The sequence below is a fragment of the Leguminivora glycinivorella genome, chromosome 24 (assembly GCF_023078275.1).
Source record: "Leguminivora glycinivorella isolate SPB_JAAS2020 chromosome 24, LegGlyc_1.1, whole genome shotgun sequence".
In the NCBI taxonomy this organism is placed as follows: Eukaryota; Metazoa; Arthropoda; class Insecta; order Lepidoptera; family Tortricidae; genus Leguminivora; species Leguminivora glycinivorella.
Genome location: NC_062994.1, coordinates 8,687,287 through 8,748,465, shown reverse-complemented (window position 1 = coordinate 8,748,465; position 61,179 = coordinate 8,687,287). Strand labels below are relative to the sequence as shown.

The window sequence follows — 61,179 nt, the reverse complement described above, 5'->3', positions numbered from 1 at the left end:
TAGGGCTGCAGACAGTAGCGATAATGATATGACTTTGTCTGACTAAATTGTAATTTAAGAAAACATTAAATAAAGGTGATAGTGAGTGGCAAATAATTCAATTTATATTAATGCTGAATTGTTTAATGTACGTTTTATAGTATAAGGAAACAAGAAGGATTTCCCATTACTGATTAGCTATGTGATTGATTTGGAGGATTCAATAGAATTACTTCATGACTTTACACAGTATAAGGAAACAGGCAGGGTTTCCCATTACTGATAAATAGTTAAAGATTCGATAGAATCATTGCGGACAGTATAAGGAAACAGGAAGGGGTTCCCATTACTGATCCTAGCCGTTTAAAAATTATGTTGGGCAGTATAAGGAAACATGAAGGGGTTCCCATTACTGATCCAAGTTTTAAGGAGATTCAATAGAATCCCAATGATACTCAATGTACTTATATAATTCTTAATCTGAATATGTTGGAGTTATATGCAGTAAAATTATTATATTTAAAAGTATTGTTTTCATATTTATTTATTGTCAATGATTATTGTTAATGCTTATAACACTATTATGGTTTAAATAATTATGCATTTATGAACTTTATAAATGTATGTTATCAAAATAATTATAATCTATAAAACGTGTGTTACTTAATAATGATTTTATATAAACAATAAAGCCACGAGGACGTAGCTTGGCAGGAAGGCCGACTGTTAACTTTCATAAATACAAGTTGAATAAGCTGCGGGTGTTTTAGAATATATCGGTATAGTTGTACCCACTTATTCTCATGGCTTTATTAATGTAAGGAAGGTCGAAGGTAGATTGGTTTAATTATTTATGGCAATGATACTTTTTAATAATTGGTAAAAATATAAAAGCCTAGAATAATGTGATTCGACGGCCATTACTGTGGAATAATTCAAGGTGTTAACATCTAAACGTTTTGTGAATAAACACGTGTCATAGATTTCTCAGTTTTATTTGGAATTCACCATCGTCGGCTGCCATCCTTTGTCATCGATAGTTAACATATGTAATAAGTATGTATTTATCTATTTAAGTATGTATATCGTCGCTTAGCACCCATAGTACAAGCTTTGCTTAGTTTGGGGCTAAGTTGATCTGTGTAAGATGTCCCCAATATTTATTTATTTAATTTTCTTTATTGTTATCATCATCATCTTCCTTGGCGTAGGCACTAGTTTTTGCGAAAGCGAATGCCATCTGACCTTCCAACCCGAAGAGTAACTAGTCCTTATTGGGATTAGTCCGGTTTCCTCACGATGTTTTCCTTCACCGAAAAGTGACTGGCAAATAGGTATCAAATGACATTTCGCGCATACGTTTCGAAAAAGTCATTGGCGCGAGCCGGGGTTAGAACCCGCGACCTCCGGAATGAAAGTCGCACGCACTCACCGCTAGCACACCTCAGACACTGGCGATCAAATATATGAAAGAGGCGCGTTCCTAGCACACAGTCTAAGCTCGTGTAGGTGAACGCGTACTATGCTTGTATGAGTGAGATATGACAGGTCGACTGTTCGCATTTTTGACAGGCGGTAACTGTGAGGTAACCGAGAGGAGGTTGGCGGCACTTTCAGCGGGGAGCGGGAGTGGCCATACTGTACGATAGTACTCTTTATTATACTGTGCCGCTAGGCTGCTATCTTTATTATTTTTCGTCAAAGTATAAATTATTTTTCAAAAATATTTTGCGAACATAGTATGCGTAATTTACAATTTTTGGAAGGGTCTCCAAACTCATCTAAGGTGAAAAATAGTATAGGTAGTTTTTTTTTTCGGTTTTTAGTGGGTGTCGTAGAAGTCGATTGTGGGATATGGGTTAAACTGTGGCGTAGGCGAGAGGCTGGCAACCTGTCACTGCAATGTCACATTTTCGTTTTCTTTCAACCCCTGATTTGCCAAGAGTGGCACTGTAACTTTAGTAGTTTCATGTGCTCTGCCTACCCTTTTATGGGATAAAGGCGTGATTGTATGTATGTATGTATGTATGTACCTTTTGTGGAACGTCAGGAGCCTTGCTAGATCCGCGCCGTCGGCGCGTGGGCGCCGTATACACACTCCGTCGTTACACACCACTTCTTGATCCTCCAGTTTGGCCACTTTTGCCGCAGGCTCCGACGGTTCTGTAAATAAACAAGTGCATCATCCTCCTTGCGTTATCCCGGCATTTGCCGCTCATGGGAGCCTGGGGTCCGCTCTGACAACTAATCCCAAGATTTGGCATAGGCACTAAGTTTTACGAAAGCGACTGCCATCTGACCCGGCATATATGGCATTATATGGATATTACGGTGTCCCTGTTATCCACAGAGAACCTCCTATAGAGTGGCAGTCTCACAGATGTCATATATACCATAGATCAAGCAAACGTATCTACTCAGCGTGTCAAATGAACTCAGTGAAATCCACTGAGTTGTCCGTCTTTACTCGCAGCTTGCAGCTTTCGGGCGTCAATTTTTGTAAGTTGAAGTCAACCAAAACATAAAAAATGCCTCGTTACGTGATATTCAATTGCAACAACACAAAAATTATGAACAATCAAGAGCCTGAGACATATTTAAAATTACAGGCAAGAATCAACTTCAGTACAAAATTTGACACGCTCGGCCCCTATACAAATATATGAATTTGTTTCTTCTATCTAAATTAAGTTCTGTGGGCAGTCTTGTATATTTGGTTCGCGATACGAGTCACCAGTGTTTGGGGCGCGAGGAGCGGGCGGGGAATGTGTTAAGCGCGCTGTGATTGGCCGTTTCAAGGACGGCGGGCAGTCGCGCCAGATGAAAAGGGACAGAAGTATGACTGTCCCTCTACTGACGCGTAAGTGGCCAATGTAAGTTGACCTATGCCGGCTCTGAATAAATTATAAATATGACTTATTTGTGGAATGTAATGCCGTCTGTTTTTAAATTTGAGCTTCTTGTTACCTTTCCACACTACAGGTGGACATCTTTAAGGCATCAAAATACCCTTTTCCAATTTTTTTGTGCGAAAAACACGCGCTGCTTTCGGGTCTGTTACTTGGTCGATACTGATCGGGCACGGCGAGCGCCCGCGCTTATATCAGTGCAAATACTAGGAAGGCTGGCGACCGCGAGTCGTCTTGTAATAGATGTCTATAGGGGTTGGTCTGTGCTGTTATCAAAGAGGATCGAGTATTATAGAGAGTTACTGTTAAAGTAAAATCTGTAATCACAGTGCATAATATACTGCCATCTCTCGACACAAGCTTAAAACTTTTGAACCTCAGTTTTGACAATTTGGCCCATAATGTTAGCTTGATATGTGTTAAAATGTCAAATATTATTATTAGCGCCATCTAGCCGAGCGTTCCCCAAAGGTGTAACGCCACCTAGGCCACAGTACTTTTTTCTCTATGGCTTTAAGGTGCGTTTTTTTCTTAGACTTTATCCGTCTATACGGAGTTACATGTCTTTGCTGTTATATAACATTTATAACAGCCAGTGAAGTGTGGGAACAGTTACGGAAAAAAAATATTTAAATAAAATACCTGGTTCCTTCGCAGGTTTTGTATCGGGCACTTTGCTCCCCCCCGGTGCGGGGGAGGGGGTGGACTCAGATGCCAGCAGATTGGCCGTCTGCTCCTTAATGTTGGATGGTACCGCTGGCTTCTCTTTGTCTCAAAAAAAAAAAAAAAATATTTTAAATTAAACGATTTATTTTTGGGCGAGCTCGCTCCATCATTATCCATACTAGTTAATCTTATACTTTTAAACGAGCAATTCTTGTATATTTATTTATTTATTTATTTATTTATTTATTTATTTATATATATATTTATTTACACTGACGATCTCGGAAACCGCTCTAACGATTTCGCAGAAATTTGTTATGTGGGGGTTTTTGGGGGTGAAAAATCGGTCTAACTTATCCTTAGGTCCCGGAAAACGCGAATTTTCGAGTTTTCATGCGTTTTTCTTCGCGCGCCATCTCGTGTGCAGTAGTTGTACTGTTAAGACAGAATTCTTTCAGTCGATGTAAGTACTAGGGTGGATCAAAAAAACACTTTTTTGGAATTAGCAAACCTAATAGTTATCAATCAATGACCCTTAGTCTATGAAGCCTTTGTGCAAAATTTCAGCTTTTTTAATCAACATCTTCAGCCCCCGCATTAGGTTTGAAATTTCGAAAATCTCATACAAACCTGAAAATTCAACTTTCAGATTTAAAAAAAATTTCGGCTGTATTATGTTAAGTATATGTTATTGATACATATCAATATAAGAAACTACCAAAAGTTGCGAAAATAGCGTTAAAAATCGCAAATTTTCGGTATTTTAGCGGCTATTTCGGCAAATGTACTAAAACTAGGCGAACTTTGGCGATTTTTGATGTTATTTTCGCAACTTTTGGTAGTTTCTTATATTGATATGTATCAATAACATATACTTAACATAATACAGCCGAAATTTTTTTTAAATCTGAAAGTTGAATTTTCAGGTTTGTATGAGATTTTCAAAATTTCAAACCTAATGCGGGGGCTGAAGATGTTGATTAAAAAAGCTGAAATTTTGCACAAAGGCTTCATAGACTAAGGGTCATTGATTGGTAACTATTAGGTTTGCTAATTCCAAAAAAGTGTTTTTTTGATCCACCCTAGTAAGTACTATTTATTGCAAACACTAGATGGCGACACAGGTCAAGGCTAAAACGAATAGAAAATACACTATTTGAGTTTTTGTGGCGAAATGCGCGCCATCTCGTGTGGAGTAGTTGTGTTGTTAAGGCTGAGAATTCTTTCGCTCGATGTAGGTACTATTCATTTTTGAACTAGATGGCGACACATGTCAAGGATACGACAGAACCGAGCGAAGCTCGGTTGCCCAGATATTATTATAAATGGGAAAGTGTGTGTCTGTTTGTGACATAGGCTACTTTTGGTCTCTTTCTAACGCGAGCGAAGCCACGGGCAAAAGCTACTTGTAGTATAAAAAGGACAATCTTGATGTGTTGTATTTTTAACCCCCGACGCAAAAACGACGGGGTGTTATAAGTTTGACGTGTCTGTCTGTCTGTCGGTCTGTCTGTCTGTCTGTCTGTCTGTTACTCAGCTTTCAAACAAAAAAAAACTAAATCGAAATCGGTTCATCCGTTCGGGAGCTACGATGCCACAGACAGACACACACACAGACAGACAGACACGTCAAACTTATAACACCCCGTCGTTTTTGCGTCGGGGGTTAAAAAAAAAAAAAACGAAAACGGATTACTTTCGGTAGACAGCACAGAATATTATAATAGTACAAGTACAGAAGGCTCACTCCTTTGATGTTCACAAAACGCCGCCATTCTAAATTCTTACCTACAGTAACAAACGGACAGCACGCGTGCATTGAATTCTATTGCGCCGCGCGAAGGTCGTCGCCACTGAATGGGCCGTGAACTCGTGGCCGCCGGCATGTACTTGTAGGGCGGCGATAGGCGGAGTGAGCAGCCCCTGTAGATAGTTGTTGTTGTTGATCGTCCTAGGACGCCCCATAGGTGCATAGGGCCTCCACAAGATCCTTCCACGCCTTTCTATCTTGAGCCACCGCCTTGGCCTCGTTCCAACTCAGTCCGAACTCCCGCAACTCGTTCTCTACGCTCCGCCTCCAGGTGTGTGGGGCGTTTGCGGGCTTGCTTTCCTCCTTGAGGCCGCCACTCAAACGCGATACTGGCGCTGTTGGTAGCTAGCTGTAGATAGTGAACTTTTTTAAAATACTTACGATGCTCCTCCAATATCCTGTCGATCCTGGTGGCCAGGTTAGCAGGCTGCACCCCAGCACACACCACTTCTAGAGGCGTTCCATTACGGCCGATGAAGAATAGAGACGGCACGGGGACAAATTGGTCTGATTGATGAGTTAAGCTGTATTGCTGTGGCTACTTAAAAAAGAAACGAAGCTTTGTTATAGGACATGTTTTCCTAGCAGTTTATAATATTAAAAAACCGGCCAAGTGCGAGCCGGACTCGCCCACAGACGTTTCCGTACAAACTTTCAATAATTGAATCATCAAATGTTATTCATATAATTGTGTCGCTTAACTTCAAACCTGAGTAAATCCATTCTGCGTTAAAGTTGATTATATGAAAAAATATATTATGATGTGAAAGATTGTCAACCTTATAGCATGGATTTACCCAAGTTGGAAGTTAAGCGATACAATTATTCTTCTTCTTATTTTTCTTATAACTTATGACGACCGGTCTGACTCAGTCGGTGTGACCCTGCCTGCTAAGCCGCTGTCCTGAATTCGAATCCCAGCAATATTTGTGTGATGAGCACAGATATTTGTTCCTGAGCCATGGATGTTTTCTATGTATATCAGTATGTATTTATCTATTTAAGTATGTACTCGTATATTGTCGCTTAGCACCCATACCTAGTCTGTTAATTAAATATTTCTTTTTTTTGATGAATACTTTTGCTGATTAAACTGTATCTCGTTTTTTAATGCATGTAGTAGTAGTAAGTAGTAGTAAACACTTTATTGTACATAACAAATTACATGTACAGAGAATATTTAAATATTTCATATTTCATTTCATTTCATATTTCATTTCATTTCATAAGTTAAACCATATTGAGCTTACCGTGGGCCTCAGTCAATCTGTGTAAGAATGTCCTATAATATTTATTTATTTATTTATTTTGAGAAAGGATACAGATCTGCGCAAAGTGTGTGTAGTCCGTAGAGCCGCTCTTCAGCCGGATGGCCAGGAAGTTGGTGCTGTTGCCGAGCCTCTGCAGAACTGCTGCGTCGTCCAGCACTGACGTCATCTCCGATGACAGCTCGTTGTCACCTATACAAGACAGACAATTTTTAGAGTTATTCAAAACTTCCTTTAGGTCTGATTTAGACGGCATGCAAACTCGCATGTGATTTCAGTTACATTGCGGGCGGTCGAGGTTACATACAATTTTGCACAGCCATCAAATAGCGCATTGTAATAAAACTCGTATGTGAGTTCTCGTACCATTTAAATGGGGCGTTACGGTGTTCCTTTGAAATCACTCTGGTATTGTAAATTGTAGAGACCAAAGGAGAACCAGGAATCTTTTAAAACTAGGTAAGAGCAGTCTCAGAATGCTGACCGGTATTTATTACGGGTCATACAAGGCTTAATAGACATATGAAGATAATAAGTATCAGTAGGGATAAATCCTGTCCACACTGTGGTAAAGAGGAGACAAGCTTACACTTACTAGCAGAATGTTTTTATTTATTTATTACCAAAAAATAAACAGGGTGGAGGGTGGTCCAAACGTGATTGACGTGTGATTGACGCTAGATGTCACTACCTACAGATATCTTGCATTTACTGATGTATGGAGTTACAACTCTTCCGTTACTTATTACTCTATGCTGGAAACTTATAGAAGAGTAAAATTGGTTTTCTTACTGCATTGTAAGTATAGCTACTAAATATTCAAGACAACATAATTTAATGCAAGATAAGAAATAATTCTCACTCAGCATATGAATTTTAAATGATAAGAATTCATATAGGATTAGTCACAAGCAGACATTTTCATAAAATTGTGTTTGTTTTCAGTGATAACCACAACGTATAGCATTTAAATAAAACGGTCATACATGAAATCACTATCCAAAGCGAAAAGATACTTAAAAAAATTACGAAATAACTACAAAAATCTAGAAATATTATAACCTATTTGTGGATTACGTGTCCGATACAAAAATGGTTTTATACATCTGTTTTATGAGTAAATAAACTTATGTATGACAAAATATGTGTAGTTTATTATTTTAGTTTCTTAAATAATTATAAAATTACGCTGTACCTTCAACAAAAACAACGAAAATAGCATTTTTCTGTTTGGACAGCGTTACTGCCTCAGCTATGCTGCCGCCGTACCAATGCATCTTGAAAACACGTTAAACAACAGTTTTCTAGCACAGTTACAAACGTTCACAATATTATTTTGCTATTTTTTTGCAATTTTTCACGGATTATGTTTGCACGAAAAACGAAAATATTACGTTGACATGACACTCCAAAATTTTGACAGTTTTGACGTTATATTTTTTTTAATAAGTCATTCCATCTCTGTCTTTTGTACAATTTATTTAATTACTTATTGGACTAGAAAATTTAAAGAATATCTCATTAATATTCTTGAGATATTTTTAATTTATTTGATCTTAATTAGATATTTTGTGACAAGAATTGTGTAATGAAAATGTTGTCTATGGAATACTTCATGTGACATAGCTGAACTGCTACTGGTCACTAGATGGCGCTTTAACCAACATAACCAAATACAAATGTAATTCTACTTGTTACGAGATGGCACTAGAAACAGAATATTTTTTTATTATATTTAAAATGAAATCCTTTGCTTAGGGGTCTTCGGCGCTCATGTTTCCTATTATAAATCAATAAATCGAATATTCAATACGGGCATGATAAAAGCTTGAAGTAAGGATTATTTTTTCTTCAGATTTGCTCCAAAATTGCTGTAAATTCACAACACTGCACGGACTTGTCGACAATGAAAATTTTGAAAATTCCTTACTCGTAAGACCCAAACAACTTTTTGCAGTGTTGTATTTGGTTTAGGGGTGCTGTAGTTTCTTTAAACATGAGCTGGAGGTTGTCGAGAGCTCTATTGCATCATCATGCTATGCCTTACGGTGTCTTAGGGAGGTCATGGGAATCGATCAACTCAAAACAGTCTATTACGCTCTGATAGAATCTAAGTTAAGATATAGTATCAAACTCTGGGGAAATAGCTACAAATATAATATCAGCAGAGCCCTTATAATACAAAAGAGAGCAGTCCGTACTATTTTCCGCATACCTCCATGGGTCTCGTGTAGACATTTTTTTAAAGAACTAGGAGTTCTCACTGTGCCTAGTTTATATGTGTTGGTGTTGCTCACAAAGCTTATAAAGAACGAGTCTGTTTTAGAGCAACATGAACGCTTACTTACGCGCACCAAAAGCATGAAAGTGAAGTTTCGTCCTAGACTTGAGGTTGTTGCACATTCCGCTGGTCATCAAGGCATATGTATTTATAACCGGTTGCCTCATCATCATCATTATCAGCCTATCCTCGTCCACTGTTGGACATAGGCCTCTCCTAATGCACGCCACTGCTCCCGATCTTCAGCTAATCTCATCCAGCCAACACCAGCCAACTTGCGGATGTCGTCACTCCATCTTGTCACAGGGCGTCCTGCACCACGTTTACCGAGTCGCGGTCTCCACTCAAGAACCTTTCGGCTCCACCGACCGTCTGTCCTGCGACTAACGTGACCAGCCCACTGCCACTTCAATTTGCTAATCCGGTGAGCTATGTCGGTAACTTTGGTTCTGTGACGGATCACATCATTTCTGATGTGATCCCTCAGAGATACCCCGAGCATAGCCCTCTCCATAGCTCGTTGAGCGACTTTGAATTGGTGGACCAATCCAGCCGTGAGTGCCCACGTCTCGGCACCGTAGGTCATTACAGGTAGGACACACTGGTCGAAGACCTTCGACTTGAGACATTGTGGGATGGGTGACGAGAAGACTCCGCGAAGCTTATGGAATGCTGCCCAGCCCAGCCGAATTCTTCTGTTGGCTTCTCTCTCGAAGCTGTTCTTACCTAGTTGGAGAGTTTGCCCTAGGTAGACATACTCTAGAACAACCTCGAGCGAGATTCCATCAACTGCGATCGGTCCCGGATCAGCGTACTCGTTAAACATAACCTTGGTTTTATCTAAGTTCATCCTAAGACCGATACGCAGCGAAGACCCAGCTAGACTTTGCACCATTTCCTGTAAATCTTGCCGGGTTTTAGCCAGGATGACGATATCATCAGCAAATCGCAAATGTGAGATGTACTCGCCATTCACATTTATGCCACGTCTCGCCCAGTCTAGCATTCTGAACATATCCTCCAACGCGGCAGAGAACAACTTTGAGGATAGAACATCCCCTTGTCTCACCCCACGGCGCAGAAGGATTGGCTCAGTCTGTCCATTCTGGATTACGACGGACATAGTGGCAGCATTATAAAGAGATCTCAGCACTTCGATATATCGATAGTCAACCTGGCACCTCAGCAAAGACTCGAGGACAGACCAGATCTCGACGGAGTCAAAAGCCTTCTCATAGTCCACAAACGCCATGCATAGGGGCTGATTATACTCATTTGACTTCTGTATAACTTGCCTTACTGTATGAATGTGGTCTATGGTGCTATAGCCCCTTCGAAAACCAGCCTGGTCCACTGGTTGAGCTTCGTCAAGTCTTCGTGTAAGACGATTCGAGACGACCCTTGAAAAAAGCTTATAGACATGACTCAGGAGCGAGATTGGTCGGTAGTTCTTCAATAAAGTCTTATCACCTTTCTTGAAGAACAATACCACCAAGCTCCCGTGCCATGCCTTTGGAGTTCTCCCAGAGAAAAGGACTGAGTTAAATATACGCTGAAGCTCCTTCAACACCGGCTTACCGGCAGCTTTCAGCAGCTCCGTCGTAATTCCGTCCGCCCCTGGGGCTTTTCCATTTTTAAGTTGTCCAAGCGCCGTCTCGATTTCGTCTAGGCTGATGTCAGGGAGATCCTCCGTCGCATGACGGGACAAAGTGGCTCTAGGATCCTTTTCGTCCGGCATAGGGTGTGGTGATTGCGACGTATACAATTGGCTGTAGAAATTTTGAACCTCCGAAAGAACCTCCGGCTTAGAAGCGACGACCTCTCCGTTTGATTTGGTCAACTTCGTCAGATGGCTTCTGCCAAGCTGTTGGACGAAAATTTTGGACCCCCGATTCTGCTCAATTGCCCTCTCAATTGAGAGTGTATTGGCGCGTCGGAGGTCGCGTCTTATCAGCTTGGAGATGGTCTTATTGAGAGCCCGCTCTTCTGATGGATTGACAGTCGGATCATTGCGTCGCTTATTCATGTACTCCACAGTCTCTTTCGAAAGCTTAGACTCCTTGCCTGTACGTCGCAATTTGCACAATTTAGTACCCTCGTCCCGAAGGATTTCTACCACTTCATCGAGTTCCCTGTCGATGCCAGATGTAGATGCCGAGAGCCAACAACTGACTGGAGCAGATTTGGCCGGAGCGTGGACTTCATCAAGCGGGTCCGTTCCAGCTTAAAATCAATATTCAGAGTGCCTCTTAGAAGTCGATGATCACTTCCGGTTTTAAACCTGTTGATCACTGAGACATCTCTGAATATACGCTTTTTGTCCGATATGATGAAATCGATCTCATTTTTTGTCACTTTATCCGGGCTTTGCCACGTCCATTTCCGTTGGGGCTGTTTCTTGAAGAACGAATTCATCAAGTAAAGCCCCTCCCGTTCTAGGAAATTTACGAGCATTTGCCCCCTGTGATTTCTTGAATAAATATATGAGTATGAGTTGAGTATTGTAATTCAAAATTCGACTTTAGATATATATGGATTGTTGTTTTTAAAAGAACTAGAGAAGCCGAGACATGGTTAAAACGACATTTTCCAATATGGTTATAATTATCTAGGTACTTTAAAAATCATGTCATCGATCCCCTTAATTAACGTCAAATTAAGCCGAAATGCGCCCACAGAATGCGCCTAATTAGTTAGACAACGTCTATAAATATACTCATTAAGTACTCGATAAAAACGCGAGGAAATTAAGTAGGGGACAGCGGGATAGAGGAGGATAGAACAGCAGAGCTGCTAGTGTATCAAAAATAAATAATAAATAGTAGGACATAGTAAGGGAAAAAAGGGAAAAGTTGTAACTCCCTACATCAGTAAATGCGAGTTATTTGTAGTGACATCTAGCGACAATCACGCGTCAATTACGCGTCAACTAGCGTAAATTATCAGTAGGTGCCACTAATCGATACTAGGTGTCAACAGAGTCTCGTCTGCCAAAAAAATAATATTAAAACAGTTTACAACTTATATTACAAGCAGAAGGAATTGAAAACAGAACTGATAAAAAAACACTAACTTTCATTAACATTAACTTTGTGTGGACACACTGGCCCCGTCTCATCTTCACGGTACCACAAAAAAGCGGGCGCGGCTGCAGAGGCTGCAGAAACACATAAGCGACGCAAATACGGAGGTCTCGACGCCAATTACAACTTTGTTGCTTTTGGCGTCGAGACCCTCGGTCCGTGGGGCCGGGCGCCCAGATTTTATTCAAGGACTTGGCGAAGCGGTTAACAGATACGACGGGGGACAAAAGAGCTGGCAGCTTCCTCGCTCAACTTATAAGTATTGCAATTCAGCGAGGAAATGCTGCCAGCATCTTGGGCACTATGCCTCAGCCCTCCTTAGATTTAGATTTTTAGTTTAATTTTTATTTTTAATCGGTTATGATATTTATTCTATGGAATTTTTATTTAAGTGTTTTTGAATACTGATTAATATCTACTAATGAATATTAGCTAAAAATTGGTGAGCATTAGACTCTTCGTTCTTCGTGACATACTACTTGTCAATATATTATATTGACAAGTAGTAATACTGATAATTTACGCTATTTGACCCGTGATTGTCGCTAGATGTCACTACAAATAACTCGCATTCACTGATGCATGGAGTTACAACTACTCTTCCCTTAGGTACTTATTCCTCTATGCACAGATTGACTGAGTCCCACGATAAGCTCAAGAAGGTTTGATGTTGTGGGTACTTAGACAACGATATACATAATTACATACATACATACATACAATACATACAAACACGCCTGTATCCCATAAAGGGGTAGGCAGAGCACATGAAACTACTAAAGCTTCAGGGCCACTCTTGGCAAATAAGGGGTTAAAAGAAAACGAAACTGTGGCATTGCAGTGACAGGTTGCCAGCCTCTCGCCTACACCACAATTTAACCCATATCCCATAGTCGCCTTCTACGACACCCACGGGAAGAAAGGGGATGGTGAAATTCTTAACCCGTCACCACACAGGCACATAATGACCACGATATACATAATGTATAAATACCTGGAACTTTTACAAGGCGCTTGAAAGTAGCATGAAAGTGTGAAAGTGAAAGAACATTATGTTTCGTAGGTTCGGAACGATTAGGGTATCTACCATTTTTTTTGGGCGTATTAGTTCACAGTAAAAAAATACATGTACAGGTTTCTAATGGGGTGGCAACGCGCATGTGACACTGTTTGAGTTGCAGGCGTCCATAGGTTACGGTGACAGCTTTACATCAGGCGGGCCGTATACTTGTTTGCCACCGACGTAGTATAAAAAAAAAAAGTAGTAGGAGCAATGCAAGTAAATATGTACTTCTTTCAAGTACTCTCTAACTTACACTTATTCTCAAGTTACGGCCGGCCGGCGGTAACGGTTGGGAAATGATGATTATCAATACCTAACAGTATTTTCTAACACATAAAAGCCTTGAGAATTTAAGGACAGTTAGTGTTTTTATAAGAAAAAACCTTAAAGCAAAAAATGGCCTACGCGTCGGGCCGAACTAGCAAATTAATAATTCAAACATTAAACATCGATACGAAATCTATATCAGGGGGCCGATATTTGAGTCTCACTGTCGCTAAAATACCAGTTGAAAACGGTGAATTGCCTATTAAATTCAGTGACAATTTTCTGAATTTGAACGCCGTGAGACTCAAAAATCGGCACCCAGGCCGGCAAGTATGGTCGCGCGATAATAACCGTCTCAAGTGATATCGGGCCTTCGTATTTGAAATAGAGTTGTAAAAGGGCGGGTTTGAGTTGGTTGATAAAAAGTCCGGAGAAGAGTAGTGGGCCATTTTTTTTAAAGTTGTCCACACCACTTTTTTTGTAACATGGGTATTTTTTACGCGATTAATACTCAGAACCGCGAGGTCTTTCGATCCTGATAGAAGAAAAAAAATGTCCCAACATTTCCATACATTTTTTTGAACCTTCCATTCCGTTACCGCCATACAAAATGTATGAAAAAATGGTAACGGAATGGGAAAAAAACCTTGGGACACTTTTTGTTTCCTATTAGAATGGAAAAAGCTCGCGATTCTGAGTGGAAATTAGTGGAAACCACATAAAAATTTCCAAATCCAAAAAAAAGTGGGGTGGACAACTTTAAAAAAAAATGGCCAGGTAGAGATCTAGACATATTACCGGAACGTGTGTTGAAGGTGCATTGCAGTAGTATATAATATGTATATATGTGTGTTATTGGATAATTCAGTTACTTCTAACTCGTATTCAGAAACTTTTATACCTAAATCTACCATGGAACTGAATGGCACTCAAATTAATCGTATAAGTATATCTACTTTACTTCCAAAGACCAAATCTAATCGCCAACTGTCACCCTGCCGGAAGGGGCGTGTCCGCGTTCCGTTTTACGCACGCCATCCATTACCAGTTTGAGTAGACCCTCTTTATTTAATGTTGTGGTTACTTAAACGCGCGCTAGGGTTCCTAGCCATCCTAGCAGTGGCAGCTGGTGAGAATTTCTGCTAGGCAACACCAAAGCAAAAATAAACCTACCTTGTTCGACCTGAGGCCAGTTTCTTAAAACTGAAAGTTACAAGTTACAAGCGGAATTCTCTTTCGAACTTGTCATATTAAACATTGACTACCTACCTACCACTTGTAAATTATAACTTGTAGCTTCGAGAAATGGGCTATAAAAGTTGTAATGTAACTATTGCGAGTATTGCGCAAACAAATACAATTTTTTTTTATTAAAACCTTTATATCGAAACATACAACATTTTCCCATAAATTTAAAAACAAACACAGCTACAATTAAGGGGGGAGTCAAAACTCGCAAATTGCCCTCCAATTATAGTTTATTATCGAATAAATATTGGAACCGCTTAATGATAGGTTGGCAACATTGGGTACACGTCATTGGGCTTTAAGTGGTATGTGTTTATTTAAATTCGATCGGTATTTTGGGGTTGTGTAGGTAAATTCGCTAAAACAATCACACACCCATACAACCATTTCAGTCGCAAAATCTTCAAATCAGTAACTAACTGTCAAATGTGACATAACGCGTGGTAACGTCGTGCAAACAATGCGACCGTATTGATACAATAACAAAATGTAGTCGTCGTGTGCACTCGTTACGGTAACAAAATATGTACGAATTTGTGGCTGTCAATGTCACTGTCAGAATGACTTTTAACGACACTTTATTAGTCGACGTTTGCACACATAACGGTAACAACATGTGGACGAATTTGTGGCTGTCATTGTCACTGTCAGAACGGTTTCTGACAGTGACATTGACAGAATTTGTACACACATGTGTAGGTCTGATTACCGAACTGCTCCTAAACCACTGTATCCGCAAATGACAATCTGAAATACGAAAGTTTCTCAAACTGTCTTGTGAAGTTGTGGACTGGTTGCTTAGAATCATTTAAATATGAGCGAATTAAATAATAATAAACGACGACGACCATTTAAGCACTCTTCGACATTTTATAGAAATGTGGGAAAGTTAAGAAAAGTGCAGAATGACAAATAGATAAGCACTTTATAGTTACTTAATGTATTAAATATATAATTTTTAATTCTTATTGATAAAAATGAAGTGTAGTGTTGCTTTACACAATAAAAGTAGGAATCAAATGAAATAGAGTATTTACTGTGATATTAATAGAATTTCTGTTGCGCAATGATAGTTTTTTTCAGTACAGATGCTGCTTTTTTTAACGCAGTAGTGCGAGCAAATCAAGCAATGATTCTTTTCTTGTCTGGTCGAAACTCTTAGCTTAGATTTAGGTACTGAAAATCGTCGTACGATACACGTGCGAAAAGGACATTCACAACTCGTGTCGATTTAAAACACTCCCTTCGTTCGTGTATTAAATTATCGCTACTCGTATCGATTTTCCTCTTTTCCGCACTCGTATCTACAAGTATTTTGTTTGGGTTACAAAAAAAACACATTATTTACTCTACTACGTTTTATTTATGTCTCTTTAACATTACAAATTTGTAGACACTTATCTATACAAAAATCTTGACAAAAGAAGTACAGATCGCTGAAATTAATGTTGATAGTAATATTAATGACGACTACTTCAACAAGTGTCAATTGTGAAATGCCGCAAAATACTAGTTGCTCTATAGAAGACCATAATAATATGATCCCCGATCCTTTACAACCCAGCAGCTCGGTACGCACGTTACAATTTTTTTTAATCTTCTTTAGTGAGGGCAACTGAGTACGACGGCATATTTAATTGTTTATAAAGTTTGAGGATACCTGGAAAAAATTAATACAAGAAGCCATTTTGCTTTCGGTCACGCGTGTACGCTGCGACCATTTTGCGACCGTTTGTCGACCGTCTGGTGACCGTTTGGCGACTGTTTTTTACATGGAATATTACCGTCTTAATCCATATTTTAACAACTTTATTGGTTTTCTAGGCATTATTTTTATTATTTCAGTATAGTATATGCACCAGAGCACTAAAACTTCACCAATCAATATACATAACACGCAAACACCGAGTAGTCAATAATATTATTACTGGTTAAACTGAGGTAAATTGATGGCGCGTTGATAAATTTAGACTTATTTTATGAAATCACTCGAGCAATTTAATTGGCCATGGTAATTAGCCCACATTATATTACAAATGCAAACAATATTTTATCTTTAACAAATTCTTACGCCATTACATTTTAATGTCAAATGATTTTATTTCTTGTTTACTTTGACGTCTCTGACAGTCGCCATTTGAAAAGAATGAAATGAACGAATGATTTTGGGAAAGTAGTCGCCAAACGGTAACAATGTGTGCACGCGTAGTGCACACTTCTGTCACTTCTGTGACCATTTGTGCCTGTTACCAATCGTCCCCATTTGGGTCGCCGCGACTAAACGTCGACCGTACTGCGACTAAGCATTGAGACCCGAAGACCTGTGTGTACACAAAATAGGAGGATTTGCGTAGGAACGGCGACCGATTATGGTTATATGGGCAGCCAGGCAAATTTTTTTTCTCAAACATGTAATAAAATAAATAGTCTTTATGTTCCTTATAAAGGGCTCAAAACTATCGTTTTTTGAGCGCAACAACCCGAGAGGTCAGAAAAGTGATTTTCTACTAATTTTCAGGCTTTGTATTCAAAATTTTTGTTTTGTTGCTGGCTGGTTTGACCAAAAATAGGTTTTGTTTTTAAAGGTTGGTGGTCATTGTCACGTTGTCAGATTAAATGTCAGGAGCAAAAAAAACTAAACACACGAACTGAAGAAAGAACCTAAATCTTCATGATGTTACGAAATGAACTCGATACGTTTAATTAATAATTATCCTTTGGAGCATTTTTCTTTATTTCATGGCATGTTTCAGAAAATTACTATACATGTCCTGAAAACGGATTCCCGGCCTCGTATCTCTATCCAGTGGGTATATACCCACTCGGCTGGAAATGCTCGTTTTCCCGGCCTCTGATGTACCTGATGTACCTACTATTTCTACTTATACCACCTTATACTTATTTTTATAATCGTAAAATCTATACGTAGGTATGCTTCCCAAGATCACTCTGTATAATTTCCTCTACCATAAATGAAAACTTATTTCCGATTTTCCTCTGCATTTGGACAAATGTTGGGGCAAGTTTGTCAACAATTAGGGGCCGGGGGGCGGGGCGATATGAGTTATTTGATATGGCCATACTAATTGAATGTCATTTACGATGTTGACGATACAACGGATAGATATGTCTTGTAACCTAACCACAAAAGTTAAAATAAAACCGACACAGTGGACCGATTTTGATCAAACATGGCCAAAAACACTCCTAACTCATTCAGCTTTCAAACAAAAAAGAAACTAAATCTAAATCGGTCCATCCGTTTGGGAGCTACGATGCCACAGACAGACACACACAGAAAAACAAACACGTCAAACGTAACACCCCGTCGTTTTTTGCGACGGGGGTTAAAAATACGTACGCCCGATAGCACTTGAGACGGTCATCAGGCGTTAACAATAATTGTTAGTAATAGGTTTAGTAGGGGTTGACTGGTAGAGAATGCCTGCTAGCATTAAGTTCTCCATTTTTACTTTTTTGGGATTGTGCAATAATAAATAAATAAGTAAATTAGTGAAAATCATACCTGGCCACTCTTTTTCGGCGTCATATTTTTTACGCGCAGTTTCGCTTTAGTTCTATGCAGTTTGCGCGTGTCAATTTGAAGTGCCCCTTTAGATAACATAACCTAACCACAAAATTAAAATTTAGAAAAAAACCCCGACCGCGACATATTTAGTGGACCGATTTTCATAAAACATGGCCAAGAACACTCCCGACTCAGCATTCAAACAAAAAAAAACTAAATCGAAATCGGTTAGCTACGGTGCCACAGACAGACACACGCACAGACAGATAGACAAACAGACAGACAGACACGTCAAACTTATAACACCCCGTCGTTTTTGCGTCGGAGGTTAAAAAGGCAAATATTATAAGCCCTTCTCTCAAATTTCATGTATCGGGCCTTCGTATTTGAAATGGAGTATATCTTCCTATACTCTGTCAACCAAGTCTGTCAGTAAATAAGAACAAAGAAAACTATAATTATGTATCCTTTTCTTTTGGGGTGCTAGAGAAAAGGTTACCTATAGTTTTCTTAGTTCTTATTTACTGACAAACTTGTTTGACAGAATATAACTTTAATACTTACAGCGCGCTGGATTTTCCTGCAGATATCGCATAGCGTCTGGCTGACGTACCCCACTGCTGAGTGTGGTCATGGTCACAGAAAATAATTTGAAACAATTTTTACTTGCAAGTTCTTGCTAGTCTTGAAATTTTAGATAAGTGGAACGTTTATAATTTGGATCTCGGCCTAATCGGCCATCTTAATGCCAAATTTTATAATTTTTTTTATTGGCTTCCTAATGATTTGCCAGTGTCATGTCGATTTTTAAATCAATTAAATAAATTTTCTTCAAAGTATTACATGTCATACAATTTACACATAAATTTTAACTTCTGATTAGCAGAAACGTTCGCTGGCTTGGTTGAGGTCTTGGTGGCTCAGTTGGCAGAGCGCTGGAGTATTGATCCAGAGGCCGTGAGTTCAAGTCTCACCCAAGGCAGACATTTTCCACTTTTAAATTTATTCTAAGCCTAACGGCATCGATTGCAGACGTTTCTGCTAATCAGAAGTTAAAATTTAGCATGGTTAGCGCATCGTAACTGGTGAATTTCCAATATGACTTGGAACTCCGGTTGCCGTTTAAGAAGTTTAACACTCTTACGGTAGATGTCGCTACGGGTCCCATTGACCTTAGTAGTGGAAAATTTCGCTGGCTTGGTTGAGGTCTTGGTGGCTCAGTTGGCAGAGTGCTGGAGTATCGATCCAGAGGCCGTGAGTTCAAGTCTCACCCAAGGCAGACATTTTCCACTTTTAAAATTTACACATAGATAAAATTTAATGATTCTAAAATTTTGTGGGGTTTAGTTAGAGTAAGTTTTATAATTACTTACAAGTCTTACAACGAATTACGAAACAAGTAGGTACCTATTATATATTAAAGAGATTAGAATCTACATTTGGATTTGTACGTCATCTGTCACTCGAATTCAATGCGATAGAGATGGAGAGGCAAAAACATATTTCTCATGTGGATAACGACATACTACATGTAACAAAAAACAGGCATAAATAAACTAATTATTACAAATAAATGCCCGTACCGGGATTCGAACACAGGGACCGCGGCTTAGCAGGCCGGGTCACTCCCCGCTAGGCCAGACCGGTCGTCAAAATGAAAATGTAAAATTTAAGCTTTCCACCATTCCTAAGTCTATGTCCACACAAACACTCAAAACGTATAATTTGTAAACGAGCAGAAGCTTACGCTTATGGGGAGCTACCCTTATAATGAAATCCTAAAACGAAATGACATATCTCCCGAAATATACGAGCTAATACCGACCATCAGAAAACGTCCTAAGGTGCAAATTTGATCAGGTTTGTGATCACTTAAATCTTTTTGTGTTTTGAGTAGTTATTTCAGTTGGTTTGAAATGAACCATAATAAAATTGAAATAAAGGGTAGATTACTTTGATGTTTTTGAGTAGCATTGAATAAATGTTGATCGATTATCTGTAATTTTGATACTTTGATAGTTTATTTAATTATTTCCTTGTTGATTGAGATTGATAGTTAATGCTTTGTTAAGTATATCAATTTATGAAACCATACCTATTTTAAGTCATGGCAAAAACACTTACGCCATAATTTGAGAAATTTAAAAAAAATGGGAAATTGTATTGGGAAATTTTTAGTTACAACTCTTGCAGGCGCTCATACCCTATGACGACAGCTGCCTAGAGCTGACCACAAATATGGTACTTAATTACCTATGCCCTTTTGCTACAATAATAATATTACAAGTATGAAGCTAGGAACATACTACGCGGACGTCCGTCGTAAAACGACCGCGACCGCGACCTATCAGTGTGCACGGAACAAAACATCCAGAGAGCCAGATTTCGATCGGACGTCCGTGCGCTCAAGGCCACGTCCGCGTCCGTCGACCGATAGTTTGCACGGTTATGTGTATTTCCATTGTCCAGATTCCCGTCCGCGGTCGATTTACGACGGACGTCCGCGTAGTTAACCTAGATCGTTGGGTGTTTTCCATGAAACGAAATAAAACTGTTTTTTTTAATCACGATACCGTTTTGAAGAACCGTTAAATAAAAAAAAAAAACAGAATTCGAAATCCACAACGCGACTGCGTTCAAGTTAGTTCAAGTAATGACACTACTAAGCAAATTTTTTGCTTGGCACCGACTTCATGCGTGTCAGTTTGTATGTTTGTAAAACGCGATGATATTGATAACTTTATTTTATTCTGTTTGACGTTAATACCTATTACTTTTTTTATTTTTAGAAAACAATTTCTATTTGATTTCCGTTTTTGAAAATGAACGTTGTTTCCAAAAAATCTTACTAACCGCTCTGATATAAATCATAACAATATACTTTACTTCTAATAATCCATCAACTCCAGTGCTAACCCTAGAACATTAACACACATGTCAACATCCCTAATTATACATTCTATTTTTAAAACGCAATTAACCAATTTGTCACCGCCGGCGCTCGACTACCGTTGCTTTATGGCTGGCAACATTTTAGCCTCTTTGAAAATGGAACCGAAATCGCGCTGACGGCAATGGGGCGCGAAACCGTTTCGCGCCTTTGAGCTCTAAAAATAAGATGGCGGACAGCTGACGGATGGGATTGTTTTATTGCCCGTGTAGTCATAACGTGTGGGACATTCTGTAATTCATTCAAAGAATAGACGAATCCTCTGAAAGTAAGCAACTACCACTTAAGGCCATTAAAAGGTTGTAATAGACAAAGACAAAACATATTAAAAAAATATTACAGAAGGTATTTTTGAGTAATATGACACCACAAGGGCACAACAATATGACCACTAATAAATAAAAAATACTAGTCTTAAATTGAAGGCTGATAATCAGGACCTCAGGTTTCAATTCGTGTCCTTTTTAACCCCCGACGCAAAAACGACGGGGTGATATAAGATTGACGTGTCTCTCTGTCTATCTGTCTGTCTGTCTGACTGTATGTGTGTCTGTCTGTGGCATCGTAGCTCCCGAACGAACGAACCGATTTAGATTTAGTTTTTTTTTGTCTGAAAGCTGAGGTCGGAAGTGTTCTTAGCCATTTTTTATTAAAATCGGTCCACTATCACAGATTAATAATAAGTGATCGGGGGTTTTTTCAAAATTTTATTTTTTTGCAAAGGGTGTTTTAAAATACGTACAGTGAAGTAAATATTCTGTCTATAGGTATTTTTGTAGTTAACTTATAAATAATTACACTTGGTAGTAAATAAAAACGTATTTGTCTAAAAAGTTTTAACTTGCTACAATATATGTTTTGCAAAGTAAAAACGTTTTTTTACGAAAAAGTAGAATCACCCAGATGTAAGGTATGTTTATTCAGTGTTTTGAAAGTTCCTGTAGTTATTTCAAATACTTACCTGTCTATGTCCTAGTTACCATATTAGATGAGTACCATTGCATCCAATATATAGGTACTTAGGTACAACAGAAGGTAGCATAACGGTTTCTAACTAACGTTGTTAGGTATAAAAATATTAACGTTTTTAATCAATATCTCTTATCAAGATAATACAAGACTATATTTCGATTAAATTTGATTCATAGATTCTCGCGAGTGGCAAACAGGCATACGGTCCGCCTGATGGAAAGCGGCCTATTATAGACGCCTGCAACTCAAGGGGTGTCACATGCGCGTTGCCGACCTATTAGATACTTGTACACCTTTTTGCTGTGTACTTATATTTAAACGTTTTTATTTGATTGGTCTGGCCTAGCGCGTAGTGACCCTGCCTGCTGGGATCATCCAGATATTACGTCACACCAAATTTCAGGTTTTTGGACCCCTCCCCCCCCTATGTCACGCTTTTTTGTATCCCTTTAACAGGGATTGTCACATTTAGTATGACCCCCCCCCCCGTCCCCCCTCTTACACTGTGACGTAATATATGGATGACGCCTAAGGCGCGGTCCCGGGTTCGAATCCCGGTAAGGACATTTATTTGTCTGATGAACACATATACAATACTAGCTTTTACCCGCGGCTTCGCCCGCGTAATAAAAGTATTCATTAAGATTTTCATTTGGATCCGTAGGGACCGTAGGTTTCTCAGTATGTATATTTATCTGCGATTATTTCGATTGCACATAATACTTTTGCTTGCAATGATTGTAGAAATATTACACATCGACCACAGCGTAGGTAATTCTATATACGCTGGGGAAACCTTTATAAACATCCCACATAGCCCGTATTTCGACACTATGATCGGTGGGTAAAAAGTACTTTTTTCTATTATCCCTTACAATTTTTTACATTTTGCTTATACTTATCGCAAACGTAATCTTCAAGCAAGCAAACAACGATCGTCTTAGAGCCCATTGATTGTAAGAGACCGCCGACCGATTATCCGTATCCCTCTAACGATACCCATATAATCCGTATCCGTATCCGTATCCGTATCCGTATCCGTATCGCTATCGCTATCGCTATCGCTATCGCTATCGCTATCGCTATCCCTATCGCTATCCCTATCGCTATCCCTATCGCTATCCCTATCGCTATCCCTATCGCTTTCCCTATCGCTATCCCTATCGCTATCCCTATCCCTATCCCTATCCCTATCCCTATCCCTATCCCTATCCCTATCCCTATCCCTATCCCTATCCCTTATCAAGATGTTTAATGATATAACACTAAGTTCTCGCGCTTTGTACACATATTTAAAGTCACATACAGGTCGAACGCGATTAATTAACATTATTTTTACCTTTTTTCCCAACGTTTCGGCCAGGTTGCACTGGCAGTGGTCGCGGAAGACTGACGTCCCAGCAAAATGTTACCGGAGATGTAAACAACACAAAACTACCCGATATTAATTTATATAAATGTTCGGGGTAGACAAATAAATATTATCTACCCGCTTTTAGTTAATGTTTATTTCCGACCATGTTTATTTTAAAGGTAAAAATAATGTTAATTAATCGCGTTCGACCTGTATGTGACTTTAAATATATGTTTAATGATTTCTTATCAAGTGCTAAAATATAAAGTTTCGTGGTTTTATCATTTAAAATTAAGAAATCCCATACAAACTTTCAACCTCTTTTTCAACCCCTTCATCCCTTTTTTTTCGAAATAAAAAGTAGCCTATGTTCTGTCTCAGGGTCTAAAGATTGTCTGTTCCAAATTTCATCAAAATCGGTTGCGTGGTTTAAGCGGGAAAGCGTAACAGACAGACAGACAGACAGACAGACAGACAGAGTTACTTTCGCATTTATAATATTATAGTATATAGTATAGTATATAGTATATAGTATATAGTATATATATAGTATATATATAGTATATAGTATGGATGGATGGATGGATTTGTTCCCGAGTCATGGATGTTTTCTATTTATATTACAAGCTTTTATACACCGTGTTTCACTTAACACTAAAAACCTGAAAACTGTTTGTTCAGAATCGAGAGTAGAATCGATTGAGGTATATCTTGATGGGGGTAATATTTTTTTGTTTTAATTTGTATTATTAGTTATTGTTTACGTGCCTATTCTACAAATTCGTAATACAACATTGTGCATATGCATATCATATTGTTAGAGGTTGTATACCTTTTTCAGTATTTAAGGGTATTAATACTAGCTGGTTACTTGGACGATTTTTTTTTCTGATACGAAATAGACGTTGTGCGTCAGTTTAAATTTAAAGTTTATCATAAGTCATAACAAACTGAACTCGTACCTAATTACAACCTTGTCATTTTGAATTTTAGGTTTAAATTTTCTTACTGAGTCACCTGTCCAATTTGAAGTTTACTGTGAGACAGGTTAAAGTGCTTTACATTGCCATAGCTGTCTATTGGTAAACCTTGTGTCGTTGCAGTAACGTACACAATTAAACAGTTTGAAGGTTTATGATGGTAGGTAGCAATTATTTTATTGAGTGTAGAGTTAAAAGCCGAGTAGAGCTGCACAGAAAATTAAAAATTCAATTTAAACAAATAAGAATCATCAGATTAAAAAATGAACATTCTAGATACGTTTAAAAAAATAAAAATCAGTTGGGGTGTCTGAGGTTTTGAGTGATACCGGAAACACGGTGTATAAGTATAAGTATGTATTTATCTATATAAGTATAATATAAGCTTTGCTTAGTTTATGGCTAGGTTGATCTGTGTGTAAGGTGTGCCCCAATATTTTTAATTTCTATTTATTTATTTTGAAAATAAACTAAGAGGTCTAAGACCCAAAGTGGCTATTATAAATAACATGATCTTCACAAATAGCTAGTAAAACGGACAAATTAAATTATCTGTTCGACTTTCCCCATCCTTGATTTACTGCTGATTCTGCTGAAGTTCACAGCGACTATCATAAATTGCTGAGCCATCTAAATCTTTTTACTTAAAGGGCTGTCTTCGTTTTGCTATTTTATTTATTTTCATGCTTTGCCAATTTTAATGGTTTGTTTATAGTGTTTATTAGAGGGCAGTGAGTACCTACGTAAGTGCTAATTTCAATGCAATGCAGCTTTTTACTACAACAATATACTTAAGTATATTACATGGTACTTAGGTATATTATATCGGTAAATTATATCCAATGGATAAATTATTTTTCCGCTCACTAGCTCGGAAACACATGTTTTGTCCTTTAATACCAGCGGGTAAAAACGCATTTTATCCACTAGTGGGTAAAGTAATTTGACCTTGAATAAAGTCAAATTAACTGCTTTAAAATTGATAAAAGTAGGTGAATCTAGTAATAAAGATGATTTACCACCTGTGGAATATAGTGAGGGGAAAAGTTTTGTGTTACACTCGGGTGCAAATGTATTTTACTTCTCGTGTGTTAAAAAACTCGCAAGTTCAGGATTCTATTCTCGAACCATTCGCTTCGCTCGTGGTTCAACTATAGAAACCTTTCACTTGCTCGTTTTTCAATTCCACACTCGGCGTTAAAATACAACTTTGCCCCCTTGTATAACAAATAACTACCTATAGATTTGAACCTGTATCCAGACAGAATTGTACCCGGTCTCTTTAGACAGTCAACAATTTTGGAACTAAAAAAAGGCGGAAAATTTGAAAATGTAGGGTTCACCAGCCAATCGTCTGATGATATATGATCATGTCAGCCTGTATAGATACATGAAAAAAAAAACATTCACCTGTATGGATAAGATACAATACACTATACTGTGTCAGTTGTAGTGTGTAAGTAGACGATCAGAACGGCTTGATCAAGGAGTAATACTACCTAAAATTTTAAAAAGTGTGAAAATCTCGAAAACCAGGCGACTTTTACTAAACCTTAATTTCGATTTTCTGGACCAGTATAAGGTGCCCTCTTAGTGGTTAAAAGGTTGTCCATTATTTACCGCGCGGGCACCCGGTATATATGTTTAGACTAGCACAGCAGTCACAGCCCAAATACACGTTACAGCTATTTAGTTTTAATCAGTTCTTTAATTGACTCATTTGGCGGCCATAATAAAACTTAAACGCCCTGTCACCGACATCCTGGCATGTGTGCCAACAACGAGACGGCCGGGGGGCAGAAGGACGTAACTAATACTTATTTAGTTGGCTCGAAGATATCATATGTATGAGTCTTGACCTCCAGTACGCACGATTGTGGATCTATATAATTTTTGACAAATATATTTTCCTCTACTAAGTATATCTGCAATACAGATATGTACATTACCTACTAAAAATAGTAACATTACGATACCTACAAAGTCCAAAAAAGAGGAAATTCGAAACGAGTGGAGATAAATTAAAACAGTTAGTGTTTAAAACATAGTAAATACGCGATTAAGTCGCGTTTGCAATTTTAAATATAAATTAAAACACGTCCGAAAGGAGTTCTTCACACGTGTATTAAATTGACTTGGGATTAGTTGTCAAAGCGGACCCCAGGCTCTCCTGAGCCGTGGCGAATGCCGGTTTAGCACAAGGAGGACGATGATGATGTGTGTACTTCCTTTTCCCAACTTGTATCGTAATTTATTTATTTATTTAAACTTTATTGCGCAATTGGAAAAAAAGTACAAATGGCGGACTTAATGCCAGGCACCTCCTATTATTTGGTACTCATCATAACACCATAAACAATTGTAAGAGTAATTATTTATTAGTGCCTTACATTTTGATTTATCTTACTGTTATTTATGATGAAAGTATTAAAGAATATCAATTGACTCATACTAGTCACTGGTTCCCGCCATCTTAGATTGTTATAAAAATGGCGGACATGCAGTGACAGTGGCCAGTTCGAGTACAGACGAGTTGCAATGAAGAAGTCTTGAAATATTTATTGTAAATTGGTTGTTTTATGTTTGTGATTAACGAATAAAGTAAAAGTTACAAGTAATAGTTTTCATCATCAACCTGGTAATATCCCTTACACAATTTTTTACACGCTGCCGAACAAGAATTCCAAATTCGAATTAAAATACCAGCGACAAAACGCAATCAATACGCACGTCGCGACAAGTCGCAGTCTAATTTGGTGCCAAATAACAATTAACAAAGTCGGTAGTGCCTAACGAGCGTTGTCAGAGCGTTCAAAGTATTCAAACGGGCTGTGATGGATGGGTGGGCTGTCCTCTTTGCACGGTTTAATAGAGATGAGCAGAATATTCAGCAGATCACTAAATTTAGAGTTTAAAGTTGGCTTAATAAAAAAATCCGTAAAGAGAAAGTCATACCTACTCGCGCCCTGAGGATCCGAACATAAAACTACAAAAAAAAATGTTGAAATTGCGTATGTATACGCAATTCCGACTCATGTTTGACCATAAACATATTATAGGGGTTGCTATAATCTACTTAATTTTAACACATAAGGCCTAGACGTTTCTCAGATATAAATACTTACTTTGCCCTTGTATGAAAGGAAATATTTTTGAACTGATATCGCAAATAAATAAGGTTTTAATTTTTATGTACTCGTATTACAAAATACGGTGAAAATGAAAACGGTACGGTGAAAATGAAAATTCAAACACATCACGTTATTTTGAAACGTTATACCTAAATAACGTTTTACGACGAATAACGAATAACGAATAATGACAGCTCGTTGACAGACCTTCCCTAATTAAATGTCAATATCAGTCAATATCAATATCATGTCACCAAACTAACTTTCTTAACATCGAAATAAAACTATAAATAAAAATAAATGCGTAAAAATATTAACATAATAGCAAACAATCAAAATGATATTTTACGCAGTGACTCAAATAACATTGTTTGCCGCCCTTCTAGCTGTCAAAAACGTCAAAAGTCGGCCATTTTCCAAAAACGGGCGCGAATCGACTTCGGAACAACCAATATGTTAATACACCTTCGAAACAATTTAATAGTCAAAATCAAACTTTATTTTAAGGATATTAAGACTACACGTTTTACATCTTGACCGAAAAGTTACCCTTGTGATCGAAATCCAAATACAGAATTCGGTTTAACAGTGCAAAACTAAAAATTATACGCATTTGTGCTTTAATGCAAGTAGACAAGACTCATTACTTACTTTGAGCGGTGCAAATTAAAAATTGTAGCGTTATTGGGATTAGCAACGCGCTTTAAGTGCACTCAACTAGCCGTGAAATTAAAAGAAAAAGGGTCAATTTTATGAATTACGCTCATTTGAAAATGTACTGTAACTTTTTTACAATAAGAGTAAAATTTGAAGTTAGTTTTCATGGTTGTTTACACTTTTTAAATATTTACTAAACTAGTGATGTGACATGACATTCATTCGATACGTTAGGGTCCCATTCGAAATCGGAATTCGGAATCTTATTTCGATTTAATGCGTTTATTGTTGTTTTAAAAGGTTTATAGAGTTAAGTTTTAGTCATTTGAATTGCTGATTTGTGGAGTATGGATGAAGGGTTTTTGTCATTTTTGTAAGTAAAATTTTCAGAAATTTGTGATGTCTAATTTTTAAATGTACCTAATATCACCATCATCAATAAATATAAATAATACCTACATATTTTCTATTACTTCTAATCTAAGATGTGACAGAGTTTAAAATTAAAGTTCATTGTTTGCTAACTTTAAATCGATTTGAATTGAACAACGACGACGATATAAATGGGTCCATAATTTAACTTTGTCATTTCAAATGAATCGTTTAAAGAGTTCATTTTGGTCTAAGTCTAGTAAGGTTATGATTTAACTTTTATTTACCTTACGTTTATCAAGGTGTAGAGACAGTAATACCTATTAGGTGTAGAGATTAATAGTAATTAGTGAAATTGGTTATTCTATAGGTAAGTTTAATTGGACAAAAATGTCTAACTAAGGAAATCTACTTTCCTGTTACATCAAATAATATTAAATTGGATTTCTTATGCCCATAATTTCGTGTTTGTAATTTGTTTTTAACTTTATCCCATTGATTCGAAATCGACTAAGATTTTTTGCCGGGCTCAGTAAAAAAAAAAAGAGCTACATCGGAAATGAAAATTCAATCAATCACCCATAACTCGTAATGAAATGGATCTTCCATTTCATGCTAATTAATTATCTAAATGCCGAACAAAGATTAATGAGTAAACTTATCTATTTTCATTAGACGTTCCCAACCAAATGTCAACAGCGTATCAAATTAGAAATAATTCAATGAGCATAACAAGAAACCGCTCGGGATCAAGCGGCTGAACGCGTGCCGTGCCATCGTTTTGTCACTAATGAAAGGAAATTAAAAAAAATAAGTTCTCATTTCAAAACTCGAGAGCGACCAATGGCAGCGCCGTACCGTGATTGCTGGGCGTGACTACACTCATTACTTACGAGTCAGTAATCAAAGAGGGTGTAACTAAACTATACCCGTCTTCTTCTTACGTTTGTTTTCTAGTGTGAGAGAGAAGGATAGGAGATTGATTGTGGAAAGCAATTTGGACGGATCGTTGATACAGCGTGTTTTAATATTTAATTTTATGGTCATATTAATGTTGTTATGAATAAGTTGATTCTATTATGGGGATTTATAGGGGTTGAAATGGCGCTGGGTAATGGATGGTGCTTTTGGGATTGTGTGTGAATTTTAGTGTTAGAGATAATTTGATCTTGGGGAAATGAGATGAATGTGATGATGATGAGCGTTTTTATTTGTTTTATTGCTTATCATTTTTATAACGATATGAGAATAAATTTTTGCACATTATTTTTCACTATTAAAATAAATTTAGAATATTCAAATAGGATTTTTTTAAAAGGAATTCTGTAAGAAGCATTATTAATATTATTATGTAGATAGTTTAAGAACTTTAAGATAGTTAGTAACTGTTTCAAAATAGGAGCTTAGGCGTTTGTCATTACTTAGAAGCTTATATAAAACTCTTTATTTTTTCAACCAATTGGAACCCTAAAACCATATGTAAGAGATTTCTTACAGATCACTATGACGGCATAAATAAGTGATGATTTCTGTACCTTGTCGCTTTTAATCATGTGACAATTTCGTATGACAATTCAAACAAGATGTTAATGTGACAAGGTACTGAAATCATCACTTATTTATGTATCATTTGTTATGACTTATGTCTCCTAAGTATCGCAGATGACTGTATTTTATGTATTTAATGATCTATTGTGTTGTTACTGCTTTGTAATAAAACTAATAAAGTATTCTACCTGCAATGCCAATTTGAGAAGTAATATTGGTTAAGGCTTTTTCATATTGTAGGTAAACATTTACGTACCTACGGGCCGATTTTTGAGTCTCACGCGTTCGAATTCAGAAAATTGTCACTGAAAATAATAAGCAAGTCACCGTTTTCAACCGGTATTTTAGTGACAAAATCCCGTATGCGAGATTCAATAATCACCTTCCTATTAGGCAAATATTCTCGTGTTTATTTGCTTTCTCAGATCAGAAAAATACGGATGATTTGATGGCTATGCAAGCGTCTCCGCATCGCAGTGCGAAGGGACTCATCTATCGCCTGACCCGTGCTGAGTTAGAACTCCTGTCTGATGACCCCTTCACGACTGACTGACTCATCAACGCAGAGCCAATTAAAATTTTGAAAAAACCCCAGACCGTGACATAGTGGACCGATTTTCATGAAACATGACTAAGAACACTCTACTACAAATGCTAGAAAGTTGAAATTGTTAGCGTGCTCCACCGTAGACCGCATCATCACTTACCATGGTGTGATCGTGGTCAAACCTCTACCTAATCATAAAAAAATGCACACTAATAATATAGAAGCGATGTAGAATTTAGAAAAGGGTCAATGGGGTTATTGACATTTGTATCGGGATACAATTTTATTTTGAGTTCCTAACAATCGTAACTGAAGTCAAGTTCCTACTTGAAATTTTAAGTCGCGGGTCGTGGCAACAGTTAATCATATATGTAGGTAGAATAAACGAACAAAGACAAACTCTTGATTGTTTCTAAATCGTAGCACAGTCGTATCACTGCAGCAATCGTAGGACTGCAGTCCGATATTAAGGATAAACAGCAAAATTGCATTTAAGTATACCTAATTACCTATTGTGTTTGTGTAGCATAGGAAAGTCAAAATTACTTTTAATTAATATACTTAAAACAACCTAAAATTTAACAAAATATAAATCAACACAGCCACCGCTATTACTGCATTATTTTTTTTACATTTTTTCACAGTTACAAGCGACCATTGTGCTAAATTCCTAAACAGTTTGTAAAAGGAATTTGAAATATGTTGGTGACTGTGTAAAGCGACTGGCAGACGAGACAAGACTAGAAACTGTTATTTTATGGTTACGATATGCTAAGCCGCCATCTTTGGCATTATTTTTTTATTTATTTAAACATTATTGCTCAAAATGTACAAATGGAGGACTTCATGTCAAAGGGCATTCTCTAACCAGTCAACTACAGGGCCAAACTAATGTACAACACATAAATTTTCATTAATTTTGACCCCTAAAACCTAATGTTTGTTAAAAACAATAAAAATTGCGTCAAACAAATTAAAAGTATATGGTTAAATTTAATATAAGTACGCACACAAACAACTCTCAAAATATAACTCGTCATAATCTTCCGTAATAACCATTTCCCAACCAAATGACGAGAAAAGCAGCAAAAGTTATCTCCGCGACTAATAGCCGCAATCAATTAGGAGGGGGGAGGGGGGAAATTGTCCTCTAACGACGAGGGGTGAGTTTACATGGGACAGTCTACTTGCCTGAGAAATTATATTTTTTTGACAATTACGTAATAAAAATACATAGTCAAAAGTTTTAGCTTGAATACATTTATTAGGTATTAGGTATAGAAATATCGATCAATTAGGAGGAAAGGAGGGGGGTAAATTATCCTCTAATGATGGTATCCTCTAATGAGTTCAGATGTGGCAGTCTACTCGCCTGAGTTGCCTGAGTATTTGAGTAAGTTATATTTTAGACAGTACCTAAGTAATAAAAATACGTAGGTAAAAGGTTTAATATTGAATATACTTATTCATTTTCGCCAACCAACTGGTAAGGGCTAATAATAATAAAAGGGCGCCAATAACACTAATATGAATTGAAAGCCACAAAATGAAAATTTTGTAAATACTATAGCGGCATATTAGTGGACCGATTTTCATGAAACATAGCTATAAGAACACTCCCGGCTAACTCAGCATTCAAACAAATCAAAACTAAATCGGTTCATCCATTCGGGAGCTACAATGCCATAGACACACACACGCACAAACATCAGACAGACACGTCAAAGTTATAATACCGTCGTTTTTGTGTCGGGGGTTAAAAACGGTCGAAAACAAAGAATTTTATTTCATACAAATTTTAACTTGATGTTCAAAGCTGGCTAGCTGGTAGAATTTATCTAGTTTGTTATATTCTTATTAGCTACCTACCGACATACATATTTTAGATCCCTTCGATTGATTTTTCCCCAATTTTTAATTCCTTACCTATTAATATTGTCTTCGGTTACCTCGATAGTTACACGCGATTATACGCGATTTAATCCGTTTCCATCATTGAGGTATATGTACTACGTACTAGAGGCGACGTTGCTAAGAGAATTTTTAACACACCCCACTGCGGTCCATGGACCGCAACGTTGTCAGTCGTCTCCAGGCCCTTGCAGTGCAGTGACGTGCCGTGATTCATTTACAATCCACGTGAATAATGCGTTCTTGTGTGCTTAAAAATTGTTCTAATCACTCGAAAAAATCAAATAAAAGTCAAGGTGTGACATTTCATCGGTAAATTAAACAAAAAACTCGTCTATAATATTTTAAGATTGAATATTCTACAAACACGCGAGCGGGAGCGGACTGCCGCCATTTTGGTGACGCAATCATAGACTAGAAAAAGTTAACCGCGCAGATGTGCCATTTACATTGTTCCTACTAATGTGTTTCACCTCTAATATATTTGCGAAATATATATATTTCTATTTGGAAAATTATTAGGTAACTACTTACTACTTCATGAATTATGTATGCAATGCACATGATATTATCAAATAATTTCCCTGTTTTAGTTTGTAAGTTATTTTTTCTGCCTGAGATACAGGATCTCCCTAGTTCAGGCACGGACATGGTGAAGCCTATTTTGTGTTAATATAGTTTATGGCCTGTTTATAACTGCTATTTTTGGTACATGAATAAATGATTTTTATTTTATTTTTTATTTTATGTTACTTTAATATTAAAAAAGTTTATTTGTTTATAAATTATTAATATTTTTTGAGTGAAATTGTATTTGTAGCACGCTCACTTTTTGCAGGTTTCTTTGGCCTGGTCATGAAAAAAGGGAACAATGGAGACGCTTTATCCAAAAATTGTGCTGAGGAAACTTGGTTACCAACTGACAACACACATATTGTTCATTCATTGTATTTTAAAGAAGAAAATAAGTACAGCACAATTATATTATTTTGTATTGTTTAAGTTGTAAATAAATAAATCATTTTGACTAGAATAGCCGTGTTTTAACTAAATGTAAAATTCCCATTAGGCAGAATATAATAATGTGTCACATCTGATGGTAGACCTACTCTATGCGTAAATGGCCGCTCCCCCCACCCCGCGCATTTGTCAGCATGTGCAGTGTTTTCGCTTGGCAACGTCGCCTCTAGTACGTAGTACATATACCTCAATGGTTTCCATAGTTTTATTTCCTTACCTATTATAAAAAATATGACGGAACGTATGTACAATAAATATCAAACAATAGTACCTACTATACTAAGATACATAATATTTCAGTGCATACAAATATCTGAAAACGCTCTTTTATTTAAGGTGATCAAATATTTTTGCGTGCCCCGGTCGCTCCTGTATATCGGCTATATCATATGGCATTGGCAACTGCACGTATCATAACAACTAATAAAATATCTGCCGCTTTCTAAGGAAAAAAGAAAAGATGATCCTTATCAAAAGCAGACAAGATGTTAAAAAAAAAGTTATAAAGATGGCATACTAAGCGAAGCATAAAACGATGAATTCACTGAGTGCTGACACTGGCAAAACACTCTGATCACCACCAATTACTAGCAAGTACAAACACATATCTACAACTCTCTCTAACCCACCCTAATCGACTACACCTTGCTCTTTCCAGCGTATAACAATAGACTTCTTAATCATTTTCTTCCTAGAACCAAAAGGTTAAGTATCTTTTTTCGAATAAGAAAAAATGTACTGCAAACTAAAGCGAAGACGGTTTAAATTCAAATATTAAAGCAACTACATCCTCCTTAAATAATTTAAAAAGTAAAATCGTTCATAAAATCCCTAAAACATGGTTGATATTCGAAGAAAACAGTTTACAATATAAGACCTAAAGTAACCAAAAGGCGTGATAATGATAGCTGTATTAAGCCTCTTGTAATAGAGCTTATATTCGCCCAGCGATTTAATAAAATAAGTTTGAGTACACCCCGTATGTAGGCGTGGCTGTCTGGCTGAATGAGTAGCGCCTTGGTCGCGCGGCGGACGGACGCGTCGAAAATCGAACACCGCGTTCCAAATTCGAAAATTCAAATTTAGGACCACTCTTAGTGGAGTGTTTCAATAGAACATCGCATTCGATTTTCAAAAAATTAAGCGCATCGTAGTGTTTTTTTTTTAATTTGACTGTGTTTAGTAAAATAGGACTAGTTCAATCGGATTATCGGACGCTGAATTCGATTGACGAAAAACTAACCACACCACTGTTATTGAAGTGTTTATTTTTTTTTAATTTTACTGTGTTTAATAAAATAGAACTAATACTTATGTCATAAAAATAGTGTGTGCGTGTTTTCAATATCAAACATTTAACATCATTTTATTTATAGATTTTACGTGTGTTATAATTTTGAATTAAACAGTGAAACGGTGACTTAAAATGGAACCACAGATAGTAGAATCCCAACCGAAAAAACCAAAACCGTTCTCTATAGACTCAATAATCGGTAATAATCGAAAATCGCCAGAAATCGATATCGAGAACCAAGACTCCAGAAATTCAGAGGAAGAGGAAGAGAGGATGAGATATTATTTACCGTTTCAGAACGGTATGTCCATACCGTTTCTGTTAGGGTATGGGGAACCCTGGTTGTCCAGGGTGTTAGCGCCGGTACAGGAGAGAGAAAGAGAGGGAAAAACGGAGAGTCCTGTTAGTGTGGGGAGTGAGGAGAGCGACGGAGAGGAGCACACGCAAGGTTTGTATCTTTATCCTTATAAATATAAAATATAATAATTTGTATGTCTTTCCCATCACGGAACAATGGCATTGGAGGCGTGCGCGGGGCCGAAGCCAACACGTAGAGGCCCTTTCGACACTTTAATGAAATGTAAGGGGTACACCGAGCGGATGTTGCCCTTGCCCGTATCATGGGACACACGCAGAGGCAACACCCGCCAGGGTGTAAGGACTATTTGAGAGTTAATGGAATCTAAAATGAACTGCAGCCTTACCACGATCTTTTTAAAAACGATTCAAACGCAGAGCAGTTCAGTTTAGGTGCCTAAACTGAGCGTCTCAATTTGCTACCATGACCTCCAATGTTCAGAGTCGAAACTGAACCGCGTACAAGTGAATGAAAGACCGATATTGTCTCTGGTCCGCAACTGAATCGTTTTGACAAGAAAAGGATGACGCTATAGGAATCGTATAAATCTATCTCGTTTTCCTCTTGTGACGTTTGATCGTTCGAAAACCAGGAACGATTACTAATTTTTAATTTTATTTTATTCTTAAAACTGGAAAAATAAACATTTAAAATATTTAAATGTAAAATTCACAATAATTACAATGATTTTGTGTAAAATATCGTGTCTTTTTGAACAAAACTATAAATAAATGATAAATATATATATAATGACAGTTCGTTAAAGCTTATGTTTAGAACATCGCGCCCTTGACTAGTAGGTAATTAATAATAAAGTTTTTATTTATGTATTTGAAGTGCTGTGCTCGGCTATAGAACTCGCAGTGTTTGGATGATACTTTAACAAATACGTAAGTCATTAGTATTTGTAGGTAGCTCACTCGTGTCTAAATTTAATGTATATCGCTAAGTTATGCTAGACCTAGTTGATTCCTTAGCCATCCTAGGCATAGTTTGTCGCAAGTGTTAACATGACTCCTTGCATATCGACTAAAAAAGGATCAGACTTTTTCTCGCTCTTTTTGATTTGCGTTTTTGCGAAAGTTGCGAGATCATAGGGCACTCTAAAAATGTAAAAACGTGTAGTTAGTTGGAATAGTTGGTCCGTAAATATTACTAAACAAAATCATAAAACTTTATATTTTATTATCGAATCGGTAAGGATCGAAAAACCAAAATAATAAATTAATCAGGTGATGAAACTAGCTTTAGTTATATTTTCCATCTCCTACTCCTTATAAAAACACAAAACTATTTAGTATCGCTAGTGTTACAACAAAGCGATTCAGAATAATGCGGTAAGTGAGTAACTTTTTATGAATCGCTAAATTTGACATTCCTGCGATTCAGTTTAGGCTCAAGTGGCATGTCATGGTACGAAATACACTTGAGATGAGTGAATGAAACGGCTGGGACGCTTATCGCTCGCTCGGTCGAAATTTGATCGCAATAACAACGTCGTGGTAGGAAATAGCGACGCAGTTCAGTTTAGGTCCTAAACTGAATCGCGTTAAGAGATCATGGTAAGGCCCCTGGTCTATTTTGATGAAAGTGATGGACTAAATACTGGGCTATGGATAAAAAACCGGATAATTATTATTATTTATTTTAATTCACAAGAACGGTTACAGTATACCAGTTATACTTGCTATTACTACTAAAAGTAAGATAAACATATTAATAAAATGTAAACAATGAAACTTATTAACAATAAATATCGGGGGACACCTACACAGCTCGGCCCCGGTACCCGGTCTGTGTGGTGACGGGTTAAGAGGGCTTTCGTGTTAAAAATAGTGAAATCGCAACCGAGCGCTCGATCATACCGTGTGTGGTATCAAATTAAAGGGCTTTGCGAGTAGTTTATAAATATATATCACATTATAGGACTTTTTCTACTTGGTCTAACAAAATATGAGAAAATGTCCAAAAGTGGTAATAATTGTACCGGTGAAGGCTCGTTTTCAAAAAATTGGCAAAAATCAATAATAGCAATTTATAATCACTAAGGCATAACAGCAATTTAAGTAAACGTTGCAGATTAATTTAGTACAAAAATTACTTCAATGTGATGTAGATTTTCAAAGAAATTGTCACTTAATTTTAGGTAATTTCTGAAAAAAATTGAATTCGCCTTAGGCTAGTTTACTCTTTTTCAAAAACTTAAAATAAAAATCTAGTCTGAAATGATTGTGGTACAGGATATACGAATTATAAATTTACCCGTTTTAATATTCAAATTTGTCCAAATTTTACAAATAAGATCGACTGATTCAGCTCTATATCTATACGTGCGTTTTTCTTAACGTGCATTAGAGAAAAATTCATAATTAATTTAGTGAGTTAGTTTTCAAAAATCCAGTCTTATAAAAATCAAGATAATAAGATGCTCTAACTGGAACTTGAATTAAATAAATCTATTCGATAACGGAAAGTGTAGTATTTCACCGACTAAAACTATCAATTTTACATTCTTTTGACGTTTTTTTTGAAAGCAGCCTTAAGAATTTCACCACCCCCTTTCTTCCCGTGGGTGTCGTAGAAGGCGACTGTGGGATATGGGGTAAATTATGGCGTAGGCGAGAGGCTGGCAACCTGTCACTACAATGTCACAGTTTCGTTTTCTTTCAACCCCTTATTTGCCAAGAGTGGCACTGAAACCTGAGTAGTTTCATGTGCTCTGCCTACCTCTTCATGGGACACAGGCGTGATTGTATGTATGTTGTATGTATGTATGTATGTACCTTACACAGATCAACCCAGCCCCAAACTAAACAAAGCTTGTACTGTGAAGTGCTATGGCCTATGAGTGCTAGGCGACGATATACATACTTATATAGATAAATGACTCCGGAACAAATATCTGTGCTCATCACACAATTAAATGCCCTTACCGGGATTCGAACCCGAAACCGCGTTCAGTATATTAGGTAAATAAATACATATTGGGGACACCTTACACAGATCAACCCCAGCCCCAAAGTAAGCAAAGCTTGTACTATGGGTGCTAGGCGACGATATACTTACTTATATAGATAAATACATAATTATATACATATAAAACATCCACGACTCGGGAACAAATATCTGTGTTCATCACACAAATAAATGCCCTTACTGGAATTCGAACCCAGGACTGCGGCTGAGAAAGCAGCCACTAACCACTAAACAAGAGCGGTCGTCAAAATATCTGATAAGTACATCCGATCTTCACACAACTGCTTTCCTTTTCATAACTTTATCCTACTCAAATCAACAAGGGTAGATTCTCCACGCATGATTTGTACTCCAGTCAACAAGGGCACTACTCCGAATACTCCGATTGGTTCCGCTCCTAGTTAAATCTTTAGATACGCTACTCGATACATCTGCGCCGTGAAATTGACAGAAATTTGTCACAAACTGTTTGAGTTTGACAGTGACAGCTGCTTGTTGAGATTTCTTGGCGATTTTAACTGTTTGGATGGGTATTACAAGTACAAGAGTAGAAATACAGACATACTAAATTAGGTAAGCAATTATGTAATTTGATAGAGCAGGGTAAAAATTAGGACTGCTGATTTTTTTATGAAATAAAAACCGATTTACATTAAAATTAAAATTATATGTAAGTTACCTACCTACAACCAACAAAACAAAAACGATTACATTAGGTACCTAATAACTACTTATTTGTGACTTAAATTTAAATACTAAATAACTTTAATAAAAAATAATACCTATAAAAATTTAACCATGAAATAAAACTATAGATTAAAGTTGAATAAAACTAAAACATACCCATTTGTAATATAAATAAATAAATAAAATAAAAAACTAAAACACCCATTTGTAATATAAATAAATAAATAAAATAAAATAGAATTCATTTATTTCAGGTAAAAAAAAACCATATTATCATACACATTTAAACACTACAATTATTTAAAATTATTTTATACATTTCATCATTAAAAATTAAATAACAATTAAATTTAAAATAAATATTAAATACACCGTGTTTCACTTAACACTAAAAACCTGAAAACAGTTTGTTCAGAATCGAGAGTAGAATCGATTGAGCTATATCGTGATGGGGGTAATATTTTTATTTAAATTAGTATTATTAGTTATTTTTTACGTGCCCATTCTATTGTACTCGTAATACAACATTGTGTATATCGCATTGCTAGAGGTTGTTTACCTTTTTTCAGTATTTAGGGGTATTAATACTGGCCGGTTACTTGGACGATTATTTTTTCCGCTACTAGTTTGACGTTGTTTGTCAGTTTAATCTTAATGTTTATCATAAGTCATAACAAATTGAACTCGTACCTAATTACAACCTTGTCATTTTGAATATTGAGTTTATTTGCTTACTGCGATTACCTGTCCAATTTGAAGTTTACTGTGACAAAGCTTTAAAGTGTTTTACAGTGACATCTTAGCTGTCTATTGGTAAAACTTATGTCGTTGCAGTAACGTACACAAATAAATAGTCTTATGGTTTATGAAGTTAGCAATTATTTCATTGAGTAAGCTAAAAGTAAGTATACAGAAAATTAAAAATTCAATTAAAAAAAAGTAACATCAGATTAAAAGATGAATACTCTAGATGAGTTTAAAAAAATAAAAATCAGTTGGGGTGTCTCCAAACACTGTATAAGACCAAACATTACAATTACAAATAAATAATACATTAAACGTTTTTGAATAAAGTTCTTCTATCATCTATTCTTACCATCAGGCTGTGATCGTGGTCAAACGTCTCAGATCATCTATTCAAACTAAAAAAAAAGCTAAGCGTGCTCCACCTTAGGCATCAGGTGTGATCGTGGTTAAACGTCTGCCTATTCAAACTAAAACAAAAACCGGCCAAGTGCGAGTTGAACTCGCCCACCGAGGGTTCCGTACAAACTTTCTTTCAAACTACCTAGTAAAAATAATCTCATATTTTCATATAACTCTAATGACTTGACTAGAAGACAAAAGTATAGGCACTAATGAGTATTATAGTGTATAGCGCCATCTCCCGGTCAATTTGCTAACTAATTTGCGCGACCTGGTTTTTCAGGGATAATTCTTTATAATGTTAACCGATTTAAACAGTTTTTACTTTATTGAACTGAAGATGGTTTACGTAACATCTCGTATTAATTTGAAGTACGATATACATCCGCAAGGGTGGGTAAATTGAAAGTAAAAATCTGAAAAGTTTTTTGTGAATTAAAAAAAAAGTATTCAAAATACAAACACGATTATATTTTTCCTGTAATATATAGCATAAAACCAATGTTTACTAAAATTTTCATAATTTTTCGTTGGTAAACTTCGGAGATAAGGGGGGAACGGTATTTTTTTTTTACATTTTCCTTCAAAATTCTTTTTTTTTCCACAACAAAAAAATTATAAAAAATAGCTTATTTACGTTCAATTTGAGCTCTTTCCAACGATACCATTACACATGACCTAGTAACTTGAAATTTACAGTTTGCCCCCCTTTCATTTTGGCCATTTTCTACAATTAAAATTAATATATTTAAAAAAATTATACTTTCTATTTGTAGAGGTTTACAATGTTCACAACTATTCCAAATTTCAAGTTGATAGCATTAGTAGTTCTCGAGATATTTAGGAATGTGACAGACGGACAGACAGACGGACAGAGTCGCACCATAAGGGTTCCTGTTGTACCTTTTTGGTACGGAACCCTAAAAAAAAAAAAAAATTAAAAGTTCAGAATACCTATTCGGTTACAAATTTACACAAAAAGAAAGAAAAATCTACTATTTCAATACAATTTTTATGGGAAAATGTGTATACTGACGTGGATTTCGGAGAAGAAATTGCATCTCTTTCTATTAACTACACACAATTATCGATGTCGATAAAATAATTTTTAGGGTTCCGTACCTCAAAGAGGAAAAACGGAACCCTTATAGGATCACTCGTGTGTCTGTCTGTCCCTCTGTTACAGCCGATTTCTCCGAAACTGCTAGACCGATTTACTTGAAATTTGGTACACATATGTAAACCTGTGGCCCAAAGACGGACATGTAATTTAATTAAATGAAATTTAATCATAGGGGTCACTTTTGGGGGGTAAACTTGAAAATTAAAAATCAAAGTTATTAAAACTATATTGTGTTATATATCAAATGAAAGAGCATTTTATGAGCATTTGAAATATATTTTTGTTACTAAACGTCTTAAAATTTTGTAAGCGTGATGGACAGGTAGAAAGAAATTCATTTCTGTCTTTTTCTTTTTAGAAATTGTTCAATTTTTTTTTTTCATTTGCCAAAATGACTTAAGTTCCTACTAAAAAGGAGGCGCTTAAGACCGTTTGTAAGTGGACTGAGCAAAATTTTGTTCAAATAGGTCCAAAAAAAGGTCTCTGTTGACGAAAACATAGAATTTGTGGCAACGACAGCCCAAATCTGAAGTCCATTTTGCTCTATCTCTTATCGTTTCCGAGATATATACGTAAAGTCTTGTAAGTGCGAAAAGTTAACTTTGCCATCACAGTCGTTCAGGCGCTCATGAGTTCTTTGTATGGAAAAGTCGAAAACCGACTCGCACTTGACCAATGTTCATAGAACGTGTTGTGGTTTTTTACGCGGGTCCGCGACTGACGACGTTCGAATGTTTTGTTCGGAAATGTTTGAGGGTGGTTTCTTTGAAACGTCGCCGGTGGCGGGTGGTTCGACGGGCGAAGGTCACACGCCGCACGTGACGGTCTGTATTCGTTTTGTACAATAGCAACGGACGGCGGGTGGCGTCTTGATATGGAAAATGACTGACTTCACTAAAGATAATGATGAACTCATTGAGGTAATACTAGAGAGGACACTGCGAGCAAAACGTTTGCGCTACAAACATAAGTCCATTGGACTTATGTTTCTGCCTGCACACAAATAAAATGTAAAAATGCCTTCCTGCGCAACAAGATGCTGTTTAAGCCATACGAGAAAATCGAATAAAACTGACGTGTCACATTTCATCGGTTAGTATATACGCTATGTTAATCGATCTTTATTTAAGTAATTATTTCAATGAAGGGACGCGCTCCTCAAACGCGAAGCTATCGCTGCCATTTTGTTGAACGAAATCATAGATTAATCGCATCATAATCGCACAGACTTGACATGTAGGTAATGAAGTATAGTAATTGTGATTATATTCTGTTTGTAATATATAAAAGAGAAATGTTAAATGTATTTCACGTTATACTTATGAATACTACACAGTTCTAACACGAGTTGTAATCGATATTTTCATACAATAATAACCTATGATTTTCTTCAAGGGCAATTAAAGTAGGTATATGAAAAAATCAATAATGTATTTTTGTTTCACTTAGTAGAACTTAAACATAGCACAATGTATGATAGTGCTAAAATTAAACTACTTACCCCCTTATTCATAAACGTTCACTAAAGTTATCAAGCCGATAAAGTTCGTTTGTCCCTTTCTATCACACCAATACGCCGAAAAGGGACAAACGAACTTTATCGGCTTGATAACTTTAGTGTGCGTTTATGAATAAGGGGGTTAGTATTTTACAAAAAGTATAAAAAAAGGTCTACACTAAGAGTGTCGCGTCTAGGTGGTCATTGGTCAAGTCTTACTCTATGACACGGTACCTCCCCACGCATGCGCCGCGCGCTGCCGGCCGGAGCACAGACTTTGTTTGGGGTGTAATTTCTAGTATGTTAGTACATAGTAATTCAATGGATGAATTGTACTTCTGTGATCTGTTTTCGATATACTTAATCGAATATATGATGTAAAATTTTCTTTACTACAATGAAAGTGTTTGAGTACCAAGTTAAAAATTTCACTTTCTTTTTGCCGGTTTCATACAAAAATATCGTTTGACTGTCTCTTTTTTGGGTAATATCAATATTTATATGGAAACGGATTAAGTCGCGTATAATCTTCTTCCTCTAAGAATTACAATGTAAGTATTTTTGCATTCATTTTGATCAGAGCACAACACAACAGTTCAAAAATCAGTCTACCAGAGCTTCTGAGTTCCGTCGCCGACGACGGGTGACCAAGGGTCAGAAAACCCACGCACCCGCGACCGACAGCGTGTGGTACAGCGGCACATGCGGCTCACATCCAAATTCCAAACGCCGCCGGGCGCGTGTGACGGGCCAGAGAAACCAGGGCCTTAGGGCTAGGTGATTATCGCCGCGCCGCAGAGGACGCGCTGAGGGGGGGGGGGGGCGGTGCCTACAGCAGTTGTAGTTGTATGCATACCTAGCTCACGCACACAGACGCCTCCGCTGGCGCCGCCAAGGGCGGCTCACTCCGCTATCCTATCGCCGCGCTACAAGTATATCCTGGCGGCCGCGAGCTGTGGCCGCGAGTTCGCGGCTTACTCAGGGGTGGCGCACATTCTCACGGAATGCACGTTCGCACTTTCTATTGTTACTTTACGTCGCGAGGCTTTTTAAGCGATGTCCGCGGGTGGAATGGCTAATAATACTAAATTAAATAGACATATTGAATAAAATAAATACCAAAAGATATTCTTATACAGATCTACTACTGATTAAGTCCCACGGAAAAGTTCAATAAGGCTTGTGATGTTGGAACCTTGAACAAAAATATATAAATACAGCGTATATACCTAGAAAGTACTCAAGACTTGAATATAATAATATAACATTTAATGTGAGTATTAATTCGTTTGGATCCATTGGTAACCCTATCACCGGACGCCGCGCACGTGCGGCTCGTTTCTTTGTAAGAATGTTGTAGGTATTTAAAAAGGCGGCATTTCGGAAACATCAAAGCAGTGGGCCTTCTTTACTTGTGCTATTATATATTCTGTGGCGCCGCGCCGGTGTCCACGTGCGCTCTCTGCAGTGTGCGCTGCCGCTGCCACGAAACGTTTACCTATACTCCGTGTAATACTGATAAAAGAAAGTATTGACATGAATTCACACGTTTCGGAAATGACTGTAGGTATTTTAAATATTTTAGCACAATATGTTTTTTGCCTCTTATTGCCTATTATACAATATAGGTATACATACCTACTATGGCAACTCTATCAAAGCGCAGAATATGCAGAAGCCACATGGTTAGAGTTTGCATTATCCGACGGATTTTTAATATTCGAATAATTCGGATAATACAATTTTTATTATTCGAATATTCGAATAATTCGGATAATTTCGGATAATTTATTAAATGGAACAAAATTAATGTTACAGGTGCGTATAAGCGTGGAATTGATAACGGCTGAGATAGATGAGCGCCATAATGCAAAATTTACCTACATTTTTATTAATTTTTTGCGTAAATAAATCAGCAAACTGTAGAAATTAAAACACACCTAGCTCTCTATCTTTAGTTCTATGACTAGAATCTTGCAATCAGATAGTGAGCTGTCGATATAAGACAGTTAGTAGTAGTGATTAGTTAGGTGTTAGGTATAACGAGAAGTTTTTCTGACAACACCTTTACCTTGGAAATGGATGGTAGAGAGGATGGCTTGTGTAGAGTGGAACGTGAAACAACATCATTGGATATGATGATGGTTATAGGGGATACAGCGTTGTCATATTATCCGTTCCGATATCGGATATAGGAAGGAAGTCAAAGGCAAAAATCAAAGATGGCGCCTTGAATGATTTCGAGAATGTATAGGAGTCGGTCCGGTTATTTTAAATCTGCGGGGCCCTTCCGGATACACTTCGACCCATCGGGATCTTTTGTGCAATTACCCCCTTAGATCTTAAGATCCTTCAGCTATTCAGGAGCTTCTCGACCATCTCCACGTATCGGATGATGAGGCTCATGGGTAGCTCTCTGATGTCCTTTGGTACTAGGTAGCCTGCTCCAAAGTTCTTCATTCTTTGTCTGGCGAGGGCGTGACATTCACACATTAGATGTCTGACGGTCTCTTCCTCTTCGCCGCACATGCGACAATCTGTGTAGTCAGCGTGTCCCATCTTGGCCAACATTCCTTTGATCCCGTAATGGCCTGTGAACACCCCCGTTATAATTTGGAGTTGTCTTTTGCCTAGCTTTCCTAGCTTTTTGCTCCATCCAGATTCTACCCTCCGCATAAAGAGCTTTGAATGCTTCAGACCTACCAGGGAATCCCACTCTTTTTGGTGATTAGCCTTTGTATGGTCCTTCATAGCCGTTTTAATGGTTCCTTGTGACGTTGTCTTCAGACCTGGCCTTGGCAAGTTCATCAGCATTTTCATTGCCAATGAAGCCTTCGTGCCCCGGTATCCATACCAGTTGCATCCTGTTTTGCCTTCCAAGCTTGTTAAGAGCTTGGATGCCGTTTAATATCAGTCAAGAGTCACCTCTGGGCGATGTGAAGGCTTTGAGTGCCGCCTGACTGTCGCTGAGTATATAGATATTCTTTCCTTGGGTTTGTCTAACTATATTCTTATGTACACAGGTAATTATTGCGTATGTCTCGGCTTAAAAGACAGTGGCATAATTGCCCATGCTGATACTACCACTGTAGTCATTAGTCATTTGCATAAATGCCTACGCCCATACCAGATGCCATCTTGGACCGGATCGGATACTTAATATAAAAAGTTGAAAACTCTTTTCGTAGGCTCTAAAAAAAAGCGTCCTGGTTAGGGTCTTAGAACAGGAATAAGCAACTGAGCATAGGTACTCCTTCAAAACAGAATAACCAAAAAAAGAGAAGACCAATTAGTCGAAGATACTTCCTATCCAGGTGTGGATCATTTTAGACCTTAGTTGCACAGTGGCTGGTACCAAAGTACCAATGGAAGGGGAGAGGCGATAAATAAGTATTGTACCACCAACATAAAATATACAAGACATAAAATTTAAAAAAATTAAGAAGGAGGAGGTACAAAGGCGAACTTATTTAAATATTCAAATCCAAAACACCTCAAATTGCTCGGCAGCAATTTGATGGGTTTTAGTTTCCAAGCTAATCAGTAGATCGACTAAGATTTCAAAGTATAAGTAGTAATTAGACCGATTTTTGTGTATGAATGTAACTAAGGACTTAAAAGGAAAATGCCTTATATTTCTTAGTGAAGTGGAGGGAATTCTGGCGTACTAAATTGCCATGGAACTGATAACAGCTAAATTCGGAGTGAGGCGCTAAATTTCAATTTCAAAAAAACAAGGGACCAGGAAATCTAGGTATAAATCTCCCTTATTAAGTACGGTTTTACAGATAACTTCACGTTAGCTATTAGCAGTAATGAAAGTAGGTTGGGGTAACGTTTTCATATTAAAAAATAATACTTGAACGTTTTTCTGTTTTTTTTTTAAATCATCCAATTAATCGAATATTTGATAAGAACTGAGTGCGTGGGGTGAGGCATTCTGCTTACTTCTTGTCCACGAATGCTTTCTTTGTTTTGTAAATATTAGTTTGATTTTGAAGATAAATAGGTGTTGACTTATTAGCAATAACATTGTCCGTATTAAGAATTGATCGAAATTGGTTTCAGTGACGTCTATCTATTAAATATATTACTTATAAATAAAAAATAATGTTTATAGAAATTATCCGTTTATCCGGATAATTTCACTTGGATTATTCGAATATTTTCGGATAAAAATATTGGCGGATATTCGAATAATTCGGATATTCGAATATCCGGATTGCAAACCCTACACATGGTGGTCTGCGACAGAAACTCAATAGACATTTTCAGAGTTTTTAAAATAAGTACCTAAGTAGGTACGTGAAGTAACATGGTAAATTAAAAAAATATCATTAGATACTTATTGCGAAGGTGTAAACAATTTCCTTCGTTTTGCCACATATCAATAATTACCTATCTATATTAAATTCATTAATCCGTATACAACTATACATTACATTTTTACAGTACGGTAATACTCACCCCGTTATTCATAAACGTACACTAAGTTATCAAGCCGATAAAGTTCGGTTGTCCCTTTCCGACGTATTGGTGTGATAGAAAGGGATAAACGAACTTTATCGGCTGGATAACTTTAGTGTACGTTTATGAATAAAGGTGTTAAAATTTATAGCTACGAAATTTTACATAAAACACCTACTTTAAAATAAAATAAAAAATGTTGAATTTGGTTAACATTATAAAAGACCTCACGCAAGCTAATTAGTTCGCGAATTCGTCGAGAGGTGGCGCTAAACACAATTATGCTCATTAGAGAACCTATACTTCTAGCCTAGCCCAGTCTTTTTTCTCTCACTAGCTACATTTTGATAGTGTTTCCTTTTGCTGTGGAAAATCCGGGCTCTGGCGATGACAGTCAATGACAACTGTCAACGAACGTTTAACGCGAGTGTGATTGCATTACATTGCGGGTCGAATTATTTTGTATGGATATTTTTTTAGGGTTCCGTAGTCAACCCTTATAGTTTCGCCATGACTGTCTGTCCGTCCGTCCGTCCGCGGAAATTCTCAGTGACCGTTAGCACTAGAAAGCTGAAATTTGGTACCAATATGTATATCAATCACGCCGACAAAGAGGTAAAATAAAAAGTAAAAAAAATGTTTTGTTAGGGTACCCCCCCCCCTACATGTAAAGTGGGGACTGATATTTTTTTTCATTCAAACCAAACTCAACGTGTGATATATTGTTGGATAGGTAGGTATAAAAATGAATAAGGGTTTACTAAAATCGTTTTTTGATAATAAGTATTAATATTTTCGGAAATAATCGCTCCTAATGGAAAAAAAAAGTGTGCTCCCCCTCTAACTATTGAACCATATGTTTAAAAATATGAAAAAAATCACAAAAGTAGAACTTTATAAAGACTTTCTAGGAAAATTGTTTTGAACTTGATAAGTTCAGTAGTTTTTGAGAAAAATAAGGAAAACTACGGAACCTTACACTGAGCGTGGCCCGGCACGCTCTTGGCCGGTTTTTTTTTCATTTCAAATGTTATCTAAAACCAGGCCAGAAATATATGACTACACCACAGACTACACGCCATGTTGCGGAATTTCAATAGATTTTTTTTTCATACTAAATTGAACTGTCACCGCATACATGAAAATAACAGCGCCCTCTAGACAAAAAACATTTCTTAGATGGGCAATTTTTTTCAAAGTTGTCCACCCCACTTTTTTTGTAACATGGGTATTTTTACGCTATTCATACTTAGAATCGAGAGCTCTTTCAATTCTGATAGGAGAAAAAAACATTTTTTTTCCCAAGATTTCCATACATTTTTTCGAACCTTCCATTCCGTTACCACCATACAAAATGTATGAAAAAATGGTAACGGAATGGGAAAAAATTCAGAATTCATATTCAGAATCCTTGTGACACTTTTTTTCTCCTATTAGGATTGAAAGAGCTCGCGATTCTGAGTGGAAAACATAAAAATTTCCAAATCCAAAAAAAAATGGGGTGGACAACTTTGAAAAAAATGGCCCAGGTGCTGTACCACCGTTCAGAGATTTGCTAATATCAGCTTTAAACACTGTAGATTACAGGAGTTAAGTGCGGTTACAAGGATTTCCCCTCATGAACCCTCTGGTTTTGACTTCCTTACTCCCCTTGGGAGCTAGGACTAGCTACTTTCTCCCCTTGGGACTAGAGCGTTAGTTGACAACGCGGGCCCCAGGATTTCATGAGCGGTGGCAAAACAACATTTTGATTTTTAGGGTTCCATAGTCAACTAGGAACCCTTATAGTTACGCCATGTCTGTCTGTCCGTCCGTCCGTCCGTCCGTCCGCGGATAATCTCAGTGACCGTTAGCACTAGAAAGCTGAAATTTGGCACCAATATGTACATATCAACCACGCCGACAATGTGCAAAAATAAAAAGTGAAAAAAAATGTTTTTTTTAAGGTACCCCCCCTACACGTAAAGTGGGGAGTGATTTTTTTTTATTGCAATCCTAACGTGTGATATATTGTTGGATAGGTATTTAAAAATGAATAAGGGTTTACTAAAATCGTTTTTTGTAATATTCATATTTTCGGAAATATTCGCTCCTAAAGGAAAAATAAGTGTGTCCCCCCCCCTCTAACTTATGAACCATATGTTTAAAAAATATGAAAAAAATCACAAAAGTAGAACTTTATAAAGACTTTATAGGAAAATAATTTTGAACTTGATATGTTCAGTAGTTTTTGAGAAAAATACGGAAAGCTACGGAACCCAACACTATTAAGCGTGGCCCGACACGCTCTTGGCCAGTTTTTTTTATATTTTGCACATAGATTTCCCTACGGGCAAGAAATAGTACATTACGTTACGATACAAGTGCGGAAAAGAGGCGTGCTATGTCTAGTCTATATAAACGCTCGCTCGACTACTTCCTCTACCAACAAAACAAAGTTAAACCTATGGTTAAACCATTATAAATACGTACTAGTTAATATTATAAATGGGAAAGTGTGTGTTGCTGTTTGTTTGTCCGTCTTTCACGGCAAGACGGAGCGACGAATTGACGTGGTTTATAAGTGAAGATAGTTGAAGGGATGGAGAGCGACATAGGCTACTTTTTGTCGCTTTATAACCCCCCACTTCCCTAAAATGAGGGTGGAAGTTTGTATGGAGCATACCTCAATTTTCGAATTTAACGCGAGCGAAGCCGCGCGCAAATACTAGTATTATATATTATAAATTATAACATTCAACATGCAACACTGCATTTCGTACCAACATTAACAAATGCGTGACGCCCACACTCCACAAATAAAAATATTCCCACAGAAAACCGGTGTGAAAATGCCTACGTGATCGCCATTTTAGCTAGTGATGTCCGTTTATCGAAAATTCACCGATAAATTACCGATTCGTATCAAACTGCATCGAATCGTTCACACGCGATTTAACTTTGCCGCTTTTTTGAATTCGGAATTTAAAATTCAGAACGCGAGCTCTATGGTTCTACAAACAGTAGCAACGCTGTTTGAATTTGGAACTTATTTTATACTGTGAAAGTGTATTTTCGTTTTGTCTGGGTTGGTATGAAGGTTGTAATATTTTGACAATTCATTTGGCGCGTTCGATAACTGTCAATCTCTGTTGCGTCGGCCATAAGAAATAAATAATAATATATTTATTTGCGAAAGGGGATCGGTTTTACGGCGGGTTTTTCGTGGAAATTGCATAAATGTGTTGTGTTGAATGATAATGGAGTTAAAATGGTTTTATTGGTTTAAATTCGTTGACACTCGGTCTGATTGAATGATCGAGATCGCAATCCATCTAACTTGATTGCCCGAAAATGTCGAACTTATTTTATCAATTGAATTTAGGTTTTTTAGCAACCAAATCACGTGTTTCTTGTATGGATAATTGATAGATTTTTGTTTAGAAACGTCCAAATGACTGGCTTTAAAATTACTAAATGAAACGTTCAACATTAAGTAAATATTTTGAGTACTTTTTATATCTATTTTATAAATAAGAAGGAGAGATATGTGATAATTATTATGTAAGTCATTTTTAATTCTACAATTATTATTTTTTATAAAATGGGGAAATCAGAAATCAGGGAAACCTGCCGACAGTCAAAGATCATAAAGTTGTTTTATTTTTATTAACACGCTTTTATTAGGTCGTCGTGTATGTAACTATGTATGTAATGGAATCTAAGGAAGCTAATTTAACCATCTTCCAGGAGTCGTAGCGTAATGAAAATTGGCAGCTATATGTAGTTCCGATGACAATACAATAATATGGTACTGTTGAGCTGATCTGATGATGGAGTCGGAAGATATGAACTGGAACTACATGATGGAACATCGTATCATAGCCGTTTTTGGGCTTCTTAGGAAAGTCTTGTAGTGAACTTTGACTACAATTAGGTTTCAAGGTCTGATGATGGAGCCGGAAGATATGAGCTGGAACTACATGATGGAACATCGTATCATAGCTGTTTTTGGGCTTCTTAGAAAAGTCTTGTAATGAACTTTGACTACGATTAGGTTTCAAGGTCTGATGATGGAGCCGGAAGATATGAACTGGAACTACATGATGGAACATCGTATCATAGCTGTTTTTGGGCTTCTTAGGAAAGTCTTGTAGTGAACTTTGACTACAATTAGGTTTCAAGGTCTGATGATGGAGCCGGAAGATATGAGCTGGAACTACATGATGGAACATCGTATCATAGCTGTTTTTGGGCTTCTTAGAAAAGTCTTGTAATGAACTTTGACTACGATTAGGTTTCAAGGTCTGATGATGGAGCCGGAAGATATGAACTGGAACTACATGATGGAACATCGTATCATAGCTGTTTTTGGGCTTCTTAGCTGATGATGGTGCCGGAAGATAAGAACAGAAAAAGGGGGGGGCTCAAGGGGGGAAGCATGAAAGAAAGATCAACGTAGTATTTAAAATAAGTTGGGTTAGCGTTTTCTTGTGACCTTTCAGAGCAAACAAAGAGGGGCTCGGGGGGCGAAGCCCCCCGCATAAAAGAAAGATCAACGTTGTATTTAAAATAAGTTGGGTTAAGGTTTTCTTGTGATCCTTAAGAGTAAAGAAAAGGGGGCTCGGGGGCGAAGCCCCCCGCATGAAAGAAAGATCAACGTAGTATTTAGAATAAGTTGGGTTAGCGTTTTCTTGTGACCATTAAGAGCAAACAATGGGGGGCTCGGGGGGCGAAGCCACCCGCATGAAAGAAAGATCAAAGTAGTATTTGAGATAAGTTGGGTTAGCGTTTTCTTGTGACCTTTAAGAGCAACCAAAGGGGGGCTCGGGGGGCGAAGCCCCCCGCATAAAAGAAATATAAACGTTGTATTTAAAATAAGTTGGGTTAGGGTTTTCTTGTTACCCTTAAGAGTAACGAAAAGGGGGCTCGGGGGCGAAGCCCCCGCATAAAAGAAAGATTAACGTAGTATTTAAAATAAGTTGGGTTAGCGTTTTCTTGTGACCTTTCAGAGCAAACAAAGGGGGGCATAAAAGAAAGATCAACGTTGTATTTAAAATAGGTTGGGTTAAGGTTTTCTTGTGATCCTTAAGAGTAAAGAAAAGGGGGGCTCGGGGGGCAAAGCCCCCCGCATGAAAGAAAGATCAACGTAGTATTTAGAATAAGTTGGGTTAGCGTTTTCTTGTGATCTTTAAGAGCAAACAAAGGGGGCTCGGGGGCGAAGCCCCCGCATAAAAGAAAGATAAACGTTGTATTTAAAATAAGTTGGGTTAGGGTTTTCTTGTTACCCTTAAGAGTAACGAAAAGGGGGGCTCGGGGGGCGAAGCCCCCAGCATAAAAGAAAGATTAACGTAGTATTTAAAATAAGTTGGGTTAGCGTTTTCTTGTTACCCTTAAGAGTAACGAAAAGGGGGGCTCGGGGGGCGAAGCCCCCCGCAAAAAGAAAGATAAACGTTGTATTTAAAATAAGTTGGGTTAGGGTTTTCTTGTTACCCTTAAGAGTAACGAAAAGGGGGGCTCGGGGGGCGAAGCCCCCAGCATAAAAGAAAGATTAACGTTTTATTTAAAATAAGTTGGGTTAGCGTTTTCTTGTGACCTTTAAGAGCAAACAAAGGGTGGCTCGGGGGACGAAGCCCCCCGCATGAAAGAAATATCAACGTAGTATTTAAGATAAGTTGGGTTAGCTTTTTCTTGTGACCTTTAAGAGCAAACAAAGGGGGGCTCGGGGGGCGAAGCCCCCGCATAAAAGAAAGATCAACGTAGTATTTAAAATAAGTTGGGTTAGGGTTTTCTTGTGACCCTTAAGAGTAACGAAAAGGGGGGCTCGGGGGGCGAAGCCCCCACGCATAAAAGAAAGATCAACGTAGTATTTAAAATAAGTTGGGTTAGCGTTTTCTTGTGACCTTTAAGAGCAAACAAAGGGGGGCTCGGGGGGCGAAGCCCCCGCATAAAAGAAAGATAAACGTTGTATATAAAATAAGTTGGGTTAGGGTTTTCTTGTTACCCTTAAGAGTAACGAAAAGGGGGCTCGGGGGGCGAAGCCCCCCGCATAAAAGAAAGATTAACGTAGTATTTAAAATAAGTTGGGTTAGCGTTTTCTTGTGACCTTTAAGAGCAAACAAAGGCGGGTTCGGGGGGCGAAGCCCCCCGCAAAAAATAAAGATCAACGTTGTATTTAAAATAAGTTGGGTAATGGTTTTCCTGTGACCCTTAAGAGCAAATAAAGGGGGGCTCGGCAAAAAAGAAATATTTAAATTTTGTTTGAATTATTTGAAATGTGACAATATTTTCTAATCGAGTCAAAGAAAATCCCACTAGCTGAGAGCTTCAAAACAATGTATGGCGAAAGTAAGTCTCTCTAATGTCTTCAAAAAATCCGCGATGGCACATGTCTATATTGTCTATCTTTTACGGATAACTTACTAGGTATAAACATTTTTATGATAATACCGTAATAAGAAGGTAGCCGCTAGTTATTATTAAGTAGCAATTAGGAATAAGTACACGTTAAGCCACAAATGGCATGTAAAATCCGCCTACTTGAAATAAATTTATGTATAAATGTTAAAAGTATTTCATTATTAATGACTAAAAAGTATAAAATAAATTAATAGTTTAAAAAACACTATAAAACACGCTTTTATAAATGCACGTAAAAGCCAAAAATAAATTATGGATCGTTCAAGTTGTCTCTATTTGTGAGCTGAAGTTTAAAAACTATGTGCTTTTAATTATAATATTTGATTGTAAAAGCGTGGGGCGCTGGAACAGGAAAGACCGTCGCTGGTGGCCCAGCGCTAAGAGCGTGCGACTTTCGATCCGGAGGTCACGGGATCAAACCCCGGCTACCAATTAATTTTTCTGAACTTATGTGCGAAATGTCATTTGATACTTGCCAGTCGCCTCTAGGTGAAGAAAAACATCGTGAGGAAACCAGACTATTTCCAATAAGGCCTAGTTAAATTATTTCGGGTTGAAAGGTCAGATGGCAGTCGCTTTCGTAAAACTAGTGCCGACCTACGCAAATCTTGGAATTAGTTGTCTTGTCAAAGCTACCCCAAGCTCCCATGAGTGGCAAATGCCGGGATAACGCAAGGAGGATGATAATATGATACTCCAGAAACTCCACAAAGTAGGCACTAAAAAATCGAAGTTGACAAAATGTCCTTAGAAACGGAATCCTCGATCAATCTCGCAATAGCAGACGTGATCACTCTCGTGACGTCGACTGGGCGGGGCGCTGACGAGGTCAGTTTTTATGGGGATTGTTAAAAAACGTCAAGTCCGAATGGTGGCCGTAGATTATAGAGCAAATGGTATAAACAGATATAAGTAGCGCGGTTGTACTGAATTGATTAGTTGGTTTTTCTACTCCCGACCCTGAAAACATTTAGTAGCAGTCGCACGATATAGCTGTTTTACAGTTCAGTAAATACATTGCTACCAACTTAACAAACCAATTCGCAGAGTCGAGACTCCTTCGTTTTCTGCTGCGTTCATTGGCGACGCGTCGAATCGCATTCAAATGTCAGAACTCGATTCAACTCGGCTCGATTCGTCTTAGTGGCCAGGCTTCAAAGAACCATACCATAGACAGTTTTATTTTCATGTTTGCACTCAAACTGCATATTCAAAATGGTAGGCGGTCCACCTAGATAACTAAGATGACTGAAAGTAGGTATTTGTTGAATTTATAATTTTCTTTCAAAATAAGTGCTTGGTCGTAGAAAAAGTATTGTATGCAACGGTGTTTAACTGAGTCAAAAAATGCTCGTGGCGTCTTTATTAACAATTTTCGGCTTCGCCTCAAATTGTTACCCACGCCACTCACCTTTTTTGACCTCTTTTAACCACCAGTTGCATAAAATACTATTAGCTCAATAGTTTTTATTTTCTTAAAATCAAATGCGTCTGCCTGTAGACCTTCTGTTTCTGTAGGCTCTGTGGGGTCTACGGTGAATAATATTTATAAGTTTGATATCGTCGGAGTCCGAATCTGAAAAATATTATGTACCTAATTGGACGTAGTTACGCAATAACGTTCCAATCTACATGAAATTGTCATTAAGTTTTAGACCTTGTATGAAAAACAAAAGTCTTTAATTTCAATGACAATTTCAGATCGATTGGAACGTTATTGCGTAACTACGTCCCTATTGATTATGTAGATACCTATTTAAAGACATGAGGTTAAAATACCTGAGCCAGAATATTAACTTTGATTCTCGTAAACCATTTTTAGGGTTCCGTAGTCAACTAGGAACCCTTATAGTTTCGCCATGTCTGTCTGTCCGTCCGTCCGTCCGTCCGTCCGTCCGTCCGTCCGTCCGTCCGCGGATAATCTCAGTAACCGTTAGCACTAGAAAGCTGAAATTTGGTACCAATATGTATATCAATCACGCTAACAAAGTGCAAAAATAAAAAATGGAAAAAAAAAGTTTTATTAGGGGGCTGATATTTTTTTTCATTCCAACCCCAACGTGTGATATATTGTTGGATAGGTATTTAAAAATGAATAAGGGTTTACTAAGATAGTTTTTTGATAATATTAATATTTTCGGAAATAATCGCTCCTAAAGGAAAAAAAAGTGCGTCCCCCCCCCTCTAACTTTTGAACCATAAGTTTAAAAAATATGAAAAAAATCTCAAAAGTAGAACTTTATAAAGACTTTCTAGGAAAATTGTTTTGAACTTGATAGGTTCAGTAGTTTTTGAGAAAAATACGGAAAACTACGGAACCCTACACTGAGCGTGGCCCGACACGCTCTTGGCCGGTTTTTTTAAACTCCGACGCAAAAACGAAGGGGTGTTATAAGTTTGACGTGTCTGTCTGTCTGTTTGTCTGTCTGTCTGTCTGTCTGTCTGTGTTTTTGTCTGTCTGTCTGTGTGTGTGTCTGTCTGTCTGTGGCATCGTAGGTCTCGAACGGATGAAGCGATTTAGTTTTAGTTTTTTTTGTCTGAAAGCTGAGTTAGTCGGGATCGGGAGTGTTCTTAGCCATGTTTCATGAAAATCGGTCTATTATGTCGCGGTCGGGGTTTTTTTCAAAATTTTAATTTTGTGGTTATTCGGTTATCATATCTACAAATATTAACGCCAAACCAACACACATTGTCCATTGTCCCGATTTCTACAGTAAAGCATCCAAGTAATTATCATATTTGTTAAGTAGTTATTCTTTAACATTTATTAAATCTACCAAAAGTACCAAATACTTCAGATACAAATGACCCCCAAAGTACCCCGAACCACAAACCAATAAACAATTGACAGACGATTTTTTTTTTTTTTACAAAAAACGTCAATTTCGTCACCCTCGTGACACTAAAATGCTGACCAAGTCACTTAGTCTAGATCAAAAGAAGCCAAACCGTTTTCAGTCCTACATCTATGGTTAAGGTTTATTCAAAGTTTTTTTAAGAAAAGGACAGTCCCGCTGTCCCAATCTCGGTTTACTGCGACTTAATCGGTTATTTACTTTTATTAGCTCGATTTTATCGGACTTTATTTGAGTATTGCCCGGGGGCATTGAATTCAGGAAAACGCTTTAGCATTTTGTCCTACTTAGAGAAAACATTCTAGTCATTTATTTCGTATAAAATAAGCAAAATGCCACAATGCTAAGGGTAATTGTACTTTTCTACCTACACTGTAATAAACATCGTGAGGAAACCGGACTAATTCTAATAAGGTCTAGTTTACCCTTCGGGTTGTAAGGTCAGATGGCAGTCGCTTTCGTAAAAGTAGCTTTTAACCCCCGACGCAAAAACTACGGGATGTTATAAGTTTGACGTGACTGTATGTATGTTTGGCTGTTTGTGTATGTGCCTGTCTGTGGCATCGTAGCTCCCGAACGGATCAAGTGACTTAGATTTTTTTTGTTTGAAAGCTGAATTAGTTGGGAGCGTTCTCAGCCTGCATGTTTCATGAAAATCCTACCATATCGCGGTCGGGAGTTTTTTTTAAATTTTAATTAAAGAAGAAACTGACTGACTGACATAATATCAACGCACACGCACAGCCGAAACCACTGGTCCTTAAGATTTCTAATTTGGCACGTAGGTTCCTTATAAGGTCTAGAGGAGCAAGTTAGAAAAGCTTTTTCAAAATTTACCTCCTAAGGGGTGAAATGGGGGTCCAAGGGTTGTGTGGGAAGACAAGATTAAAATAGTACAGTCAACCAATTGGAACCCTAGGCCACTGAAGACTGCCTATGTCATAGTGACGCTATAAACCAGATTGTAAGAAATCTCTTACTGCTTGTCATTTTGGCATGATTGTAGAGTGGCCTAGGGTTCCAGTTGGTTGACTACGCGGGCGAAGCCGCGGAAAAAAGCTAGTTTTTAAATAAGTACTTAACAATCCCCTCTTCCCCAGGAAACGACTCGGAGCCCGACCAAGAGGACTCAACAGACCGCCGCGAGAGCAAAGCCCGTCGGCGGCGCACGGCCTTCACTTCCGAGCAACTTCTCGAGTTAGAGCGAGAGTTCCACGCCAAGAAGTACCTGAGTCTGACTGAGAGGTCGCAGATCGCCGCTGCTCTTAAGCTTAGCGAAGTACAGGTCAGTATTTCATGTTATTTTTTGAAGAATAAGGGCTCAAAAATTCGCGAGAATAAAGCCTTCATCTCCGAACAACGCTCTAGTTAAAGCGAGAGTTCCACGCCAAGGAGTACCAGAGTCTGACTCGATACTATTATATATTCTGTGGTTTGACAGAGAGGTTGCAAATCACCGCGGCACTAAAGCATAGCGAAGACCAGGTTAGTTCCTATTTCATCTTAGTTAATACCCTTTTATCATCATTTTTCGAAGAATAAGGGTTCAAAAGCTTGGCGCAAAGGCGCAAGCAGCTGCTGGAATTAGAGCGAGAGGTTCAAGCCGTTCACGCAAAAAAAATTACCTGAGTGACAGAGAGGTCAGAGATCGTTGGCGCTCTCAAACTTAGCAAATTACAGATCCCCGATCTGATCTTGCAATTCACAGTGCAAAAGTAGGTAGTATAGTTCCTATAAAAGCTATCGTCAAAAATTTATGTTTATTTTTAACTTTTGTTCACCGTTTAACTCCTATGTTGTCTTCATAATAGTTCCCAAAAAAGCCTTAAACTATATAAGCACAACAAATACTAAAAGACACACTTGTTACAGGTCAAAATATGGTTTCAAAACCGTCGCGCGAAATGGAAACGCGTGAAAGCCGGCCTAGCATCCGGCAGCCACTCGGGAAAAACCTCAGGCACCAAGATAGTCGTTCCCATCCCAGTACATGTCAACCGCTTCGCCGTACGAACACAACACCATCAGATGGAGAAACAGCAGTTCAGACTAGACCGTAACCAACCCTGCAGCTTATTACAATCACAAACATCGGCTTTCTCCAAAAACGAGTTTTTAAAAGAATCTAATCCGTTCAAAGAATCGAGCTTACCGAGTCCGTTTTTGAAAAGCGAATCGGTAATGGCGCGCAGCACTATGTTCGATGCTAGTATGTCCGCTAGGTTGGCAAGTTTGAGTCAAGCCGCTAATTTGAGGTTTGGAAATCAAAATGGCCGACCTAGCTAGTCTGGATAGATACAGGCTGATTTTTTGTGGTAATGAAAATTAATGCCTACTTTATTATCATTGAAGCATTAAATAAAACTGTGCTACATAAATATTGTATGGCTAATGCTAAAGTGAACCATGTTGTCAACGATAATTTGTCATATTTTTTACTAAATCATGGTTGTTTCACCGATTAATAATGATTATATTGTGTAATAAATACAAACGAATTCAATGTATATTTTTTACAAGTATTTTTATTTCAATTCTCATAAATTAACAAAACCGGAAGCAAAATGTAAACATACAGTAGCTGTCATGCCGTCAGATACAAACTTATTTTGGAAAGGTTATGGTACCTACTCACAAATTTGAGAATATCCTTCTATTGTCAATTATGTGTCTCCTACGCATATACCTGATGAGGCCTGTAATCCAAACGCCATACATAACTATGAAAAAAAAAAACAACAAACCAATAATCAAATTATGTATCTTAGGTATATTTAATAATATTGATTTATTAAGAGTTAGCCTGCTTATGGGTTGTATACTGTAATAAATTTGTGTTAAAATCATTGCAAATATATTGTAAGTACGTTAAAAAAACTGTTAAGTGTAAATTATTATGTATAAGCAATGCCTATCTATATTGTAACGGAAAGTAATAATTAGATAATAAAAAAGTGTGATAAAAATATGTTGTTTTTTTCTTATTGCCTATAAAATATACAACATAATATTGTTTAGTGGCGTTCTATGCTGTAGGGCCTGTAGGCTCTAGGCATTAGGTATTTGAATACAGAACGCAACGACGCGCGACGGCGACAGTAAACTTATAAGTCATAACAAATTGAACTCGTACCTAATTACAACCTTGTCATTTTGAATATTGGGTTTAAATTTGCTTACTGCGATTACCTGTCCAATTTGAAGTTTACTGTGACAAAGCTTTAAAGTGTTTTACAGTGACATCTTAGCTGTCTATTGGTAAACCTTATGTCGTTGCAGTAGCGTACACAAATAAATAGTTTCATGGATTATGATGGTAGTTAGCAATTATTTTATTGAGTGTAGAGCTAAAAGTCAAGTAGAACTGTACAGAAAATTAAAAATTCAATTTAAAAAAAGTAACCATCAGATTAAAACATGAATACTCTAGATGAGTTTAAAAAAATAAAAATCAGTTGGGGTGTCTGAGGTTTTGAGTGATACCGGAAACACGTTGTATACTTATTATAGGTACACCGTGTTTATTTTGTTTTCCGTTTAATTCGATACGAAGCTAGATTCATTATCAGGAACCACCCTGTATATCACTTTTAGTTAAATTCGCAAAAAAAAAATTTCATCATTTTCATACATAATAAATGAATTTATTAGTGTGAGAGACCCTTAAGAATAACATTCAAATTAGTATCAAGTGATTGAAGACACATGTCAAAACAAATAACATTAGGAATTGGTAAAGGCTGTCACACACGTGTTCAGTAATTATCTTTATTTTTTCAATAACTCGATAACCGTAAGAGTTAAGACGCTAGTTACTTAGAGAAATTAATTGTATTTGATTTAAAGAACCTTCTCTTAAAGTTAACGGAATTCAATAAAAACAGGGTGTAGTATGTATATGGTAAATGGTAACGATATAGGGTTCTTTAAGAAGCAAGTATTTAAGTGTCTCAAAGGTTGGCAACGCATAAGTGGCTCCCCCTGATGTTGCTGATGTCCATCCTGGGCAGCGATGACTGCCTCCCATCAGACGGCTCGTCTTCTCGTTTGCTGCCTAAGATATCATAAAGTGAACATAAAACATTCCGTAGTATCATATGAACGTTTTACAGTACATTATATCACTAAGTTTCAACCTGCAGGCCAGTATCATAATTATACTTCCAATTTTATCATTTATCCATATGGATAAAGCATCCGTCACATTCTGGCAAGTATGTCAGTGAGAGAGAGACAGTTTTATTATCCACGTTGACAAGTGATAAAATTGCAAGCATAATAGCCCTGCTGACAAGTAATGCACTACTTTGCGAAATAGGGGGAAAAGCACCAATAAGTATATACCTACTAACAATTATAGGGTCCTTCTTAGACAAATTGACTGTCCCCTAAGGTACAAGGTTTGTGTTGTACCCGGTACCCACTCAGACTACGATATATACAAATACTTAGTCCATAGGAAACATCTATGACCCAGGAACAAATATTTGTGCTCATCATGCACATAAATAAATGCCCTTACCGGATTCGAACCCAGGACCGCGGCTCATCAGGCAGGGTCACTACCCGCTAGGCCAGACGTTGTTAAGTCTGTGACAAGAGAATTCACAAAAATAATCAGCCTGTGCCACCGTTCGGTGGGCGTGTCAGCAAATAAATCTAACGAACAAACCACCTCAAGCAATTTTCAACGTTGATGCATTCACATAAGATTAAATTTACAGGAAACGAAGAGGAATTAAATTGAAATTATCATTAAAATCTTTCAAATTTTGAATTTCGAATGCCTTGTTCTTTTCAAATGTGCATACTACAATCAGTAATTCATTTT

At 37.4% G+C, this 61,179-nt stretch overlaps 1 protein-coding gene and 1 non-coding gene across 2 annotated transcripts; both read left to right on the top strand.

The window, feature by feature from the left end:
* Window positions 1-19,012: 19,012 nt before the first annotated feature.
* Trnan-auu lies at window positions 19,013-19,085 on the top strand. The gene has a single exon. It is a non-coding gene; the product is annotated as a tRNA-Asn (tRNA).
* Window positions 19,086-34,586: 15,501 nt separating this feature from the next.
* Window positions 34,587-59,307, top strand: LOC125238782 (homeobox protein ceh-31-like). The gene is made up of 3 exons (XM_048146219.1): window positions 34,587-35,287; window positions 57,449-57,633; window positions 58,221-59,307. The coding sequence occupies exons 1-3, from the start codon at window positions 34,972-34,974 to the stop codon at window positions 58,632-58,634; spliced, it is 915 nt and encodes a 304-aa protein (XP_048002176.1). The 5' UTR covers window positions 34,587-34,971; the 3' UTR covers window positions 58,635-59,307.
* Window positions 59,308-61,179: the final 1,872 nt, after the last annotated feature.

Coding starts and splice junctions, on each gene's coding strand:
- LOC125238782 (XM_048146219.1), top strand. CDS start 34,972: ATGGAACCACAGATAGTAGAATCCCAACCGAAAAAACCAAAACCGTTC. Junction 35,288..57,448: donor CGGAGAGGAGCACACGCAAG/GTTTGTATCTTT, acceptor CCTCTTCCCCAG/GAAACGACTCGGAGCCCGAC. Junction 57,634..58,220: donor TTAAGCTTAGCGAAGTACAG/GTCAGTATTTCA, acceptor CACTTGTTACAG/GTCAAAATATGGTTTCAAAA.